The following is a 72,089-nucleotide window of genomic DNA, read 5'->3' as shown; positions in this document are numbered from 1 at the left end:
GAAGGAGTGGTCAATGCAAAGGCCCCGGGGCAGGAATGTGCCTGGCATATATGAAGAACAGCAAGGCGTCAATGTTTCTGAAAAATGTGTGAAATGGAAGTTCTGAGGGACATGCTCAAAGAGGTAACAGAGGACTTTATCACGTAGGAATGTGTAGGACACTCCAAGGTTCTGGCCTTTTATTCCAAGCAAAATTAGAGCTTGGAGCCGTGACAAGTTCTGAACTACATTCAAAAGGAACACTGGCTCATGTGTTGAGAATAAGTACTATGGGGAAAAGAGTCGAAGCAGGAGATGCATTAAGATGCCACTGAAGTCAAGGGAAGATGATGGTGGTTTAAAGAGTGTAACAAGGAGGTGGTGAGGGTCTAGATTCAGGATGTATTCTGAAGTCAAAAAGATTTCTTCATGTAATAGAGATGGGATATGAAAGAAAGAGGAAATCAAAGATGAGTTCAATGTTCCTGACTCAAGCAAGTGGATAGATAGAGTTTACATCAACTTTGATAAGGACGGCTGTGATTTGATCAAGTTTGCAGGAGGTGGAGAGCCGGAGATTAGTTCTAGGAAGCAATGAGTGTGGCAGCTCTATTAGTGATTTGAAAGGAGAGATCAATGATTGATCATGTAATTTAGCTTTGTTAGAATGATCGGTGTAGATAGAGCTGGAAAAATAGGAGGTGATGGTCATGGAATGTTAATTTATGAATAGAAACATGGCGGAGGTAGGGTGGAGGATAAGATTATTGAAGAGGAAGTCAAGGAACTGAGAAATCAAACAGAAGGAAAGATCAAATGTAGGCATAATGAAATTGTCAAAGATTTAGAAGTAGTTGAAGTGAATAGAGAGAAGTAGTAAATCAAGGAGTAAATGAAAACAGCATAGAGGTACTTTCATGCTGTTCAGTCTTTATGTGATATTTGCATGTGTGTACAAAATTCCCATGTAAGTTCTAGTTCCCCAGATAAATAAGGCCACTTAAAGCAAAAAAAACAAAAAAATATACTATCATGGATATTTTTTTTCTAACATTGTATGCCTGTCTGTGTTCTTAGACACAGTACAGTGTAGCGTGGGATCCCCAAGACAAATACAAGTTTGGGGCTGGGATGCACTGATGCTTCCAGGGTCTATCAAGGTGTCTAGAAATGTTTACTTTTTCCTTTTGCTCTACACAGCTGGGGTTTTTTTTAAAGACTTTTGTCTTCTATTTATCTTTTTCTGTCACCTTTCTTGCTGTTTCACTGTCAAATGTCACTAAATTTTGCTGTTAGTGTGCTGTTAAGTTCTTATATTCCAATTTGTAGTTTATAAAACGTCTTAGGTAGGGCAAACAGAGACAAGCTAATGATAATTGTGTTCTAAAAATGAGAGATGTGACTGAATGACACCCTGCTTCTGAATGAAGTTTTTAGACATCAAAGTCTAAGAACAGATAGTCCATCTTATGTGGCTATTTCTCATTTTTTCCTGTGCCATCGATGTGTGCAAATTTGCTATTAGGTATCTATTCAGATGATATATATACAAACACGAATTAATCTCCATAGAAATTAAAGGACTGATATCAATGGATGATATGCAAAAATAGTGTACCCATCAGTCTGAGTCCTGTCTGGAAACAAAATTTGGTCATTTTGAGGAGCACTTAATAGAGGACTATTTGCAAAGCTGTAGGCAGGGTTTAGGAAAAGCAAAAAAGGATCATCTCATAGCTGGGGCTAGTAACAGGGAGTTAGTTCTGTCCAGGGCTAGGCCTGAAGTAGCAAACAGGGAAAGCTGTTACCAAAATCTGAAGAGACTGAGTAACAAGAGGGCTGTTTGAGAGGAGCTGGGGTCTTTCCCGGACATACAAAGTCAGCCTATGGATAACTAGCAGGGAGAAAGGCAGGGGAACAGAACCGTACCACAATTTCCTTCCGCCATTAAATTTGTGACTGGTATCTCCCACCTGGCAAGTGCAATCGGAAGTCAGAAAGCAAGCCCACAGATTCGATTTGTATTACTTGGACTTCTGGGTGCAGATGGCAGGTGGAGCTGGATGGGGGTCTGGCTATGGAGGGGCAGCCGGAAGATATCCATATTTATATGAAAATATGAACCCGCCTCGGCAAAAGAGCAGCACATTAAATTATATGTTGTAATTTGAATAATATTGTTTTTACCTCAATAACAATATAAATATATAACTAATGTAATTGTAATGTAATTCATCTCTTTTGAATTTCCTTAAGACAAATTATCTTTAAAACTCAGAAACAGTCTCAGAAAGACAGTGACATTTTTGTGTGTGTGCGCTGATGCTAATCCTTAATTCAAGGTAAAAAGTTAAGATTATTCTTTTACTACCTATAAAGTCTAAGAAAACACCAGCCTCAACAAAGGGACCTCCCAATATCAAACAACTATTATTTTGGCTGATAATTGTTAATAGAGAATTAGTGAAGAGCATATGGGTATAGTCCAACATGTTCTTTGGAGAAAAAGTGTTGTCTGTTATTTCCTAGCAAATGACTTTAAGACCTTCTAGAAAGAAACATACAGCTCATTTCCATCATGAAGTTATATGGAGTATTATACTTTCCTAAATAACATATTCATATTCAACCCAATTTTAAAATGGAAAAAGTCTACATTCTGCTTTTGCAAATATGTTTCTACTATTCATAGTTTACAGACCAGATGTTATTTTCTGAAGTACAAATAATTAATGTGAAATTTTCATAAGCTTCGTGAGGGTATGTCAGAGTAAATAATATGTAGGCAAAAAATAAGAGTAATAAATTCTTGCTATAATGATCAAAGAAATCACATTTAAAATGTTCAAAGTCCAGAAGAATTCAATCTACCAAAAAGAATTTGTATTTATTTTCTCAATGTTATTTTCTGAATATCTGAGAGCATAGTCACCCTTCAATAATCTCTTAACTGATTTTTTTCAAAAAAAAAATTTGTTCTTATAATCAGAGGGAAAGTTCTGCATTCTATTCAACTCAGTGAGAAATAACACTGAATGCATGCCAGAATGACCTAGAAAGAATACTGTAGCTGCAGGCTAGGAAAAAGAGATAAACAAAATCTCATTATCTCTGGGTAATGTGCTATTATTGTTGTTGTGAGTATTTCTAAACCCATAGACTCTGTTCCATATCCATTTTCTATAATTGAACAATTTTGGTAAGGTCTTTTTTTATAATATTAAGTAAAAATAGAGGTATTAACGCTAAGTGAGCCTAAAGAGATGCTAATGTCCCCTTTTGTTTTTAAATTTGCAGTTCAAGAAAGATGCCTTCTACCCTATGTCTAGGCATTGTGTTAGGCATACCACAGCATAAAAATGAATATGACAATTAACAATCCATACATATAACAACTTCTCAATGCACCAACCTGGCCAGGTATTCTGTTAAATGTTGAAGCGTTGAGAGGAGTGACATAATCCCACCCTAGATGAATTCCAATTAGATAGGAAAGCAGCTGATCAATAAATAACTTAGTGTGATAGGTGCTAAGAGTGAGGGGTGCACACAGTATCTTTGGAGTAGAAGCCCCTAATTTCGCCTATGGCAGGGTAGATCAAAGTAGGTTACTCAGAAGTGGAGATGGCAGCCAAGTATGAAGAAGTGAACAGACCAGTGGGAGGAGAACTCCCAGGCAGAGGGGAACAGCATGTTCAGGAACCACAAATGATTCTATATAAGAAGGAACTAAGAAGTTGGACAATAACTCATCAGATTTCTTAAACTCAGAAGTTGTCAAATAACTAAATACACCTTTTAGTCAAGTGGTCGATCTGGAAAAGAAAACTGTACTGTAATTTCTTTTGAACAGAGAAAGCAACACCAATTTATAGGGAAAATCTTTGCTAGTAAAAGAAAGGCAAAACTTCCCCAAAATGTTTTGCACTCTGGAGTTTAGACTGGAAATTTCGTAATAGGAAATTGCTTTAAAAAATCTTAACACTGAGTGTTTTTGAGTAAATATATTCTCCAAATATGAGCTCTCAGAGAGGGACTTGTAGGGCTAAAGGAATATATTTACATATGTTATGACAATATCTACAATAAAGTTGCTTTAGAATTAAAATGTATTTATTATTTATTATTAAATTATATTTATTGAATTAGAAGAAAATGGCCTAGCCATTTAAATTACCATTGCATAATAAGGTACAATCTAATGCAATTGTAAAATAGAATGTAATGGAGTAACAACACCAGAACACAGTGTGACAAAAAACAAGATGCAGAAGATCATAGTATGCTCCATTTGCTGTATGAAAGATGGAAAATTCTATATTGTGTATAATATATATGGTATATAAATTACGGACATACATCTAAATGTGTGTATGTGTGCATTAAATATATGCGCCCACTTATATATTTTAAAAGAAATGATGGGTGACCTAAAGAGAGACAGATGGAACAGGGTTTTCAGGATAACGATGGCACCCCTACCCTCTGAATGGACCTTGTGTTATATTTTACTTTAAATCCATGTAAGTATTTACATAATAAATAAAAGAATGGTATCAAGAAAAAAATCCCAGAAGTAAAAAAGATAAAAATAAATAAGTACTATTGGTTATCATCACATACCAATGATTCTAAACAATGTAAATGGTAAACTACTCCTTCCCTGACTGGGAGACCCACCACTCTGTTGGCACCCCTAACATACGCACACCCTTAGTACACTGCTAGTTAGAACCACTGTACAAATCCTTACCTAAGGATAGTTCCATGATGGGACATGTTAGTTGAAGAAGTGAATGGAGTCACTTTTGTGTACAAGTAATTTTAAATTAAATTTCTGTCATTTCCCACTAAAATAACTTCTAATTATTAATTGAACGATAGTGGAGTATAAGTGGGGGTTAAGTATGAAACAGAAATAATGTGAAAAATATAGAAACAACTAGCAAAGAGAGAGAATATGGGTAGAAAGAGCGAATGAATCCAAGCACAGGATAGTGGAGACAAGTACACGAGTGGAAAAATTAGTTTTTAATCAAAAGCAATATTGGGGAAAAGGAGTTGGCTCAGAATTGTTGCAAAATTATATGACTGTCAAATTGTTAAAAGTAATATAATGCATGAAAGTTTTGCAACATACAATGCAATATTTAATCATGCATTGGCTTGTTAATGATAGTCATGGACTTAAACCAATTCACAGTGTTGGAATTCAGGTGATAGAGATAAGTTATGTTAAAGATGTAAACTGTGGCTTATAAACAGCAGCATCTTAAAATCTTACAAGTTTGGAGGGGGGTTAAAATAACATAGGACCCTTGTAGAGAAGGATGGCAGTGATTAGGATAAAGTGTTAACGAGCAAAAGTTGTAGGAAAAGATTATATAAAACAGAGGTTAGTTCTGGTGCCTCACGTCTGACCTAACTTCCTCTCTGTCTTCTCCCTATATGTATGTATGTATATATATATGCACAGAGACATATATCCTATGTACATATACCAGACACACACAAACACAAGCAATAGTCCTAGAACTAATAGAAACAGCACCTTAGAAGAGAGCAGATCATTTCCAAGTAAGTCTGGCAACTGCAGGACAGCACTCAAACAAACAAAGAAAGCCTAACATTTAAAAATACAGAATTTCCATAGAAATCCAAGTCATGATACATTCTCTCCCTACAATCCTGGCTTACAGACAGTTGGCCTAAAAACCGCAATGAATCTCTCCTTGCAAATGCAATGTAATCACGGCACACTCTCCATCTTTCAGTACCATCCAATATTAACACATTTTTAGAAATAAATAGGAGAAACAATATGAAAGAGGTACTCAATAGAAAAGTCTCTTGGGATCCAATTTGTATGGTACTGGGGAAAATGCCCAGAAGGTCTGCAAACAAATAAAGGACAATATATACAATGTTCAGAATAACACAGCAGACTTTAAACAAGAATAGTCTATAAAAAGGCTTTTGTGTTTAGGATGCCAAAATCCAAACATAAGCACTTCAAAAAGTAATTGAAAAGAAACCTCTGCATTGATGCAATAGCAATAGAAAACGATGTTTTGTTTGGTAAGAGAAGATGCAGTACATGGAAGATGTGTCTTCTGAATAGTAAAAATTTTGCACCGATGATATTCAATATTATTTCTCCTCTCATGTGACCACTTTTAAAAAGCAGGAATACAGAATTCAACTGAAAAAATTGTTTCAATATTTCTGATTTATATCAGTGTGCATCTTTTCAGTAAAATCTTTTACTGTAATAAAAAGTTTGCTGTCATTTCATAGACAAATAAGTAGATTACTGTACAATTTTAAGGCAAGCAAGACAAACTAGAAAAATGACTATAGCATCATTTATGGGCATATAGAAATTATGCCTTTCATATTTTATAAAAAAAGTTCTTAATAAGTGGCTTGGGAAATTATACGACATGGCATTCTATATCGATTTATTTTCTAATGCTCATTTCTGCCATGCATGCAAAGCTCCAAAAGATTTAAAATTGGTAACCACAATAGTGGTTACCAAATAAAATTTTATATTAATGGAAATAGTGTGAAACTGAGAATTTATTGAATTTACTTGAACTTCAGTATGTACTTATAATCAGGTTTCATATATATATATATGAAACCTCCAGAAAAGAAAGCAATATAAAGTGTTTTTCTAATACATGCATGAAATTAGTTATTCTTGGTCTTGCTGGTCTGATGGTTTTGCTAACACATGGAGGTCTGTTCAGGACAACTGCTCATAAAAGAAGTACGGACGAGTGGAAGCCAGAATGAAATGTGAACACAAACACATCAGGAGAGCAGTAAGGTAATCATGAGTCCAGTAGACCATTGGGGAAGGGAATATGTGGGCATTCAAGGCTGATTTAGTCAAAAGGAATAGTTGTAATATTTTATTCACTTTTTAAAAAAGGACTTTCCTAGGCATTTCTTCACACACATTTGGAGAGGTGACTTATTTAAAACTAGAAACAGTCTGACATTCAGCCAGAACTTGAACAAGCAGAATACTATATTAAATGAATTGTCAAACACCTTGTTTTTTGATGGTGTGAATTCACCGAAACTCATTTTCTGAGAGTCTTCCATCTTGAAAGATCATAGTGAATAACCTTTAACAGTGGCAGTATGTAGGGCTACAGGTCGGGCCAAGAAGTTAGAACTGGTGGACCTAGGAGACTGTCGGCATTTCATCATAAACCTGTATGTCTGGATTTCAGAAGGTGACTATAAAAGTCAGGCAGGATCTAGGTATTAAAACCTTTTTGGAAAAGTATTATATTTTTAGTCTATGTAGCCTACAAGGGTGGTAAGAACACAGGATTTTCAAGCCCAAATAGAGCTGTACACTACACACATTTAAACACTAAAATTAATCAGAAATATCCTATTTCTAAATTCATAGGTCATAAAGAAGACACACCATTTTAGGCCACTCTTCAAACTCTGTAGTCTGATTTTATCTAAAATCTGTCTTCCATCATGATAATGCAGAGGGCACTGAAAGCATCAGAGAGTTTTCAAGAATGAACCTAAAAAGCCGAGGTTTTACAAATGACTCATCTATGAAGTGTTGCATGTTTGAAAGCATTTGTGCCAAACAGCTTAAGCCCTTTGCTTTACCTTTGATTATTTTTTTCCTCCTCGCATTCTCAAATTTTATGAAAGTGTTACTTTTTTGTAAAGCACTTACCAATGTACAAAATACATTACTATGCTATATTTCATATAACTACAACACAAATAAACAAGTGGTTAAGACTCTGTAGGTAAATGTTTTACTGAAGGTCACACATAAGGAATTAAAATTCAAACCCAGGTCTTCTGACTTTCAAGTTCTGTGTCATATTGTTGACAACATCCTGTGTTTGTCAGGGTTCTCTGGAAGAACAGAACCAAAAGGATATAGATATGTATAGAAGAGATGCATTATGGGAATTGGCCCACACACTTACGTAGGTCAAGAAACCCCAGCAAGCTGGAGAATCAGGAAAGCAGGTGACGGAATTTCAGTCCCAGCCAAAGCTCTGAGAACCAACAGCAGTGCTACTGAAGGACAGAAGATGGCTGTCCTGGCTCAGGTAAAGGGAGACAATTCTCCTTCCTCCACCCTTTCATTCTATTCAGGTCCTCAGCAGATTGGGTGATGTCCATCCACATTGGCGAGGGCATCTTACTCAGTCTACCAGTTCAAATGCTAATCTCTTCCGGAAACATCCTCACAAACACACCCATACGTTAGCATTTCACCAGCCCTCTGGGCATCCCCTAGCCTAGTCAAGTTGATATAGAAAATTGACCATCATACACCCCCATCAATTCAACCCTCCTTCCCCTCAGACCGAATCTGCAGCTCACCATCCCTATGGCCTCTTCTCTCTGGACTCCTCTATTTCCACATAATTCCAGTCACCTTCTCTGACTCCCCACCATAGCTGGGCCTCTGGTCACCATATCCATGATATTGCCCTAGCTCAGTGCTTCTCACTTGGGGTGACTGTGCCCTCTCAGGGACATCTGGCAATGTCTGGAGATGCTTTTGGTTGTCACAACTTGAGAAGGAGTACTTTTAGCCCTGAGTGGTGGACACCAGGGATGCTGCATCCTACCGTGCACAGGGCAGCCCCTCACATGAGAACCACCCAACCCAGACATCAACAGTGCTGAGATAGAGAAACCCTGCCCCAGCTAGGACTCGATTAACAACTCAATCTTTTAATCTTCTGCTGTAATCAACTGTGGAACCCTAGGTGACACCACTATTAAATGTCAAATGCCATTTGTTATTCTACAGATGAGATCTAAGCTCACTTAAAAACGAAAATGTGGTCCATATTGTGCAGTGTCCAGTGTTTAATGCCTACCTTGTAGTAAGTATTCAATAAATATTTGCTGAAGCAATGCAGAAAAGCAGTAGTGTGCTTTGCACCACAGAAACAATTGTTCTCTGTGACTGACCCAAATCATTTCCAGGCCTCAGGTCTCCGCCCCTGTCCTACAGCCTCTCCCCTCCATCCTCTAAGCCTTCACAAAAATTATCCTTTAATTATTATACTGTGTTAGCTTCATCTTCACTACTTCAGATATGCTCAAAAACCTTACTTTTAAAATAAATCCTCTTACCAACCTTTTTTTCATGCATTTCTCTTATTGCTAAGCTTCCACGATAATTATCAGCTCCAATTCCTCAACACATACAGTGTGTAACCTTGTGTGCTCTTAGTGGATTTCCCAAATCTCTATAAATACTGCTCATCTAAAAATCAATAATGGCTTTCTAATTGCAAACTGAGAAAAGGCCATTGTCTTCTCAGTACCCTTGACATTGCTAACGCATTTAATATATATATATATTTCATCTCTTTCATGAAGTCCCTTGCTCTAATTTCTAATTTACACTGTTAGTAAAATAGCAGAGGTAAGATTTGAACAGGATTTGAAAGCAGTTTGGCCCAGGAGTCCACGCTTTTCGACGCCACTCTACTGGTTCCTTAAGGCAGGCCACATGTGATGTTGAGGTCCAGTGATCGGTGCGCATCACAGAACAAAGAGCCATGTACTTCTAAAGATGACTGTAGTGAATTGAATAGTAGCATCCCCAAAAGATATGTCCAAGTCCTAGTCCCCAGTGCCTGTGAAGATGACATTATTTGGAAAAATGTCATTAGAGATGTACTCAAGTTAAGGACCTCAAGCTCATTCCGGATTTAGGATGAACCCAAAAATCCATGTCTTTATAAGAAGAGGAGAAGATATAGAGACACAGAAAAGGTGATGGCAAGATAGAGGCAGAGGTTGGACTAACATGTTTATAAGTCAAAGAATGCCAAGGATTTCAGAACCACCAGAAGCTAGGAGAGAGGTACAGAACCAGTTCTCCAGCTCAGCCTCCACGGAATGAATCTTGTCAACACCTTGATTTTGGACATCTGCTTCCTCAACTGTGAATGAATTAAGTCCTGTTGTTTGTGGTAACTTGTGAGGGAAGCACTAGACAATGAATTCAGTAGGCTGGACCCCTGTGAGCCGGAGCAGGACACAGGATTCTAGAACTCTGAAGATCTCTAAATAAAATTCATCTCACCTACAAAATGCTGTGTGAAGACAAGGTTTTCTTATCTGTGTTAAGTTTATCCTATCAATAAATGTTAGTGGTCAATATATTAATTCTGGAATAAATGACCAAATTAAAGATGAACACTGTTTTTTTACTATATAATAAATGTGCAGAAGTTGTATCTTTTAAATTTCTACATGTTAAAATACTGGGTAAACATTTACTCCACTTGAAACATCAAGTTGTTAAACATTACTCTGACAGCATTTATTTTATTGAAAGTTGTGGAGTATTTTCATAACTACACAAAATATTAGGTTATCTTCATAATCTTTACTGTTGTTTTTTTTATTTACAATTTTTTTATAGACAGGGAAATATAAAGAGTCTGTTTCAAAATCTTAATCACTTGGCAACAGAATAATTGCCGGCACTGTGGAATTTACATTCATATATATAGGAATCCAGATTTACATATGTTAAAGGGGGTATGATTATTCTCTCAAATGAAGTCACACAATTTAGAGGTAAAGTTGAAATGAATGTAGTTTTTATAAGTGTTTTTGTTTCCCATATGACTATTTTTGCTGGAGTCGCATATTAACACCACAAAAAATAAATCTTTGAAAGAATTAATCACATGAATTAATGGGAAAAATGAGTAAACTCAATGATTAAATAATTGATCAGTAGAGATCCTAGATTCTAAGTGAAAATATTAAACATGGTTTTCTCACTCAAAACCTCTGGAAACAACTATACAGGTTTGTATTTATATTCTCCCTCATTATTTCAGGGCCTGTCTCTTAAAGGTGGAATATAAAAAACCTTGAAAATATGAATTGATTGAGAACTTACTTTGGAAACTCAAATACACCATACACTAATCCATCAACTATCTATCTATCTATCTATCTATCTATCTATCTCTGAAATATTTACGGCTCTGTCATATATCTGAAATATTATATATATGTATATATTCCTGATATGTGTATTTCTGGTATATATTTTTTAGATATTTTCAGATATGCATTATTCAGATACATATTTCATATGTATATATGTGTATATATGAATACACACACAGCCCTGATTTCATCCCACTTATTACATGATTTTAGGAATATTAGAACTTAAAGTATTTGGTGTTTTTAATTTGTGACACATTAGATATTCTGCATAAGCAATCATAATCAGCACATGCAGGACTTGGCTGAGCAAAGAAGTAATAGAAATATTTCTAAGAGCAAAATTCATTTACGTATCAAGTAATGCCACTTGCAACAACAAAAATACTATTTAAACATTTACTAATTGGGTCAATTCATTTTTTTCTCCTTGATGAGGTCCTGAAGTAATTTCAGGATAGAATCTTTTGAAAAGAGAAACCATGAAAAGTTGAAATATATACACAGAGAAGTTTGTTAATTTTAGACTCCTTCATATGTAGACATTGTGTATTTTATCTGTGTCCTTGAACAAGATATCCAAGCACACAAAGCCTGTATTTCCATGCTTATAAATGTTGCTTACAATTTAGTGGGGAATTCAGAGAGATACGGGTGTAAAATGCAATCCATAGAGCTTTGTTCCCCCTCCTCATTATTATCTTAGGAAGCTCTGTGTTGATGCTGCTCCACCCAATTCTACTTGTTCCAGACAAGAAGGCTGGAGCCCTTCACCAGATAAAACTGCGATTTTTTCCTTACTATTTTAAATATCTGTTAGCCCTGGGTGAACACTAAGCCTGACAGATAGATATTCTCTTCAAGGGATCCTGCAGTTTCTTTGCTAAGTAATTAACCTGCTTGCCATCAGTAGTTTACTTAAACAATATTTATAACATTCTTTGTGCACAGGGAGATACGAAGCACAAGAAGTAAAGAATAAGAACTTATTCAAGTCCCTTTATTTGGATTGGGCATTATTTTTTAGTTTGAAGTGAACTGTTAATTGGGTTGGGATTGTTTGGGGTAACAAATAAGACCTATTCTGAATGCACAATAAAAAGTTTGATTCATTAAGCTTGAGCTCTTGCACATACACATGAAAGCTTTTACTTTTAAAATAGATTACATCAATTGTTTAAATGTGACATTGATGAAAAAATTTCTACCCCATGTTTATGATGAATGTCTATATAATTAACATATATATGGGTAGTTAGCTGAACTTTTATATGAAGGGTTTTTAAGTCTACCATAATTGGTACATTCACAAGTTATTTTTACAGCTTTGAAAAGCTAAAAAAGAAACAGAAATGCTTAAGTATTACCAACTGTTCTACCTGCCACAAACTTTAAACTTTTTTTATAGGAAAGTAAATAAAACAAGTATATAAATAACAGTCACATACAGCAGAATATGCATCTTGCTATAGGAAACCACAAATATAAGTCAATATCAAGTATCTAATTAGAAGTAATATTACTATTTCTTTGCCCATGAATAAAAAAAAATTTTAAAAAAGGATTACTTTCTACTTCATAAGGGCTGTTTTTTGTTACGCTGATCTCCTTGTGCCTCCCCTATTCTCTATCACATAGCAGTTACAGAGCCATAAAGAGGAAATGTAAATGCCATTTTTATCAAGAGACAAACCATTTCCCATCCTCAATAAATACTGCTCCTACACAGATGGACTAGGGCATGCTGGCTATTTTGCAGATGATCAACTTTAAGGCTCTTTAAAAAATGCTACTTTGTGGGATATCTGTAGAGAAATTATCTTGTTCCTTTTTTCACCCTTAAGAGATTATGATCCAAAGTTGATTATGTGACTCCGATTGTCTCCCTGTGGCTGAATTCTTGGGAACACTGCCAGTCTTAGCAGACCATGTTGCCTTTCTCCTCTCTTGTTTAATTTATATCTTTTTCATATCTCTGTCATTACCATTTGTTGCCCTTCATCACATCCTAATTCAATTCTTCTGTTCAATCACTAAAGAATTGGGAGGGATTTTTTCTTGATCTTTATCTAGCTGCCCTGAGCTTTTTTTTCTTCTTAAAGTATAAAAATACATCCGTCCACTACTTGAGTATTCTACTTCTAGGCCTTTTCAATTTCCATCTCTTTCTTTCTGATAGGGTTTCACAGCAAAGCAATTAAAATAAAAATTCTGACCTAGATCAGACTGGTTAATAGGCAGCTTGTTTCTTAGATGCAAAATAATTTTAACTCGTGAAGTGCTAACCTAGTAACCTAAAAACATGAAGCACTTCCTTTGGCAAAACACAATGCAAACCCAACATTTCCAAGCTCAAGGTGAATAATGCATTTAGAACAGTATTCAATTAATAAGAACAAAAATAAAATGATGCAGATAAGAGAAATAAAGAGTAGCACATTTGAGTGCACAGGATTTGAAATCAGACAGCCTGGGCTGGAATCCCAGCTCTACCACTTACTACCTATTTCAGGTTGGAAAAGTAACTTAAAAACAGATTAATGGTATCAGTTTTCTTTTTGTATAAAAGAAAGTAGTAATATCCATCTTGGATAGTTGTCATGAAAATTAAATGAGATAATATATTTAAAAGTACCTAATATACACTACTTAGTCGATAACTGAGAGTTAATATTTGAGATGTGGTTTGAACCAGACCAGACCCGGATCTGCCTCTGACTAAGCAATGGAGAAGAGGGCCTCTCGTGCAGCCTGGTGCACAGAGTAAGAGGCCGAATTTGACAGCATGGCCTGGTAGCCCAACTACTAATCCATAAACGCGGTGTGCCTGGAATGGCTAAGAGCCTAAATGTGTTACTCTTTTAATTACTACACTAACTCTACAGCTTAAGCATGGTAACACATTTAATGGAGGAAAAGCTGCATCTAAATGAGACCTGCTAGTGCACACTGCTGATTGGAGGAAAATAGAACATAGGTACCCTGGTTTCTGAGCCCAGAACCTGTGAGTTCACATTTCAAATTAAGTTCTCATCTTCCCCAGAAAGCAAACCCTTCTCCAGACATCTCATTCCTCTCAATGGAATGAAATTCTTAGTGATTCCTTTTTTTAAGTAGTTTCATTAATGCTTGATTCTGTGAGTTGGCTGGGGCTCTGCTGGGCGCCTGTTGCTGGGACTTCCTCACGCCCTTGCAGACTAACGGGCTGGGAGCAGTTGTGTCCATGTCCCTAATGCTCCCCCCAAGTGGCTTCCTTCTTCGCTTTTTAAATAGAATCTATGTTTTAGAACAGTCTTATGTTTACAGCAGACTTGAGAAGATAGCTGTTTCCACCCAGATCACACCCAGTGTTCCCAAATACTAACATCTTACATTCACATGATAGGTTTGTTACAATTAATGAACTAATAATGAGCATAATCATTAAGTCCATAGTTGTACTTTTTTTTCCTGGATATCCTTACTTTGCACTGAATGTACTTCTATCCCAGGATCTCATGGAGGACACCCGGGTCCGTTCAGTTGTCAGGTCTCCTTAGGTTCCTCTTACTGGGAGTGGCCTTGTTCTTTATGTCTTCCAGGTCCCCTCTGCCTAGTCTCTCTCTCTGTCTCCCATACACACACACACACACACACACACACTCATATGTAATCACAGGGTGCTGGGATGTTATGCATGGTGGCTCCTGGTTCTAAAATGGAGGAAGTGGAAAGGATCACACCCTGAGGCCAGGCTGAGAAGTCCCAGGACAACACTTCCTCTGCATCGTTCCGATTAACGCCGCCACCAAACCCAAGGGAGGGGACAAACGTTCCACATCTTGAAGAGCAGAGCAGCACGTGCATGCAGGGAGCGTGGGCAGGATCGTCAAGGCTCATCTTTAGAGGTGAGCTACCACACGCATGCCAGGCTATTGTCATTGAGCGTTCGGTTGATTTCTAAGCAGGTAATGATGAAATTGTTACAATAAAGTGAGAACAAAAATGGCATGTTGATATTGAATTCAATTTCTAATTTAAGGTATGTATCTCGAAACAAATTGTTGCCATAGGATATTACATCTTCATACAAATATATATTTTTTATGGAATTAAATCACTCATAAAAATATTTAATGTGTCACATATAAACATAGTACTTTTATTCTTTGGTGAATATAAAAATCATAGGTATACTGTAATAAAATTAGCCTTTACTTTTACCATAGAATTAGGAACTGGAGCTCTATTTAGAAATCTAGATTGTCTCCCTTTTTAGAAGTCTAGATTGTCTACAGGCATAAAAATGGAAATACTGATACTCTGACAACACAGCTCGAATTTTCTGCTTTATAGATGCCAGATTTATTTTTAAATGGTGTGAATCAAATCTGTGCTGAGAGGCCAACTTCAAAATATAAAAGAAAAATTGGCAATGGGAAGATTTTGCTGGTTTGGCTGAAGTGAAGCGCTCTATAGCATTACATTATAGTGGAGTGTTTGACTGTGAAACCATTCCCCATTGTAATTCTCTTTGGCTTGCCAGAAGGGGATTAGGAATGGAAGTCAGTGTTGCTGGAAATGTCACCTGTCCTTTGAAGGAAAACAATAAATCAAAATGGCTTTGTTCATCATATTTAAAGGAAAAAAAATATTGACTTACTGGAGGGTCTTCTCTCATTCTTTGGCAAAACAGGTAAGTAAAGAAAGCAGAATTTCATTATAACTTTTCATTTTAATTACTGTGCCTCTCTAAACAGGAGAAAGGAAATCTTGTTTCAACACATCCTCATAAGAAGAGAAAAATAAGAACAGAGAGAGAGAAAAAGAGAAATGAGATGAACAGTTCACCATTACCCTAGAAGTAGAATTCTTCAAGACAGATATTAAATTGAGGGCATAGTTAAGATATGTTTTTTTCCTTGCACAGATACCATGGTACAAATTTAAGACAGAGAAGAAAAACAGAATCCAGAGAGTGAATCCTCAAAGCTTGAAGTATTTGTGTATTAAATTTTAAGCAAATAAAGACAAATCCACAAAACAAACAAATTGGAGCTTGAAATTGTCTATCTTTTCACCTTAATGTTTAACCCCAGAGGTTTTAACAATCAACACTGCCTATATAATGAGTACTTATCACTTCAGAGAAAGAAAGTGCTGTTTCTGGCCTATCATATAGACATCATGCTTATGATACTACAATTTCTTTAGAAAGGTAATTGGTAATGCTACTTTTTGTATATTAAATATTAATCTGAAAATGTGGAAGAGCTATTTAGTAGCTGACATCAAGGTTATGACCTCCACTTGTAGTTGCTGTTTTAATCACCTCTTAATAATAACATTTGGACTGTTACTGTGGTAGCAATTTTTTATAAATGGCCATAGACTTGAAAGACAGAAGACAATGGATTTTGACATTCGCTCTCTAATGCTGCAATGACGTGATTTATGAAGTCAAAGAAGCTAACAGTCACAGAAGCCAATAATCCCATTACAAAGGATATGTAGAATATTTACAGTATTATTTCTTTGTGCATTTGCTGGTATGGTTTGGCATAGTATACACTACTTTTTAAATGTGGTTTTTAAATCAAGAAACATTGCATTATTTATTTTATTTTAATTTAATGACTCTTAACTGAGTAGAATTAATTGAATCAAATACAGCTGTGGAAATTTTCATTTGAATTATGCCCACCCACAAAAATAGACATTCTCTTTTTTTAATCAAGCTAATATGATGACTCAAATACCCACTTTTGGGTGTGGTGATGACACAGCCTTACAGTCTTGTCCTGTCCCTTCTTTGGCACCGAAGAGTAGAATTTATTTTTTTAATGATTATATTGTTACCATATCGGCGTAAACTATAAAAGTTATCAGGTTAGGAGGAAGTTAACATTTTCCTTACATTCTGACTTTGAATCAAAGTAAATGATAGGTAAGTAGATAGACAAAGAAACCTCAGCAAACATTAGCATGAATTTACATAGTTGTTATGCCTTTATTTCTTCCTTGACTTGGATTTCCAAATAGAGAACAAATTTTATTATTTTTTACTCTTATTTTTTTACTATTCAACCTCATCACCACCAGTGTTTTGGATTATCTATTTAGATTTTGTAATTAGCCGTTGATTCTGGGTCAGTTTCTCACCTCTCTGTCATGTCATCTGAACTTTTACTGACATCAGGAGTCTTTCCTTTGTGGAGCATTGTTAGTTCACCGGAGAGAGGCAAATCTCTTCTAGAACAGATCCTTTTCCCAGGGTGTTTCAACACTTCTGCGTATAATCTACCCCACTGCTCACAGCAACCAGTGAGAACCCAATAAATGTTGTTGACTGACTACTTCCTATCTAGTTAGAACATGTGAGGAAATTAAACATACTTTCAGTACATTTCCCCACTTCAGTATTTTAGACTCTCAAAGTAGCTAAATGTGGTTAGAAACGGTGTGAGCTATTTCAATTATGTTACCAGAAGAGGCTGGGAACAATAAACGTATTGAGAGACAGGCAGACCAATAAGAAAGGCGGCACTGCTGCAAAGTCAAATTAACTGGTGTTCCTCTCAACACTTTGACCCAAGTTTAAGGCATTAAGTCTAATTTTAAAATGTGATTACATATGGAGAACACCAAGTACAATCATGCGTAACAACAGCTGAAAGACACATCATGTTCTGCTCAAAACATGAAAATTAATTGTAAAATGTACACGAATAAAAAACAAGTATAAAGTGGGAAAGTTTTGAAATAGGTCATTTTGAAGTCAGTACATTCACTTGAGTATTATTCAAGTAATAAAAAATACTTTCTCAAGACTTGCAAAATAACATGCCTTGGCTATGCTTCTTGGAAATGATGGTGTTGATAAATAGAAAGAGGGGAAAAAGTCATTTGACTGCTGAGGCTGAATTTAAATATTTTATTTCACTTTTCCCTATGTGTTAGTACTTTCTTTCCCTATTCACATTTTAAAACTGTAATTATTCAGGTCATATTCTTATGTTGGATTTTAAAAATTCCTCTGTCTTCAAAAATGTAAAAGATTCTCTATACATTCTAATGATTTTCATTCTTTTTGTTTTAGTTATTTCATTTTATTTTATATTGGTATTATTGATATACAATAACATGAGCAATATTGTGTTTACTAGATTCCCCCCATTATCAAGTCTTCACCACATACCCCATTACAGTCACTGACAATCAGCGTAGTAAGATTCTATAGAGTCACTACTTGTCTTCTCTGTGCTATACTGCCTTCCCCGTGCCCCACCTCCCCATTATGTGTGTTAATGCCCCTTAGTCCCCTTATCCCTCCCTTCCCACTCCCCACCTCCCTAGTCCCTTTCCCTTTGGTAACTGTTAATCCATTCTTGGGTTCTGTGAGTCTGCTGCTGTTTTGTTCCTTCAGTTTTTGCTTTGTTCTTATGCTCCACAGATGAGTGAAATCATTTGATACTTGGCTTTCTCCACCTGGCTTATTTCACTGAACATAATACCCTCTAGCTCCATCCATGTTGTTGCAAATGGTAGGATTTGTTTTCTTCTTATGGCTGAATAATATTCCATTGTGTATATGTACCACATCTTCTTTATCCATTCATCTACTGATGGACACTTAGGTTGCTTCCATTTCTTGGCTACTGTAAATAGTGCTGCGATAAACATAGGGGTGCATATGTCTTTTTGAAACTGGGATCCTCCATTCTTAGGGTAAATTCCTAGGAATGGAATTCCTGAGTCAAATGGATTTTCTATTTTTAGTTTTTTGAGGAACCTCCTTACTGCTTTCCACAATGGTTGACTAGTTTACATTCACACCAGCAGTGTAAGAGGGTTCTCCTTTCTCCGCATCCTCAACAGCATTTGTTGTTCCTAGTCTTTTCTATGTTGGCCATCCTAATTGGTGTGAGGTGATATCTCATTGTGGTTTTAATTTGCATTTCCCTGATAATTAGCGATGTGGAGCATCTTTTCATGTGCCTGTTGGCCATCTGAATTTCTTCTTTGGAGAAGTGTCTGTTCATATCCTCAGCCTATTTTTTAATAGGCTTATTTGCCTTTTGGTTGTTGAGGCATGTGAATTCTTTATATATTTTGATTTTCATTCTTTTAACTACGATTTGCTTTAATATGACTGCAACATACAGGTTGTATTCATTTACACAAGTGATTTAGAGATTTGGAATAAACTGACAATTTAGATTCAGATCTTCATGGACAAATTAAGGAATGTTTAGACACAGTTTGCATGACCTTCTTAGTTAAGGCACTAGCAGGAGACATGATAAAATAAGGAGAAATTGTACCTCCACTGTGATATGATTTCTGTCATCCTCCTTGTTTGAAATGATCTAAACTTCAAAGTATATGGCTTTACCAAAATGAGGTGAAAAACTGCTTTAAAAATGAAAGAATGCATTAGATCAGTAATTTGACATCACAGTAGAGAAGAATAAACAAATGGATTCTTTTTAATTCAATGAAGCTGATTTTTAGATGTAGATACAGTAAATATCTGTTTGCTAACAAGTTGCTAATTTACCCATGAAGAGCTAACATTTCCTTGATTCATCAGTAGATTATAGAAGTTTTGGGGTCACTTTCTTCCAGTTTTCTCCATTCTCTTGACCCCTTTCCTCTTGGTTCCCTTCAATTCACTTCCCATTCATGCTCTGGAGTCTAATGAAGTTGATTAATATCTCTAGAACAAAATAGTTTTCTCAGAACCGGATGCCCATCCATAGTTCATTTTCTGACACTAAGTTTGCCAAAACTGTTTTCTTCAACAACTGAACTGAACATTCCAACAATAAATATTTCATCAACCTCCATATGAGTCCCCTGACACCATGCACAAGCATTAGGTCCTCTAAGGAAATGAAACTGTTTGCCCCGCTATCAATTCTCAGTTTCAATCAGCTTTGTCGTCATTTCTAGAACTAATCTTCCCCTTAATACCTAGACTATTTAGCCAAGCCAAGTATGGTAGCATTGGCATCATCTGGGTGTTTGTGAGAAATTCCGAACTACTGAGCCAGAATCCGTGTTGCAGCAAAAGTTACAAGTGATTCATGTGCAAAAAGAAGATTGAGAAGCACAATCTAGATGCACCAACCATCCTAAAAAAGAAAGCGATGCTCTTCCCAATCCTTAGCTCTCTTTGTAGTTGCTTGTAAAGCTCTTGTTAGGTCTTGTGTGAATCCTTCACCCTGTGCAAACTCCTCCCATGTCTGGGCAGGGCAAAGAGGCACAATCACCCCCCACAGTCATGGCAGGTACGCTCACCTCCATACATGGGCCTACCACCAAGGTACCACATTCACAAAACTGAAGACTTTAAAGAACTGCTTGAATGACTTAAAAAACAAAAGATTGTATCTCTCCTCATTTTGACCCTCATATCTCCTTGTACATAACTAAAGTAGCTGAAATTCACTATTAAACATTTTTTCTGAAAATGAAGTTTTTCTGCAAGTACCACAGTTTAACCCTCGTCTTTGTCATCCTTGTGAAAGAGATCCTTTGATTCGTCCTGTCTTACAGATTTGGAATGGACTAAAAATGGATTTTGAAGGTATTACAGATTAGCTTTTCCAAACTGGAATTACTTTCTGTCCTAAAGTTTGCAGGAAATACAAAGCTTGAGGAAAAGAATCATTGGTCGTTTGGGAAGCCTGACAAACAATTAAGCAGGGAATGGTCTAGTACAAGGCTCAGTTCCAGGAAAGACTCACTGCTGATTCTGATTTAAAAAAAAGGAAAATGTTGCCAGGACAAAACGCTACTTCCATTCTACACAAATGCCTTTCCTTCAGTCTTAAACATAAAAACTAGTAGTATCCAGAATGATGATTTGAATTATAAAATCAGTGTTAAGTGGATTTTAAAATATGGAAGATTTCACTAACTCTCTGAGATTTAACTAAAACTAATTTGCACATGGCGAGGATTTTCCTGTGTGTATATTACTGTGCCGTGTGGTTCTGACTCTGAGTGCATTCAATATCCCATCTGGCTGAAAACATGTTTACTCATTTCTCCTCTAACTATATACCCTTCTTCAAAACTTTGCTCACTTCTCCTCTTAGAAGCCTTCCAAATGCTTTGAATCTATCACAGAGATATATGCCCAGGGAAGTTAATTCCAACAAACCTTAAAATAAAATCTCTATGTCTATCAATAAAGAAGCAATTAAGTTTAAAAAACCGTATGCTCACATAATGGAATACTTTGCAACAGGAAAAAAAGGAGGCAGAATAGAGTTGCTGATTTGAAAAAATGTTGAGATATTCTAAACTTTTAAAGCAAAAGGGAAAGTTGCAGAACCAAGTGTGTAATAATTTCATTTCTATTAAAATCCCATATACCCATAGACAGAGAACCATAGATATCTATAGCTATAGATCAGTTAAAAGATAGAAAGATAGATAGGTAGGCAGGCAGGCAGGTAGACAAACAGATACAGAAACAGAGATAGGGAGGTATGCTTGGAAATTTTTCAGAGGGAATCAGTAGATACTGGCAACAAATGTTATTTCCTGGGTGTTCAAATGAAATGTGAGAAATGAGACTTTTGCTTTTCTCTAAACACCTTCACATAGTTTTTGAACTTTTTCTTGAATGTATATACTTTTAAAAAATCATGTTTCTATTGTATGCAATATTTACTTTGCACTCCAAACATTCTGCCTTATTTCCTAAATGATTATATTTACTCAGTCATTTATCCTCCAACTTACATATATTACCTAAATGTACTTTTTGCCCTTTGTCTGAAATAGGCTTACTGTTTGGATTCTGCCTTTCTTCTCTTTTTTGAGCTTGAAAGTCAACCTCTCCCAGGAAAGAAACCTATTAAATAGCTTTAGTCAATCATCCATCCCCACCTCTTCAGCGAGAATTAAAGCATATTCCCTCTTATGCTGGAAACCAATTAACTGCATTTTTAAGTTAGATATTTAAATTAAATGCTTTCAACATGAGGAACACAACTTTAAATAAAGGTGGTTTCTCTAACGACCATGAATACCTGTTAAACATTCAACAATTAGAAGAACTGTCCTGGAAGAATCGTGATATAGGGAAGAATATAACTAATTAGGAATGTAAATATACCTTAGAATACATTCTCTTAGGAGGACCGATTGTATACTCAATGAATTATTAACAGAGTATACAACAAAATGAATGAGCACTACATCTTCCTGGATGCTTCAGGACTATCATTCAACTTCTGAAATTTTACTCTTTCATTTAAGTCAGTTTTAACTAATTTGCAGAGGACTGGCTGCTTCTTTGCAAACAGCACTTCCCACTAGAAATTCTCTCTCTGGAAATCACCTCATTACTGGCATGTCACACCAACCCAACACTCTGCCACGTGTATAGCTTTAATAGAGTTGCCGGCTTCAATGTTATGTCACTGACCATGACTGCTTCACTTCAATTCCATTTGTTTAACATCTACCACTGTTTCACATAGAAGTGGGGACTTAATAAATGCTGCCAGCCATGTAAGGTAATGAGAACAGTTAAATGAGTAGCTGAACTCCATTCATTCAACAAGCTCTTGTCGCATATTTACTGTGTACATTGCGTTACATGTTAATAGGAGGCTGTAAAATGATTCTGCTTACTTGTCATTACAATGAGGCCACTGAACTGGACGACCTCTAAGGTGAGTTTATCTTATACTCTGATTCTAAATGCAAATTTCTAAAAGAAAGAACAAAGTGCTTTTCCTTGATTTAATCTTATGGATGGAGAAATGCAGTATTTGTATGTAAAAAATATTAAAAATACGAGCAAATATTTGAGTAATGCAGATAAGTGCTAATGGAACCTAAAGCAATTTCAGGGGGTTCCATAAAAAACACTTCTCAGACAAGGTAAATCTCTAGTTGTACCTTCAAGGATGTGATGAATGGAAATTGGAGTAAATTTGATCAATTCCAAGTTGAGATTGGAAGAGTACTAAAACGCTCAGGCTTGCTCCTTCCACACTCAGAAATAAAACCACTTACAGGTGGAATAATTTTGACTTATAATCAGTGATAGAAAAAGCAACAGTTTATAAAACAAGGGTGGAGCTGTGACTCCATGAATGCTGACAAATGCAATAATGTGTCTTGTGCATGAGGGAAGACTGGAATTTCAGGGGAGAAAAAATTGAGAAGGAAAAAGTGGTGGCGTGAGGAACGAAAGAGGAGGTCTGATGAAAGCTGGAGAACTTCCAAGAGGAATATCTAAGCATCTCAGCTCTAAAGCTCTATGCTTTTGCATGATGCTGGTAGGCAAGAGACCATAGAAAAAGCAATGTTAGTTTTCTAACCCCCACCTCAACTTTGTATAACTGAAATTAATAAAACATAACTTAAAAGTTGCTTGAAATTCTTTATCTATCCTTTATGTACTTGCTTAGGAAGGAGTGAGACATGGGTGTAGGAAGTAGTAAGTAGCCAGGGAAATAACTGGCTCAGCATGGCTAATAAAGATCCTCTCCTATTCAAAAAGGGGAGGGTAAGAAAAGTATGCCGTCTGATTTTCTTCCAAGACATCTTTCCAAGAACATGGGGAAACGGGAATGGAAACAGATCCAGTGAAGGAGGAGACTCATTTTTAGAAATCTGTAACATCTCTCAAAAACCACTACATTTGTTGACCTGTTTTCAAGACTTTTACAAACCGAAATATGCTCATTTCAATACAACCCTAATTCATATTCCCACTAATTGAGAACTTGAGTGAGCTGGACTCCCTCCTTATATTGAATTAAACAGACATTATTTTCTCTGCCTATCCAAAAGCAACTCAGAATTGAATATGCAAAAAAAGTGAAGTTTTCAACTGAAAAAAGTGTTCTTACGTGTTACACCTGCTAGAGGGTCATCCTCCGGCTTCCTTTGTTCACATATCCGTTCCTAGAGATGCTTTTCAAGGAGTCCCTCTGGCCAGGGCACCACATCTAAATAGTAAACTGCGAGTGGCATATGTTAGTTGAGCAGTTTCCTGAATAGAACGCTAAACAACAGCTAATGTTCATGGAAAATTGTGAACAAGGTTGTAATGTATTTAAGAGTTAGAGGATGTGGTCTGAGCCTCAGAAAACTTGGTAATTTAACAAATTATGAATTCTGACATTTGTTAGCATCATACCCCAACAGATTTGGGGAGAAACAGATTTTCTAGTTCTAACCCTTGTATTAATATGACAGATGTGGCTATGGCGGGATTGTTCTGTTAGTAAAAAAGCCTCCCCTTCATATTAACTGAAAATTACACTCGATGAATCTGTCCCACCAAATGAGCTGGTGTTATTTTGACAAAAACATGGAACAAAAAATCATAATACTTCTTTGAAATAGACATGGGCATAATTTTTCCATGTCTACTAACTGAGCAGGCATGTCATATTGTTCTGGGCCAAGTTAAAACTTTGGTTATTGATTTTTTTGTCTCTGAATTTCTCATGGAAACCCATAACAGCAAGCATGATGTGAAAATGTTTCTTTCAGCTGTGTAACTGAATCGGCCTGAAATCTTAGGCCTCTCAAGATCTTAAGAACAGGTTGATGTAATTCCCTCCTAGTCAAGCTTTTAAGTTGAAGAACTACTTGATGCAGTCCATTTGTAACTGTTCTTTGTCCTTTAATTATAACAGACTTAGATGAAGTTGGCTTGACAAATTATAAAATACTACAAGACAGAGTACTGTGGTGTTTTTACTGAATAAAACCTGAGCATATACTTTCTAAGATTCTAATGTAAAGATACGCCCCTGTATGTATGAGCATATGTGCATGTAAAATGTACATATGTCATTTATATGTATAGTATACAGATACGTTCTTTCTGCTATCGCTGTGATAAAATTTCAACATTTAAAAATCTCTCCTATGATTAAATAACAATTTTCAGGTGTCAAAATACCACTATATCTCATTAACTTATCCTTCCTATCTTAAATATTATGTCTAAATATCTGATCTTCAAACTGCCTACAGTTTCACAAATGCTTTTCAGTATGTTCAGGTTCCTACCCACATCCATTATGACTTTTTGAAATGTTTTATTGAAATTCTCATTCATCCTTTCTGTCACTCATCCAACACAATAGAGGGCATTACTCTGTGCTGAGCACTGGCTGAGGCCCTGAGGATTCCCCAGGGAAACAAAGCAGACATTTAACTCAGAGAGACATCAAACAGAACCACAAAAATGGGCAAAATACATATCTGTTAGAAGGTGCTGAGCAGTATGGAGAAAAGTATAATAAGTGGGAAAGGGAGACAGAAAATGTTGGAATTTATAATATTAATTAAGATGGGCGACGATATCAATGAAGGGTAACAGTGGACCAGCAAATGAGTGTGGGGCACGGTAGACATCAGGGGGAAATGGGTTGTGAGAAAGGGACCAGCAAATACGGGCATCCATGGCAGGAGCAGGCAGGTGTGTTCAAGAAGAGCAAGGAGGCTGGTGGCTGGAAGAGGGAGGGAGAAGCAGGAGGTGGAAGTCTGGAAGATGAGGAGACGGAGAAGCAAATCCCTGAAGGCCTGAGTGTCTTGAGGGATTTGTTTCCACCCTTGGTAAGTCAGGAAGCCACTGGAAGGTCAGAATAGAAAAGCAGTGTGGTCTGACTTAGGTTTTTAGTACTCTGACCACTGCGCCGGGAACAGATGGTGGGAGGATAAGGGTGGAAGCAGGAGAGACCAGTTAGGGCACTGATTAGTGTCATAACGTGCATGACTGGAAGGAAGAAAGGAAGGAAAGGAGGCAGAGAGGGAGCAAAGAAGGAAGGAAAAATTTACCAATTAAATATATGTATAAAATATCAAGGCACAGCAACAGGCACATGAAAAGATGCTCCACATCACTAATTATCAGGGAAATGAAAATTAAAACCACAATGAGATATCACCTCACACCAGTTAGGATGGCCAGCATAGAAAAGACTAGGAACAACAAATGGTAGCGAGGCTGCAGAGAAAGGGGAACCCTCCTACGCTGCTGGTGGGAATGTAAACAAGGTCAACCATTGTGGGAAGCAATATGGAGGTTCCTCAAAAAACTAAAAATAGAAATATCACTTGACCCAGGAATTCCACTCCTAGGAATTTACCCTAAGAATGGAGGATCCCAGTTTCAAAAAGACCTATGCACCCCTATGTTTATCACAGCACTACTTACAATAGCCAAGATATGGAAGCAACCTAAGGGAGGGCTAGATCAGCAGATGAATGGAAAAAGAAGATGTGGTACATATACACAATGGAATATTATTCAGCCATAAGAAGAAAACAAATCCTACCATTTGCAACAACATGGATGGAGCTAGAGGGTATTATGCTCAGTGAAATACACCAGGCGGAGAAAGACAAATACCAAATGATTTCACTCATCTGTGGAGCATAAGAACAAAGCAAAAACTGAAGGAACGAAACAGCAGCAGACTCACAGAACCCAAGAATGGATTAACATTTACCAAAGGGAAAGGGACTGGGAAGGGTGGGTGGGAAGGGAAGGATAAGGGGACTAAGGGGCATTATGATTAACACACATAATGGGGAGGTGGGGCACAGGGAAGGCAGTATAGCACAGAGAAGACAAGTAGTGACTCCACGGCATCTTACTATGCTGATGGACAGTGACTGTAATGGGTATGCGGTGGGGACTTGATAATGGGGGGAATCTAATAACCACAATGTTGCCCATGTGATTTTATATTAAGGATACCAAATAAAAAATAAAATAAAATGAAATAAAAATATCAAGGCACAGAAATATCGTATTTTATAACTCCCATTTACTTTTCCAAATAACCAGTTAGCAAGACTAAAATGAATCAGATAAGAGGACATAGCTTTCCTCTACTTTTGCTGGAGGTCTTCCATGTCTCCATAAGTATTTAAATGGCCATGGAGAAGCAAAACAGGCACAGTGTTCAGCACAGGAAGTATTTACTCCTGGACCCTTACTGTACGAGACATTCCACAGTAACCACTCATCTAATTTCCCCTTTCTTTTGCTTTAGGGCTGTAGCTTAGGATGCAAATGGGAAGGGGGAGACATTTCTCTAAGAGAGGTATCTATGGTTCTATGGGAGAGTCTGGGGTACATATCTCCCTCTCTTTCCAAGAAAGTTGGTGATATCACAAAAGATATAGACACTAAGCTATCTAGGCAGATAAAAAAATCACAGCAATCACCTATATAAGAGCTGATAATTTTGTAAGCTCCAGTGTAAACTTGCAAGTTTTCACTAGCCAAGTGTCCCAGGATAAAAAGAAAATGTTTTACTCATGCTAACAATATCAGATAAATGTTTAAGGAGAGGAGACCTGTTAAATATAGTCTTTATATTTACCAGGCTCTTACATTGCCATCAGTGAAGATGTGCACTAACTAATGATTAAATGGCTTCCCTTACCCACTTTTATTTAATTTGGACCCTCCACACACACTGAAAAAATGACCTGAAGTGGGGGAGAAATGTTATCCAACTGATTATACAACAGATTGTGGAGAAAACTCTTTGAAAGATTTTGTGTAAATTTTTATAGATGGTATCATTACAATATTGTTTGACCACAATATCATATTTCACAGCCTAAGCTTGGGTGTGAAATATATTGTGATTGCATATATGGAAATGAGGGAAAATAAAATATTAAACAGGGCCATTCTGCAAATAACAGGGACATTTTAATATAGTGGATTATATTTCTGGTCATGCAGACAAAAACATTTCTGTTCTTTAATCTGCTTTCTATAAACCATTATATTTTTGTCAGGATTGCCTTAATCCTTGTTTGCTCAAGTCGACTGGGTCTTATTAAGGATCAGCAGAGCACTTTTTCATTTTTTTCTAATTCTAAACCATTACTTATTCATTCAATAAGCATATTAATGGGCTAGCAAAAGGCTATTCAGGTCCACAAATCAAAGACACCTATTTGTCTGTTCAATGATGCAGATTAAGAATTGTTGCACTTCCTTACTGGCTGACCTTCCTCCTTCAGTTTCTTTTTCCTTGCCAAATCATCTGCTGTCAGATTCCTCTAAAAATATCATTCTAATCTGGGTATTTACTGCTTAGAACTTTCAGTGGCCACACATTGCTCCCAGGCTGCTGGCAAGTACCTACCCTGACCCTGCAGGCCCATATCATCTAGTATGTACCTGTCTACAAGTTGTATCTCATTTCCTGCTGCTCCATGCACATCCCCTCTACTCCACTGAAGCTGTTTTGGTTCACGTATTTCATGTTCATTAAACTTGATCAAAATCTCTCTCGTCCTCTGTTTCTGCACATTTAAATTCTAGACCCTGCTCAAACCTGGGCAGACCACATCTTCCATGATCCTTCCTAAACCCCATCCAAAAGTCATGTTTGATTTTCAGTAGCATTTTACTTGTATGTTCAAAAGGGAAACAATTGCTTCCTACCTTATACAGAATGTTTTGTGTATTCCTTGCTCTTCCTACCAGAATGTGGCATTCTTGGGAGCAGAATTAACAATAATTTATCTCTTTAACTCTTAAAATAGTTGTATAGTTTACATGCACAGTAAAGACTCAATAAATACATATATATATATATACATAATATATATACATAAATACATAAATATATATATATTTATGAGTTAGGTAGCAAGGTTTCTTTTAAAATGTGGAAGGTAGGTTTTGATTAGACAAAAAGCTAGTGCTAAATACCAAGTAACTGAGTCAAAGACTGAAACATGAAAGGGACCAAAAGATGATTTGGTCTGTTGTTTTCATTTTATGACTTAGAAAATTAAAATACAGAATATGAAGATTTTTTTTCAATACTATATCACATAACCCCAGATAGGATGAAATTTTGGATAGTTTCAAAGTATAATCACTGTTATTTTGTATAAGACATTCCCAACAGTCACGTTCTAGACCAAGTCACCAGCTCAAATAACCTTACCATTCTGCCACGGTCAGCCCTCGTTTCCCTCTCACTTACATAAGGAAACCAATGATCTGCTTGTTTTTCCTCATTTATTGTGACCTATATGCAGACCTAGCGTATGAAGATGTGGAAAAGAATGAAGTGCTTTGTAATCACGTAGACCTGGATTTTATGCCTTGCCCGTCACTTTTGGGAAACATAATTTGTAGCATGCACAAGGGGTCTCTGAGCTTCAGGCTTGCTTGTTTGTAAATTTAGGTTGTTAATAACTAATCTTTTTGAGACCTTGGTAAGTATACACTGTTCTAAGTGCTTTACATGTATTATGTTAAGTCCCAAAATGACTCTCTGAGGTAGGTACTATTATTATCCCTGCACATCTAGATGAGGTAGATGCTATAATTGTCCCCACATCACAGTGGACTAAGAGAGGCCCAGGGAGGTTAACTAATGCCAAGAGTCACTCAGGCAGGCAGGAGTGGAGCCAGAACTGGGAATGCTCTTGTGACTTCAGACCCACATACAAAATGATTACTGTGAGGATCAGCATACTGCCAGCACTGCTATTTGTTACCAAGCGTGTTTCTCAGGACTCTAGCTGAATGCTCACCATATGTATACCATGTGTTAACTGTACCCTGCTGCAGCTATAGGATTTAAGGAACACGCCACAGTCTTGACCAGATCACTCCCCACCTGTCCACAGTAAGAGTCCTTAGCCAACTTTTCTTTTAATGTTGCCATTTTTTAAATTGTGGCAATTGTTTCAAATTTCAAAAAAATCAGTAGCACTTGCCCATTTGCCAACTGCAGACTTGCACCAATAACTCAACAGCCATGGGCACTATTCTCACCAAGTGTTCGTTGCAGTCTTTACCTCACACTCCTCTCCAACTGCCCTCAAGCAGAGGGACGAATGTCTACCTGGAAACTGCCACCACTAGTTTGATAGGCTTTGCAAAATGTACCTTTCTGAATCATTTAGTTTAAGTGTCAATATGTGATATCGGCCTTCTTTATTGTTTCTTTATTCAAGCTTTTATGATAAATATTGCAGTTTAAATAAATTACAGTCCCTAAAATTAGCAAAAAGAAAAAAAAAGCTTTTATGAACCAATAAATCATTTGTACAGGCACAGGCCATCTTCAGAAATCAGAGGGAGAAAACAAAACTACCAAATGCACTCATCTACTTACTTATTTTCACCCCACAGACACTGGTTGAAAATCTAAACAAAAGCTAATGAGGACAATGCCAGGTCCAAAGGTTTTCGCTAGGTTATATGTGCCACGGTTTTATTATGTGAGCCCTTTAACAATTTGTATGTAATATTGCCAGTTCTGTATTGTTGGTACATTGTGAAAGGGTTTTTATAGATTTGAATTTTCCAGAAAGATTACTAGGGCTATAAGATGCTATCTTCAGGCATGCTATTTGTCCTTCTGTCTATAAATCTGACTTCCACTCATAAAAGAGGCTTGTGTTAGGAGTCCAGCAGACCTGGCAACCATAAAACATGGTGAATCTATGATCCAGAGAGAGAGATGGACAGGGCAGATCAGTGAATCACATAAACAGCATGCAGGCATCTCTGTACGTACTGAGATGTATCATCAATGAGAGTGTTTGCTCTCCTCTCTTCCCCTCATCTCTCTGCCGAGGGAACTCCTGACAGCACGCTGCCCTCTTCTGTGTGTGCTCGTGTCTTTTTTTAAGATACCAACTGAGGTTTACCAACCCCCTGGAATCTCCATAAGATTCGCTCAGGCCCCACTCCGAACACTGGAGAGACCAAGACCTCCACAAAAGTTTTGTAAATTTGGGGGTAGGAAGGGGAATTTGAGCCAGGAGATGAGGATGACATTCTCATGATCACCTCTGTCCCAGGCTATGGCTTCACTGGAATTAGTATATTCTGTTAAAGCGTTGCCCACATGGCCTAGCTTTATGCTGTGCACAGGACAACTGACATAAAACACTGTTTCCTCCTCAAGTTTCGCAAGAATCTCATCAACTCATATTCCCAAGTTATGTCTAAGCTAAGACTAAAAAAAATTAACCAAGATGCTGAAGTTGAGGAGTCCAAAGCAGAGGAAACTACAGGTGGAAATGCCTAAGGCAAGAGAGACCATGCCATATTCTTGGTATTGAAAGAAAATTAAACCTGGCTTCATATTTTTCCCTTATTTGAAGAGTAGGTGTTGAGTGTTTCTTTACTCCTCATTTTCAATACAACCCAATATATATATATGGCTGTGCATTTCATTAGAAAGCACAAAATGTAAACATGTGTTTGTTGCTATTCTTTTTTTTAGTACAAATCAAAATAACACCTTCACTTTGCATACTGTGTTAGTTTTCAAAGCAATTTTCACAATCTCATCCGAAACTCTCAGTGTCCCATCACCACCAAAGATATCAGTGACTCATCTCCATAGAACCACTTTTGAGTTTCAGTAAAAATTAACTCTAGAATGCAGTAAAACATGAAACATTTAGGAAATAATTGAAAATATTAACAAAAGTTTACCAAAAAGCAAAAGAGGGGCTTTCAAAGACATGTTAATTGCATATACTGAGGCACAGCACTTTTTCTTCTACAGACATGCACTTGAGGAGCAGCATTTTAGAATAATTGTTTTCATATTTATAAAACTTTAAAAGAATAGAAAAAGAGTAATTGGTACATTTTTATAAAACATTAAAAATATAATCTCTCATTTTTCACCTTTATAACATTCCCTTCAGCCTGATGACAGTTCTGGGAGAGCAGGTGGTGGTCCTGGGATCATCCAAGCCTTGCCAAGAAGCAGCTAACCTGCTTGGCAGCACATACCCGAGGCCATGTACACTGCGCATAAGGCTGTGTTGACCTGTCTGTAAGTGTCCAGTTAGAGTTGGTCTATTTAAAGCAATTGTGAATGCCTGGGTCAGCACTCTGGGGCCAGAGGACCATGTGTACTACAAGAGGCCTCAGAAGTGCTCTGTTTTCCCCAACTGACCCTCCTGAGATCCTGGGCCAAGTGCCTCTCTGGAAAGGCTGGTTTCTCTCAACACCCCCCTTTCTGTCTGGGTTTCTTGGATACCAAACTTGCTTATTTTGTAACATCCTCAAAGCCCATGATTTCTTCCTCTTCTGCTTTTTCTCCACAGAACCTTCCTTTTCTCAAAACAGTTCACAAACTTCTCTATGTCTCAGCTATCACACAAGGCTGAGCACATTTCCTGGTGGCTGAATAAGCTTATTCAATACAAATAGAATAAAAAGGAATAAGCAGATTGCTTTAACATATGAATGCTCATTAAAATTCAGAAAAATACTCAGGAACACAGGCTTGTTCCCTTAGAAATACAGTTTCATCAACAGGTCATTGAAATCTTTGAACATCAGGTGTCTGCTATGTGTGGAAGGTGCACATTGTCATTGTTACCTTGGATTTCATTTCCCACAGCTCTGATCATCTTTGCAGTCCATTAACATGATCTTTTACAAAATTTATTAACATGAAGCTTCTCCCTCTTTCTCTGGTGAGTATCACACCAAAGTTGACTGGCAAGAGAAAATAAACATTAATTGGAATGCAAAGCCATGTAAAGACCCCACTGCTTTGTAGATCAGAAATAGGGGCCTGGGAGCTGCTAGAAGAGACCAGTTCATTCCTTTCCTCTTATAAGGAGAGCAATTTACAAAACATGTTGCATCTCGTTGTAAGAATAAAGTGACACTGGAGTCCATGGCTTGGCCCTGAAGAAGACAGTGTTCTTGACCAGCACAGATGCAGCGTAATGGTAACACGACAGGTTGTGGGGTTGGAGGTCTGGTCAGCAGCACTGGTCACGGGTTACGGGATCTTGGTGAAATCATCAACCTCACTAAGCCCCAATTTCCTTCTTGGTAAAGTGATTTTCATAAAATACCTTCTTATGCATTGTTGTAAGGGCTAAGGAAAAATTTTTTAAAAATATTTAATAAGTAATTTTTATATATAATAATTTGAATATGGTAATTTATATATAATATATAACATACTATATATAAACAAAAAATGTTTCAGTTAGAAATAATATATATAACATATATTATAAATATATAAATAAACATTAAAAAAGCAACCAATATATATTAATTCCTCACGGGAGAGACCACATAAAAAATGTCCAATATTGAAACATAACTTTTTTGTTAGTTCTTGATTTGGACCCACTTGACGTCTTCTGTCCCCTAGAGATACCTGGGTCAGCTTCCTGGGGCAGAGCTAAGCAGACAGTCCTGGTGGCAGTAAACTGTTAATTAACAGAACTGCCCGTGAACTAACAGCCCCAATTCCATCAGCAACATGTCCTTTACTGTAGTGCCACTGAGAGCAGGACGTGGGTTGTCTTCATTGTGATAAAGCTAGAACCTAGTAAATGCTGCAAATGATATAGGGCCTCATGAATATGTGCTAGCTTGAAATGATCTGACATACTTGATAACAAACATTATTTTGTACCATATGGCAATAAAATTACTCCTTAATGGAAAGTAAAATTAAATGACCAAGAATGGCAGATCATCTATATTGCTGTACAGATGTATTCAGTTCTTGGCCAGGTAGGTATACATTCGAATTTACAAATCAGAACAATGTCTTTGTTTTCTTTGCTACTGGCAGAAAATAAATTTTGTGAGGTTCTCCCTAAGGCCATTATGTATCTGACATGAATTTTTTTGGAGACTGTCATTGTATTTAAAAATGATTAAAACAGAACAGAATTTAGAAAGAGTTCATAGGAATCAGAAGTGTTGAACACCAATCCTTGTTTTTCTTCATTTTCCTGCAGTATTTTTCACAATTGATTTTTTAAAAATTTAAGCTGCATTACATAGGTTTCACTCGAAAAATTTTAGACTTAACAAAGGGTAATCGTGAATGATCTTTGATTTCATAAATTTAACTTGAAAGTTTTATTAAGCTAATTAAGGTAGACTATCATGTATATTTTTTCTTCAGAAATGCTTACTTAGTTTCATCTTCAATAATTATGGGTTGATTAGCATTTTAGTCTTTCAGGTAGATATGACCTTCAACTTGCTGATCTAGCTTTTGCTTTTCCTATGTTAATTTAAGAATAATTTACATTGGCCTACGGGCATTTTGCAATACACAATGACATGGATATCCAGATAAATTGCTAATTAACAATTTTATCAGCAACCACTCTTCAATACAGAGCAGATATGCCTTAGGAACTCTGCTTTTAATTATGTTTAATATAGTGTTTTGCAAGGGGTAGTAAAGAACAACAAATTAAGGAATTTTATTTTCTATAAACTACCTAATGAACGTTTTGAAGGTCAATTCAAGTACTTTTCAAAGAAAATGAATACCCATGTCTGTTCTTAAAGGCATCTATGGATTGTTTTCTATTCTATGCATGTGTGCTGTGTAACTTAACTGTTGATGATTTTTAAGTGGTCTGAAAAGTTACCAACTGAAGATAATTTTCTTGCAATATAAAAATGAGTAAAAACATGTACACAAAGAAGAATATGTAATTCAACCATGAACTGCTATAAAAAGTACTTAAAATAAAATAGAAATTTTTCTTTAACACAAAACATGGTTTCTATTTCCCAAGTAGAAAATATTTTAACAATTTAGAAAAATTCAGTCTAAGGAAAAGCTCAAAGGAATGGGCATATTTTCCTAATGAAGTGGGCAGTAGCATTTCCTTTAGATAGCAATTTGACATTAGGCAGGAATCACTGAAAAATAGTGCATATTTTTTTACCCAACAGTTACACAGTTAGGCAATATGGACTTAGGAAATAATCCTAAATTCAGAAAATATTTTATGAAAAAAAAGTTTATCAAAGCACTGTTTATAATAGAAAAGGATCAAAACTTACTTTTTCATCAGAAAGGAAAGAATACTTATGACATATATTTGTATAATAGAATATTATGGACTCATAAAAAGTATAGTGTGTAAAATTACTTAAAGTTACATTATACAAAAATACAATATAAAAAACCCTACTCAACAATGTTAATACTAGTTTTCTTTTGGAAGATTGGATTTTCCTTTTCCTTTTCTACTTTTATGTATTTGTTTACTATCTTTCAATTAGTATGTAACAGTTTTATAATTCAAGACAAATAGATTACAGAGTTCATTGCAATAATCTGTTTGGAGATTATGCTCTTGATTATTTCCTATCTCAGGACATTATACCATGTTAAACTAAGATAACAAAATGTGCTCTCAAGGACACTCAGAATAAAAGGGACCTATTTTAAAGATTCAGCCTATGCCAGGCTCATTCCTGTTCCTGTTCTGTCTTTTGCTTCTAAGGCTTTCAACCCAGGCCAAGTTCATATCGCAGACTGTAGACCACATCCATGACTTCAAATGCCCTCCAAAACATGCACTTGCAGATTATCAACTCACTGTTCCAAGCGTCTCTTCTCTCCTAAACTACAGTCCCTTTGGTACATACCATTTCCACAGTTCTCTGATGCTATCAAAAATTATTTTTTACATTTTATTTAGCTTTTCACTTTCATTTATAATAAACATGCAATGGAGATAAGGATGTGTGATTTCACTACTGTTCAACATTGTACTGGAAGTTCTACCCAGAGCAAGTAAGTAAGAAAATGAAATAAAAGTCATACAGATTGGAAAAGAAGTAGTAAAATAATCTCTATTTCAGAAGATATGATTTTGTGTAGAGAATATCCTAAATAATCCACTATAAAACTATTAGAACTAATAAATGAGTCAACAGGCTTGCAGGATACAATATCAATGCATAAATAAATTGCATTTCTAGACTAGATTAGCCACTGGAAAATGAAGTTAAGGAAGCAATTCCAGTTGTAATAGATCATTAAGAATAAAATACTTAGCTATCAATTTAATAGAAGACAAGAAAAATGTGTACACAAGCCAAGGAATAGAGGTGGCCACTAGAAACTGCAAAGGGAAGCAAACAGTCTCCCCTCAACGGTCTCAGCTCTGTGGACACCTTGTGGTGTCCAAGCTCTGTGGACACCTTGACTTTAGCGAAACAAAACTTATTTTGGATTTCTGACATGCAGGGTTATAAGAAAACACATGAGTGCTGTATTCAACAACTATGTTTGTGGTAGTTAAAGCAGCAATCAGAAAATAATATACTCAAATTCATCCACAGATTCTGTGCAATCAACAGCAAAATCTAGTCTTTTTAAAAATCTAAAACAAAAAGATAGACTTAATGCAAGAACATGAACCTGAGGATAAATAAATTCACAGCATACTTTGAGTCTGAGAATTTTTTTCCTCTCTTTGCAGTGAGAATGGTATCTGCAAGTATGTACGACTGAAGATACCGAAACAAAATTTACCTTCCTAGTGTCCAGACAGAAGAGTCCTCTGCCATCCTCCTAATAATACTTGCAACTGGCCAAAGTGATGACTACTCCAACTCAGGATGCATGTTAATTCCAAAAGTAACTGAACATTTGTTTTTATTGATTCACCTTCTTGTGATTCCCATATTCCTTTACACAAGCTGGGAATTCATTGCCATCTCTTTATCCATGGCTTTTAGGAGCTCATTAAGCTCTACATTATTTCAACATTTCCTGATTAATGTTTTTTCCTTTCTTTGCTGGGTTATGTATTATATTTTTCTGGGTCATTATAAATATGATCATACCATCCTTTGATTAATACTGCAAAAATTTCAGTCTTCTATCATGTTTAATATATATTTTTCTGCCTTGAGGTCCAGATAATTGCACATATCTTGCCATATCTTGTAACAATAAGGTTTAAAAAGTCTTTGCAAGACTTTAAATATTCTTTTTATAAAGAGATGACAAGTTTTGCTTCACCAGTCCCATGCTGTTATCGTAAGTGAAAATTTCACTGTAGTTGTTTATCAGATTTCAGAGTTCTTAGAGATTATTGGTTAAATAAACTTGTACTAATGGTATACACTGCCAAAGGATGTAGTGAATCTACCATAATTTGAGATGTATGTTTTGGTAGGTGTGGTTTATTGTCAAGCAATATTGAGGAAACTAGAATACATTTTTTACATGATTCCAACATGATACAACTGATCACCAAGGCAGATTGGTCAGCCTGTTCAGAAAAGTGAAGCTCTCTTTGCTTGCCTCACATCATCCTTCCCTACTAAGGGTAACTTTGCATCATAGCCTTCTGTTTTAAAATGTACCTGGGATTTTGTTTTTACTAGGAATGGGGAGGTCAACAAATCAGAGATGATTGCTATTGAAAAGACAGTTTACCTCTTTTCAAGAGGAGGGGGCATGCTACCCCTCACAGGGCCACATGAGGAAGTACTACGGTCAGTCATTTGGCAGAAGAAACCAGGGGAAAGCAGGGGCCAGAGCCTTTATGGTAGTTTTCGTGGGAAGAAGCCAGCAAGATCGCGTAGGCAAACTAAGCAGGCTTAGGAATGGATGATGTGAATAACTCTGGCAGGCTTCGGACTACACGGGTGGTCCCTAGTTGTCCCATACTTGGCTCAGCTGTGAATTAGGGCCAGATGGATAGAGCACCAACTTCAGGAGTCTGATCATGAGACCCACAGGGATATAGACAGAGGAATTGTTTGGTTTGCTTACCAAATGCATGCTCACAGGCAAGCTATTAGCTATCTCTAGGAATCAGCTAAACCCAACCCACATCCGCAGGGCCCCAAGATTGTCAAAACATCATAAAATGAAGAAAACAAAAAAAATGATTAATACAGCTACATTCTCTTTACAGATAAACATCGCATCTATATCAAGATCTGGAAGGGAAGACTTAAAGCATTTTGCCTGCAAACAATGCCTGCAGAGGTCCACGTGTATGAAGGTCGAGCTGGTGTGTATTCATCTGCAGCTTTTCTTTGGCTATGTTAAGGATGCCGATTTCTCCCAGGAGCTGTTTTCTTTCCATAAGTGCATTTGTTAACTGACGGAAAAGTCCAGCAAAAATATTTGTTGCATATTGAATATGCTCTCCATTTTAAGTACACCCTTTTAATGAAAAAAGTACTCCATTTTAATGAAAAGCTATACTTGTAAGAATAATGTTTCAAAGTCAGGAATGCTGGGCATAGAAAACTTTGCAAACAAGAGACTCCAAGAACTGTCCATCCAGAGCCCCAGGTCTAGTCCCCAGATGGGATAAGTTATATGCAAGGAATTCCCTACTTTTGCTGATCAATTCACAAAGCTGAGTCAGTCGCCCTTGAGCTGAGGGCCGGTGTTGTACACAGTAATGTCTGAACTGAGTGCAGACATCGTGTTTTTCCCAGAGTAGCCCCAGTGGCAGAGGCAGCAGCTGGGGCAAGAAGAGCTGGTTACTCTGGGAGGAAGGGCTGCAGTGAATCACCAGAAAGCTTCATGACTTTTGCAGAAATTGACAGGCTAATTCTAAAATTTATATGGAAATGCAAGGGACCTGCGATTACCAAAACAAACTCCAAAGCAAAAACAAATTAGAAGGCCTCACAAATCCCAAATCTTATTACAAAGCAATAGCAATCCTGACTTGTGGTCCTGGCCTAGAGATACATGTATAGATCAACTGAGTAGGATTTGGAGTTTAGAAATAACCCATACATTTATGGTTAAAAACCGTGGTTTTTGACATGAATGTAAAGACCAATCAATGGGGAAAGAAGAGTTTCAGCAAAGGATGCTTGGACAACTCAGTATACACATGCAAAGAATAAATTTGGCCCCTCTAGCTTACAGCATTCACAAAAGTCAACTCAAAATGGATTACATACTTAAATTTAAGAGCAAATGTATAATGCTCTTAGAGAAAAATATATATGTAAATCTTCATGTTTAGGTTTAGGCAATGGTTTCTTAGATATAACACCCTAAGTACAAGCAACAATAACAAAAAGATAAATTAAACCACATTAAACTTAAAAATGTTGGAGTGCACATGATACCAAAAAGAAAGTTACAACAACCTAGAGACTGGGAGACAATATTTGAAAATCACAGATCTGAGAATGGACTTGTATACATCTATAATATATACAGCACCCTAAAAACTCAATAATAAAAAGTCAACTCAATTTAAAAATGGGCAAAGAGCTAGAGTAGACATTCTTACAAAGATACACAAATGGACAATAAGCACATAAAAAAATGCTCAACATCATTAGTTATTATGGAAATACAACTAATTTTCACCTACTAGGATAGGTATAATCCAAGAGATAGACAGTAACAAGTGTTGACAAGGATATGGAGAAGTTTGAATCCCCATTCATTGCTGATGAGAATATAAAATGGCAGCTGGAAATATTTTGGCAATTCCACAAAATATGAATAGGCAAATCTACAAAGACAGGAAGTATATTGCCCTATTGCCTAGGGCTTGGGGAAAGCAGGAGGAAGGACTATGGAGTTAACGGAAATGGAGGTGTTTTTTTTTTGTTGATAAAAGTGTTCCATACCAATTTTATCATATGTCAATTATGTAACAATGAAGATGATTAAAGTCATTAAAAAATGCAGTGGAAATTTCATTCAAATATGAACATATAATGGTATATTAAAATTGCATCAAAAAAGAATACTTTAATTATAATAATATTTACATTTATTTTAATTCCATTTATTTAAATGTATGACCATGAGCTTGGCAGTTGCCTACCAATTCAATTTCTGTATTTCTGGCAATATCATTTAATTTTTAAAGGAACCTAATGTAAGACAAGTCCTTTAACATTATTCCTGCAGAAATGATGGTCAAAAGAGTTAAAGATGATCTCTTTCATAGTTGCCAGGAGATCCTGCTCTACTTAGAAAAGTCACTGATATTACAAGAGCGTGCTGCCTCAAGCCGAGCCATCTATCACTGTAGCAGTGTAACCAATCGTTCTCATAGTACACTTTTCTGAGAAGTATGTGATATAACTCATTTCTACTTCTGAGTCACAATTTTTTCCTAATAAGTTCAAACTCCCTATTGCATCCAGTCCTAGCAGTATAGGAATAATGATATAGAGCCCTAGGGTAAAAATGTGCATGGCATTATTCCTCTTTTGGTTTTAGAACTAAAAATGAATAAATGAAAAGTTTAGGTAATTACAAATCTTCAAAATGTGTGGTAATATTTAAAGCCAAAGAATGTGAAGCTAGATGAGAATCGTTTTATTAATAATTCTAGTTTTAAGTACCTACATGTGGCAATAACTATATAAAATTGTGTGTGACCTTCAGGAAAAACTACAAATGTACAAATGAAGAAACATGAGCGCAGAGAGGCCATGCAAGTCACCTAAGGCTACACAGTTAATAAGCAATGTATAGGTCCTAAATAAAATAAAATATACCCAGCTCATATACATATAATATACAGTATGCATATATATGCATATCTATACATATCATTATACACATATATCATATAGCCATGTATAAGAGACCATCATAATAAGATCAATAATTATTTCACATGAGTTTACAATTTTTGAAATTTATTTACCAAGGCTCAAAGATGGTAAGTGGCTTGCTCCAAGTGAGCTAGTTATATTGGAATCAAGACTATGCTCAAATTTAAGACTTCCACTGAAAAGGCATTTTAAGATATGTTGAAGGATATCTGTGGCATAATTCCTTGCCTTTAATGAATACTGAGATTTCTGCTCCAGGTCAAGGAGCTGACATCTTCAGTAAACTTTTCTTCTTTCCCACCTCTGTCCTATTTCACTCTAGGTGTTTGAATTGTGAGTTACATTAATAGACATGCACTTTGATTTTCTATCTCTTTCAATTTGCCCCTCTCATATCAGAAGCTGATCATTAAAAGCCACGTGCATATATTCAAGTGAACTGGGAAGTTGCATAATTATACAATGGAATTGAAACCCCAGTTCTTTCGGAAGCATGATAATAACCTAAACTGACCAATCATTTTTTTCCCCAAATTATCCGCTGAGTAATGCTATTCAACTCTCTGCTTCATTTAAGTGATACAGATTTAGAACAAGCTACAACTGCTTGCTTTATAAAAATACTTCCTCTGAATTTACTACTTCCATAATCTAAAAAGAACCACCTTTCAGAATATGTCTACAGTGATGAACCACCAATTTAAAAAACATTACAAAGTACCGTGTCAATGAGAAAATAACAATAATAAGAGAAATTCAATGAACACTTAGCATTTATAGATTTTAGATTCAGGTTCTTTAGAATTCTTGTGACGTTGGCTCACCTCTTTCTCTCTTTCCTGTCCCCAGACTCTTAAGCAATGTAATGATGTATTGTTACCAATTTGGTACAACCGATATTTTTATACTTGATATTGTACAACAGGCTATATTAAATATTTTTTTGATAAAGAAGCTCTTGTGTGTCCCGTTGCTTTGGCCTGATTTAATTGTACTCTTTTTCCTTTCTTTTTAATTATTTCAATGGTTAACTCTTTCAACAGAAATGCACTCCTGCAAATTACCGCCCCGTTCAATATCCCACCCTCCTGATACAACTGGCCAGAGATGTTCACGTGATCCAATCTGGGCCAATCAAAAACCATTTTTGAGCCTTTTCTACATGGAGATGACAGAAAAGTGTATTTGCTCTAAGGTTATCTTGGCTTTTGGCTCTCCCTCTGGTTTACTGCTCCTCTTACAATCCTTCTGGACCGATGACTCTTTTTCTCCTTCAAATGTCATACCAAGATGCTCTAAGGTGGGGACCCTCTTAATCCTCCTTGCCATTTCTACATGATTTTTCCCTTTCTCTCCTGTAAAATCTCCTGGCTTGGAATCTAATGTCATCAGGCTACCTACCACCACTCTTGAGTTGTAGGCAGCTACTGATCTCGAGCTCATTCCTCTTATTCCTGGAAGATTTTACTTCCTGGCTTAATGGCCTTCCAACACCATATATTCATTATTCTTAGAGATTTTGATATCCACATAGACAATGCTGCTTAAATGGGCCACTGGATACTTGACCCCCTCTCAAATACTCTGGCCCTCCTCCCTAAATTCCTCCTCCCTTCCAATTTCAGATCTTAGACTTGGTTAATACTACAAGCACAGCCTCTACAGAATCTTAAGAGTCACGTGGGTCTCTTAACGTTTCATGTCACGTGCTTCCTCCCTCTTACTGCTCTGGAGTACTTCCTCTAAAACGCAGCCTTCTGCCCCCAGGACCTGTATTCACTGACGGACTCACTGTCTCTTACTCCTTGTTCTGACTCCCTTTTTTACCAGCTGAAATTGCATGAACGATCTTTTATAATCACTTCCCAACTCCACCCTCAACTACCCTCTTTTTTCTTCCTACTTCCCTAACCAAACCAGAATTGATCCTGTCCATGTCTCTGCTCACTACTCTCAGTAGAGGGACATGGGAATGATTTACATCTGTTCCCCAAGGCCAGATAGGACAACATTAAAGCTCATGGTCATGCCGACTAGCATCATTTAAAATGTGTGTCCATTTAATGCAACCAGGCAATTAAACAACTTTTCCCTGTCCATTCTTCTCTCTCCTCAAACCTGCAATACTTCCCCATCATGCTCAGTTTCCACTGATGATTTTGCTTCCTATTTCTCTAAAAAAAAAAAAAAAGCCTAAAATAATCTCATCTCTTTTATTTAAAAAAAAAGCTATTATTTTTAAAGAAAGGCATGAAACTCTTATCTTGCATTTCCCTAACCTTAAAAGTAATGAAAATCTAAACAGTTGTTCATCTATATAATGGAATATTATTCTCTTGTAAAAAAGGATGCCAACAATTTCTTTATATTGATATTGAAAAAACCATCAGTATATATTGTAAGCAAAAAAGGAAGGTATAGAACATCTTCATAGTATGTGATTTTTTGCTAAGAAATTGTGAGAAATAACATATACCCATATCTGCATATATAAACAAACACTGAAGAATACAAAAGAAACTGAAAAACATGGTTATTTCCCACCTATATCCTTTATACATCACTCTGATTTTTAAACCCAGGGATACATTTCCTGTTCAAAAACTTTAACAAAGCTTAACTTACTATCTTTTGGGGTAAAACAAAACAAAATATAAACAAAAAGAGGAGGGTTTTCTTTCTCTCTTCTTGTTCCCTTCTCTGGAAGCAGATTGGATAGAAGGAAGACTCAAGCTTGTCACTGTTTATTTTCCAATTGTGGTCTTTATATTTATGCAACTGAGAGGATGAAAAGCATGCTGCTATTTTAGCCAGGCTACTGTGTTTTGCAAAATGAATGCTTTTAGAAGCGTCCTTTTGGTATTTGCTCAGAATTAAAACTTATTTTGGGCCACAGCTGCTTTTGGAAGCTCAGAGCTATAATCGGAGAGCTGCGATGCCCGTGTCTGCCAGGGGCCCCTGGAACACATAGCAGAAGCTCATGTCCTCTGCTTATCTGTGATCATGCTCTGCTTGGGTTGATGTGTTTGGAAGGGATGAAATTAATGCAGTGAAATAAATCCATTCTGTGTGACACTGAATGCTTTCATTTGCTGAGCAATCACAGTTCTAATTCCTATTCCTGGTGAACCCTGAAGCAGGCTCGCAGGGTGCCCGTCTTTGCCATACAGCAGGAAGACAGAGCAATGTCAGTCTATAGAGGCAGGTTAAACAAAGCAAGTTGATGGATATTAATTAACTTTTCAGTGATCTGTAATGTCCTTAGTTCATTTTTCATGGATCTCACTCCCTTTTGATGACTAATTTATCCATACCACCTATGGCTAATACATATATACAAAAATGAAATATGTATAATCCATAATCCATACATCAAAATCTATAAAAGCCGCTGGGACTGTTGTTTCATGACTTGTTGACTCTAAATACTTCTATAGATATTAGTAATGGATTATTAGTAACAGGATTACAAGACCATGAATTTCTGTGTAATCTCCAAACATTTTAGGAGAAATGAGTCTCAAGATAAGATAAACTGTGAAAACTTGGCGAATGGATTTGGTAGACAAAAAAGTACTAAGAAAAATGGGTAAGGATGGTCTGTTTCATGTGTGACTGGCATTTGAGTATGAAAGAGTTCTCACAGTTGGCCAACCCAGCAAATTATATCAAGACTAAAGTACTGTACTTTATGAATATTTATTTCAGTTTATTCACCACCTTAGTCATTAATTTAAAATCTTTTAGTCTACTAATTCTGTGTCAATTGAATAAAAATTTTAAAGATAAAAATTATTTTAAAGAATTTGATAAAGTTAACAAAATGGTCTTCTAATTTTGTAGAAATTCCTCATATCTACACATGTAGTCCTATAGAGTTGTATTCTTAAATTTGGAGAGAGGAAGAGAAGAAATGAGGGTATGTATGTTATTTGTCATGTGATTTATGACTGCAAATGGCCTTTTGACTATGTAGTCCTATATATCAGGTGGCAAAATTCTAGATGTTTCAGCAAATGCTTACTTAGAGATAATTCAAGCAATGTTCAGATAACCATTTCCTTTATGTATTAGGAGTTAATTTCACACTGATCTTGAGTCACTACAGCATCCCACAGTGCCTTCTGAATGATCAGAGATGTAGTTATGGTCAATTTAATTTTCATGCTAAACTATGCTAATATGAATTATTTGAAATTGTTACCTAGGACTAATAATCTATATTTTAACTAGAAGAGTAAGTTGGTAGATAGCCTTACTGATCATACATTTGGAATTTGCTATACTTACAAAATTTGAAAAAAATAATGATAATGATCTACAGACTATTTTTTTGCTATATAGGTTTCAAATCTTTCAGAAGGCCTTTTTTTTTTATCTTTTTCATACTGAAATAAGTGACCCTCCCCTACGCATAGCCCCTTTCACTGGATGTTATGTTGTACTTTTATATTTATATATTCATCTCTCTTCAAGCTATTCAGTGTCTAGACATTTGGGGTGGTCTTATATATGTGTGATGTATGAACATATGTTGAAGTTTTTTGGGGGAATGGGTTGGCAAACAAGGATTTGTTTTAATGAGATATAATTACAGTCACAACTGTAGTGTTATGTTTTGTACACATGAGGTGTACAATGTAATGCTTCAATATACATATATATTGCAAAATGATCACCACAATACATCGAGCTAACATCCATCACCCACATAGTTGCAGATTTTTTTCTTGTGATGAGACCATTTAAGATTACACTTTTGTAACTTTCAAATATATAATACAGTATTGCTAACTGTAGTTACCATGCTGTATAACTTTGAATCTAATTGAACAACATGGCTGTTTCCCATTTCTGCTTCACAGACACCCAGGCCCCTATTCAACAAACATGAACTGAACCCCTGTGGTATGACTGTCAGTGCACTTGGACAAGAGCAGGAAAATGAGAAGAACAACAATCCATGGATGCCTGTGGTTGACCTCAGATCGGTATCATCTGGTGAAAGATGTTAACACATAGGCAGTAATTACAAAACAAGGAGACCAGTGCTGCTGAGTTCAGTGGAATAGAGAAAGGAGAAACCTAGCATGGAGAAGAGGAGGGGACACCTAAGTGGAAGTCCTAAAAAGCAACCCGGAGTCGGCTCGTGCAGTGAGCAGAGCAGCATGTACAAAGCCCTGGATTCAGGAGAGGCCCTCAGCATTGCAAACTGGGCGAAGTTCAGTGGTCTGGATGGCAGAGTCTGGGGAAGGCACTGCTGGAGCGAAAACTGGAGAGGAGGACTGAGTCTAGGTGTGGAGGGATTTGTGCCCTTTGTCCTGGGGGCTGCAAGACGCTGATGGAAAAGCAGGAGAGAGAAATGAACGGAAGGGTTGATTAGAGCAAAGGAGAGATGCAGAAAGGAAAACATACTTTGAAGCTACCTATGAAAACAGCTGCCTTCCCCAGCACTAGGCAGTCTGCTAGGCTAGCCACATGCATGATTTAATTTAATCCTTGAAACAGCACTGTGGATTAGGTATCCTTACCATCATTTCCATTTGCAGATGCAAAAGGCTTAATGGTGTTAAGTCACTTGCCCAAACATGAGGTGAGCAAACAGTCCAATCAGAATCCAAACCCAGATGCATATAACTCCAAAGTATATGCATAGAGTCACCAAACCTATGCCTTATATCTAATTTAAAAATAGGTGTTACTGGGAATATGATCAGAGGGGATAGAAAACAAAACAAAACAAGCATTTGTGCCCAGGCCCATCTCAGGCATCCTGCCACTACCTCCAGAGGCTCACCTAGGTTCTCCTGCCTGGAGCTCCCCGACTCGGGTCCACAGGGTTTTGATAATGATTGCAATGAAGGCACACCACCGAGAGGGTTACTTACAACACTTGCTGTCATGCTAATGCTATTGTAATATAAAGGTATAGAGCAGAAGCCCTTTCATCAACTTCGCAGGCCGGATTTTAGCAGATCCCTAAAACTACTGAAGGGAAACACACACCACCGCAGCAGCAGCGCAGTGGCATATGTAAATGGACTCCAGGTCACCCGGAATATGTAGTTTTGGGGCAAACTGCCTGATATCCTTGCTATTTTATATGCTCTATTGTTTGAATATCCACATTATTAGTTTGCTCTCCTTTGGCCTGTGAAATTGATCTTATGAATTTTCTTTTCAATCCATTTCAGTAGGTGCTCTCATTTACATTTAAAATATATGGGCAGTGAAGTAATAGCCCTGAGAGACTCTCTATTACACTGATACTGGTGGGTGTGAACATGTGCCCGCTGTGTTTGCTAAGCTCTCAGGGAAGGGTAAGACTGGGGGTGTCCAGAAATAGATGGAGGCTTCCCAATCGTGACACATTTAGCGAAGTTTTCCTTCATGTGACTTGCTGTTTCAATCTTTAGAAAGCAAGGCACCAGGTAAATGCTAGGTGTAGGGATTTATTTATTTAATTAATTTCTGGCAGCTGAAAAATATAGGTGGATTAAATGTGTAGTCTTAGAGCTAGAAAGCTACTTACATCTATCATCACACAGGTCTGATTTGATGATTGGGAGTCTCAATCCACATTTAATTAAACTCCTTTGCTTTTTCAAATGAAAGCTCAGGAACACACATACGCCAAGTGTTTGTACTTAGTGGGATGCTTCTGTGGCTGCCAAAACTGGACTGATTTCATTGCATCCTGACTGAACTACTTCAACAGGAAAAAATATATAATTTGTTCCTTTTTTGCCTGCACCCTCTAACTTTGAGAAGAATTTGGAATTTGAGTTGTTTGGATACACTTGAAGGCTCTGGGCTCCAATATACTGTGGATTTATATCATAACTTTGCAGAATTTTAGCCAAAACAAATAATGTGGATAAATAAAATTTTGACCAAATTAGAAGACCCAGAACTTTTATTTTATGAAGGATATTTGCAAAATACAGAAAAATCAATGTCAGCAATGAAATTTCCAATACTTAAAATAGAGAAGCTAGAGAATACAGGAAAGATTTCAATAACTAAGTTGTTTCCTTCCCTCCTTAATTGTATATTTTAGAATCAGGACATCACAGATTTTCTACTAATTTCCATTTATATAGCTTGTTCTAAGGATCTCAAAAACGTTTATATTAATTCATAAGCTAACTCAGCCTATGAAAAGTAGACATTGCATTGTTGTTACAATATGCCCTGCCTTGAAACAAGCTATTATTACCTTTCATCATAAGGAGTAAGTGGTTATTACTTCTATAAATTATCTCTTATATTTAATAAAATTAATATTGTCTAAATGTCTTTATGAATTTACCTAAATACCTGTTTAAAATTAAAAAAACAGAAAAATAAGTAATAAATTTGAAAAAAATACATTGCCTTTTATTACTTTCTTTCATGTTACTAGTCCATTATAAATAAAATAGCTCATTTTCTTACAATAAAGAACCACAATGCATACTTGTAAATGCTTACTTAAAAATTAAAAGTTGAAACATTTGCTAAAATTTAAGAAATAAGAAAAATTAGTGTAATAATGTCGCAATTATTACCACATAACTGATGATGAAGAAATTAAGTTAACCAAAATGTATAATCCTCATGAGAAGGAATTATGCTATTATATAAATATTTTATGTCACTTCCCACAAGCTGTTTTTAATATTATTTTTGTTGGTATTAATGTGACAAATACACAGTTTTCAAGATGAAAACTGGTGCAATCATATGAATCATGCCTTTGAGCTCAGCTCAGCCCAGAGCCCATTCTAGAATCACACCATAGATCATATTACCTTAACTAGTCAGGTCAAAAACAAAACAAAACAATTCTGTTCAAGTTAGCCTAATAATTAAGAGAAATTTTGATGAGATACCTGATTTACGAAATAAATGCTCTGTGTCTTCTAAATTCAATATATATTGGCAAACCTTTCTCAGTTTCATTCATTAGGCAAGTATTTCTGTCTAGTGCCAACAAACATCAAAAATTGCTCACCATACATGAATCAAACAAGCCGGCAGGTTTGCACAGGGGCATGTGCTGTGAGGGCAAAGTAGCCAGGCCGAAACATGAGGGCTGATAAGGAGGGACAAGGTCTATTCATGCTGAATTCTTAATCACAGAATGTAGATTAAGACACTGCTAAGTCATGGTTTCTATTTTGGCACTGCATGAGACTGGCTTGGCGCGAGGCTGTTGGGTCTCAGCAGAGAACACTTGGCCTGTTCACACAGGTCACTGGAGGAGGGTTTAAGAAAGACTCTATTTACAGAGGTGTGAGCAGGGCTGTGGGAACCAAGGAGATGGGGAGCATTTCATAAGCAAGAAGGCAGAGAGCAAGACAGTCCGTTAACAAGTCTCTGAAGATCAGCTGCCTTAAGTTCAAAACAGGTCGGAGAAGGCTGGAGGCTGAGTGTGGATGGACAGATCAGACAGCGCAGCAGGCCTGCCGAAGGGTCATGGCTGGTGCTGTGCTGAGCCGCAGTGAAGTCCGAGGAAGGAAATATCTGTGATAATATTCCGTTTTTATTTAAAATTTTTATATTTTGTTCCTCATGTATTTTTGCAAGCAGTTTGATTTTTATCAAAATTAATATCACTATAATAATTTACCTTAACTACCAAGTGTTTTGGTGACTGTAAACCTTGTAAGCAGGCTGTTTGCTCACTCCGTCCCCTAGTATCTGCCCAGGTAATTAGAATCGAAGTCCTGTGTTTTGCTTTGCGATGATTACCCGGAAGTGCACTGCGTGCTCTGATATGCTTGCTTCTTTCATCGGTCCATTGTAAATCATGGCTTTAAACCTAAAGTTCTGAAAAAAGACTGAGCAGACCTGATACATTTTATGACATAAAATCTGGAGTCCCCTTGTTTTGAAATAAGCAAGTATATTTCTACTAATAAACTGCATCTGACAGGATGCTGCTTGTTTTTGATCCGGAGTATGATGTGCATTCTCGAGACAAGCCTTTACTGGAATGAAAGCCTTCACTGGAATGCTGTAATTAGATTACCAGTAGCAGTTTATTCTATGGCTTGCGCAGTAGATTTATTCATTTGATTTTGAGATTAATGTCCATCCCACTAGACGGTGAGATTTATGAACACCAGGGGAGTGGTTTGTTGGGGATTTTTGGTTTTTGGTTTTCCTCACTACTGCAGCTCCTGCAACTTGCAGATAATAGGCAATCAATAAATACTGGTTGAATAAAATAAGTGAATTAATCAACAATCATGCAGTAAAGGAGCCATGGGTTTCAGATAATGTATCTGCTAACAGGCTTTAAGGAAAATAGCATAACAATCTCACAGGATGATCCAAAGAATTCTGCTTTCATGATGTGGTTTCTGATGATTTAGAATCAGAAAATTCAACGTTAGGAAAAAATGGGACACTCTATCACAAGTGGCCAAAAGGACCTCATGCCACTATAAAGTCTAGAGCAAAGAATGTCCCTTGCTTTGGGGCACATGTTTCCTCCCAACGAATCTTCATCTGTCTTTGCCTATTATAAACTAGAAAATCAAAAGGAGGACATCTGTACGGAATCACTTTTTGATTATCTACAAACCTCCTTAAATAAGTGCTGTATCAAAGAAGGAATTCTTGATGCTCTCTTAGAAGGGGACAATTTAAAATTTGGCTACTTAAAATTCCTAAATATCTAAAGTGCTGAGGTTTTGAATGTCAAAATACTTAAATTATTTAGAATATCACATGCTCTTGATTACCCTTCGGTCGCCATGTGCACCATGAATGCGGCACGAATCCTGACGAGCTCAAATCTGAGAACTAGGAGTTCCTATTTCAGATCACAACAGTTGAGTGCACCCTCAGGAAACACCTTTGTGGAACTGCAGCTGTGAGTAACACTTGCCTAATGATCTATGAGCTTACATGAGCATTTCCCAAATGCGTTCTTGTGGGATATTAATAGGCGATCTGTGATCTCAGTGTGTGTGTGGGGGAGGTGGTGATATGGTCAAATATTTCTGCTAACTACTGGATTAAATAGATTCTATATTTTAAGTCCACACAGAGCCTAATATACTCATTTGAACTTCGCGTCTCTGGGAGGGATACGCCGCCGCGCCACTTTTGCCACATTTGCCACATTTGCCCCATTTGCCAGTGTCTGACTACAACACAACATTTCACAGGGAAATACTGGTGTATCCGACACTAATACTTTAGTTGTGTATAAATTTCCTACTGATGCTGTAAAGAATTATCACAAAACTAGTGGCTTCAAACAGCATAGACTGATTTGGTGATGGTTCTGGGGGCTTTAACTCTGAAATGAGTTTCACAGGGCTAAAGTCAAGGTGGGGTGAGGGCTGCACCCCCTCTGCAGGCTCCAGGGGGAGAACCCATATCCTCACCCTCCCTGGTTTCTAGAGACGGCCCATCCTTCAGCCCCTCGCACTTCTCCAACCTCTGCTTCTATGTCCTCTCATCTCCTTTTTCATGCAAAATTGGCAGACTGTCCTAGAATCAAACTTAAATGTCTCATTAATTTCATACAATCTTATTTAACTCAAAATATGTACTGAGCATCTACTCTGTGGATTACTTTCACTCATACTATGCGAAGTGCTCATCTGATTAAAATATGACCCCAACTCTCAAATAATATATCACTTAATTTTTTATATCAAATTAGTTCCCAGGTACCTACATTTCAAGGAAGAATATAAATGGCCTAAAACAGTCACAACTGTGCTTGGGGATTTAGAGATGATAAAACACTGGATTAGGGATTCATGAAGGATTCATGAAGTAGGTGGGGCAATGGGCCTCAAATATTATGCAGGTCAAGTGATATTTGAAGGAGAGGCTAACAGGAGATTAAAGAACACTGCAAAATGAACATCAAAGAGCCTGACACATAGTACATGAAAATATTTTGGTTAATACATATACTCAGTTTTGAAAGTGTAGCTAAGAGCCAAATTTGACTGTAACGTAGATACATGTAAGAGACCAGAAAAGCGGGTTGAAGACAGATGGCACATTTTCTTAATGTTTCCAATGAGGTAATTTTCCTTAATGTGGTAGGTAATTAATGTGGTTATTTTTCATTTTTTTTCAACAAATATTATGAGCACCTAATCTGGGTCTGATACTCTGTGGGCAAGGGAAGTAATGTAGCCCCATCATCATTGGAGAAGTGGTAAAATCACATCGGTTTTAGAAAGTTAACATTGGCAGCAAAATAGAATGTGGTCCTGCATTTTAGTTTGCTGGGGCTGCTGCAGCAACGTGGCTTAAACAACAGAAATTGACTGTCATAGTTACAGAGGCTAAAAGTTGAAGTCAAGGGGCTCCCTCCGAAAGTGTTAGGGAAGGGTTTGTTCCAGGCCTTTCTCCCAGTATTTCAGAGTTCCTTAGCTTTGGCAGCCTAACTCCAATCTTCACGCACTGTTCTCCTGTGTGCCTGTTTCTGTTTCTGTGTCTAGATTTCCCCTTTTTATAAGGGCACGATCATATTGGACTAGGGTTCACCCTAACAAGCTTATCTTAACTTGATCATCTGCAAAGACGCCATTTCCAAATAAGGTCACATTCACAGGTACAGGGGTTAGAACGTTGTCTTTAGGGGGAGACACAATTCAGCCCTTACAGATTGGAGGTGGGAAGGTGAGGAGTGGGGAACCCAGTTCTGTTCAATGCTTTAGAAAGTGTCAACCTAAAAACAGGCAGCCAGTTAGCTCAAGAGGTAAAGCAATTATTTGGGATCAAAGAATTGCCATTTGGGCTGTACAGACTTAGATAGAAATTCAACTCGTGGGCCCATTACAGAAGGTGGACTCAGGATTTTTGTGGAAGTAAGACGATAATCAGTTAAGTTGTTTTTAAGAACAGTCAATCGCTGCTGACAAGCAAAGCTACATTTGTACCTAAGGCAAAGTGGTCACTAGGCAAAAAAAGTCATTTTCATCAGTCTTTCCAGACAGAATAATCTCATTCTCGCTGACTTCTTGGAAAGTTGGAGGCCTGCCCACTTCAAAGGTTCAGAAAACAAGACATGCAAGGCAGTTCCTCTGACATGGCTGCTCTGGTCCTATTTAGAAGTGGCTTTACTTAAGTCATTTTTCACAGAAGACATGGTTTGGCAGAAGAGGGGAATTTGCAGTACTCCTGAACAGCAAGAGCCTAATTAGGGTCCTGGCAGTGGAATGGAAAGAAGCGCTGGATACAATATGAAGCCTCCATCCATAGCATTATTTATAAGGAATCTATTTTTAAAAACTTCAAAGTAAGCAATACATCTTCTCATTTAAAGTTCATCTGCTAAAATGCACTAGAACTATAAATCTGCTGAAAACTGCAACTTGCCCATCCATTTCTCATCATGATTCCCTTTCTACTATTGACCAGATAATGGAAATAATCAGCACTATCTACACAGAACAGATATTTTTATTTATATTAAAGTGAATATGCTTTTCTCTTTTTTCTGAAATAATAAGCATTGCATTTTAAAGTGACTTTTTTTCTTTCTTTTGCAGACCACATTTCTGAATTTATGTCTTGGAAAGTTGAAGATTTAAACATTGTTTTAAACTTGAACCAAATGCACATTCTTTTTTTTTTTCAACTATACGCAAATTGCAATCATCTGGTGGTAAATGTTTTCAAGAATCACGTGGTACTTAAGTCTTTTTCAAGAAACTTGTCACGCATAAAATCCTTGATGTATGAATTCTTGCAGCCCTTGTCTTTCTTAATGAGTGTTCTGAGAAGACTTCAAAAAGACAAATTAAAATCAGTTGTCCCTGACATGAGTATCTAGGGAATATCAAGAGCTTTTCAATAAATTCATTTCAGGATGAATATGAGCCAAAATATTTTTATTCTTGTTCTTAGAACTGATAGATTGTCACATCCTTTAATGTGGGTAGAAGTAACATTATATTGCAAAAATCATCAATGGAAAATAAAAATTAAATTGAGATGTCACATATGTTATTAGGAGCAACTGTTCTACTCCTGCACATTAAAATTAAACATGATATACTTAATAGTTAATTATGTTCCCTCCGAAGATGCTGAAGTTCTAATCCCTGAGCCACAACATGTTTCATAGTTCTAGAACATATTTCATAAATATGTGCAACCGATTCTTGGTCACTGAAGAGTGTTCACAGCTTCTGAGTAGTTCATAACTACTTCTTCTCCCTTTTCCCATCCCCTTTATCACCTTTTGGCTCAAATCTCCTTTTCTTTGCTTCTGAAATGGCCCAAGGTCACTCCCTAGGCAGCCAGCCAGCCTGAAGTAGCTGTTTTACAGGGCTCTGCTCATTATTATTTTAGCAAACTCCTTCCATGTTCTCTGTGATTCCCTCTGACACACATCTCAGAAGAATGAAATTGGCTCACAGTTGTGCATTTATGTTCTCAGAAATTCCTGCTCATGCTTAATTGCCTGATATTCAGAACAATCTGACAAGAATCTCCTCTCCCTTTGATTAGGAGTAGTAGAAGGCAGTTCGCCATTCTAATGCCAAGAACAAAACTCAAGTCTCTCAAGATTCAGAGCTGGCACGCCATGAATTCTTATTGCAAATGAAAAAGATTTAAGGATGATTAGAAAAGAAGTGGTGAGGAATCAGTGTTCTAATATTTCATGCCAAATCAAATATTGCTGAGTTATAATTATTTTAAAGAGAAATAGGTTACATTTTCCTTGAGATTATATTTAAATCTGTAATCCAAAGGGAAAAATGCTTTGTGCCCTTTCTCTTCTCCACATATCTCTCTCTCTCTCTCTCTCTCTCTCGCTCTGTCTCTCTGCACCACCCCCTGCCCCATTAGCAAATTTGGTGGGAACTAAAAAACAACTTTGCCTACTTCCGAATGTTGTCTATATCTAAGCCCCAGCCTACAACTCTTAATAACTCACAGCCTCCTTGAAAAGGTGCTAACAAGGCAGCCTTGACATTTAATGCAAATTCATCCCCAATGCTGGGAAAACCACTAAACTTGGGACCTACTGATGGTACATCGATAATCTTTGTGTTACAGATGAAGACTAGTAAATCTAGTACTTAATGCAGGCCAATCTTCCTGGCCTTCCTAAGTAAATTTAGGAAAGGAAGTAGATTCATCTTTCTCTACTCTTAGCTCTTCTACTTTAATATGTACTTTCTCCCTTGAAGACATCATTCATTTGCATGGATTTCATAGCAACCTCTTGGTGGATGACTTTGAACTCTCATTAGCTGGCCTACAAAGCTTCCATTATCTGACCCCACTTGAACCTTCTGGCCCCCACTGGCTTCCTCAACCTTCATTCCTGCCTCCTAAGGTCTGGGTACAATGGAATTCCTTGTCTCCTGAACTGATGTTCTCTTATATTTCTATGCTTGTTATTCATATAATGTTTAATTTCTCTGTCAAAAAATGTACTCAATTCAGTAGTTTCATCCCTTATGGAACCTCCACTTGAAACCCTGCATTCTAGAGAGTAAATCTTTCTCTTTTTTTTATCTCCCAAAGCGCTATATTCTAGCATTTATTATATTTCATTGAAACTATAAGAATTTGCTGAGTACATGCTCAGTATTTTTTTTCCAGATTTATTGAAATATAATTGATACAAAACATTGTGTAAATTTAAGAATGTAGCATGTTGATTTGATATAATTATATATTGTAAATAACTAATGGATTAGACAAGTATTTTTAGTTCTCATTTAGAAATCTGGAGTCAACTGAGGACAGAGTCAGCTTCTCATGAATGTTATCGGGGACTTGGATTCCTTTCCACAATGATGTTCTTAATCCTTAGTTGTGGCTTTCAGCCTCATGATCGCAAGATGGCTACTAAACATCCAGTATCACATCTGTATTCCAGACACAAAGAAGGCAAAGGGATAAAGATCCAAAAACCTTCTCCACATAAGGATATAGTTCCTCCTTTTTTGGAAGGGTATTCAACACAAAAACGACAGATAAGTTTTAGATTTTAACTGGGCACATAGCCATCCTTCTGCATGTGTTTGTATATAGACATATTAAAGTGCTAAAGGAAGAAAGAGGGATGGATATTGGGTAGTCAACCAACAATGTTAACCACAGTCATATTCAAACTATTTATTTTGCAGCTTATAAGAAGGCATGCTGGAATATAATCTTGAAGACAAGCACAGTTAAAATATTTTGATTCGATTTTGTACTTCATGAAAGTATTATATGCTATATGGCTCAGTTTTGCAAAGAATTCTTTAGAATGGGGTGAAAGTCCTGAGTTCTAGCCTTGAGTCTAACATTAGTTTACTACAGCTTTGTGTGAATTACCTAATTATTCTGTATATCATTTCCTCCTCCAATAATTGTGGAGATTGAGTGATGAGATGATATTTAACATTACTCTCAGGTCTTAATTCTGTGCCTTCATGGCTATATTTATGTTTCCTATTTAAAAAATAATAATTTATAATACCCAAAGTTTAATTATTTCTTAGAAAAAGTTTTATCCTTCACAGCATTTGAAGAAAAAATAAAATAATTTACCATTAGGAAGATGAGGTAAGAGTATTATCTTGGTGCAAAATTATGACGATCTAGGTAAGAGAGTGGACTTTAGAGTGGAGAGGGGGAAACTGATAAGATTTGAGCTATAAACAAAATATAGAGATGCAAGTGTGCTTATTTCACACTTGTGTTTGTATCATATTTGTGCATTTCCCACCTGGGCTATAACCCAGAATACTCAAGAATCTGAGGTTCCAGTTGAGATGAGGGAACCCGATCTTCGTAAGAAGTCAAGGGTGATTCCATGCAATGGTGCATCAGATGCAATGCAGGCATTGAGAAAGAAGTCTGGCTGGGCTGAGATGATGCCTCTAGCTCCATTGCCTGCTTGAAATTTAGATCACGGCAAGAAATTATAATAGTGAAAGACTTTAGATAGCTGTGCTTAAAAATAAGAAACGAAACAAAACTTTTAAAAGTCCTTGCATTTAATATTCCTGCACCATTTTAAACCTATACTATGTTATCTATAGATTTTGTGTTTCTAGATGTAATATATCTGATATCTTTATAGACTCCTCAATTTAGAAACTGTTCAGTTTTTTAAATACTTGACCATATATATCTTCATTATGTTGGTATGTTGTTAAAGTTTGACAATCTTAAAACTAAAAAAAAAAACTTATTTTTAGAAATATAATAGAAGAGGAGGAAAGAAAACTATATGAAAGTGTTTTCAAATAATGGAGTTATAATTTTAGTTCAAGTTCAGTTGTTAACATACACTTAGAGGATTTTTAAAAAAGAAAACCACATTATAATCAGAGGCTTTTAAGCACTAATTGGAAAATATACCTTTGTATATAGTCTGCTTTCAAAACTTTTTTTTTCTCTTTAAGTGACTTTTTGACATGATGCTATGGCTTCTCTTTGTAGCTAGAAAAACTTTACCTGTAAATCCCCACAGATTTATGCTCTGCTAGCGCCATCGAACTTAATAGCCCCTGGGGAGTCATTAAAGATTATTGCATCAATTTACTGCTACATATGTGGCCTTAGTTAATGGTAGAAGAGCTTTTTTTTCCTGTTCCAGGTGATTTTTCCTTCCTAGTATTTGAAAAACTTAGCTTTAATATCTGAAAGTAAAGCCCAAATATAGAATATTCTGACAGTGCTTTTTAATATTTTTGGGTCAAATCACACTTTGACAGACTGAGGAAATCACAGAGCCTCTTCTGAGATGATGTATTTGCCCACACAGTTCTGGAGGGATTCATCAACCCTAAAGCTGCTCTATGAAATGTAGATGAAGACCCCTCCAAACTATATGATTAATTCGTGATTCGTCAGTGCAATAATTTTTATTGAAAGAGGGCTCCCAACTGGAATAATCAGAAATACATTCTCTAGTGCACTAGAGCATATGACTGGACTATGCTGACGTGGCCTCTCTCTGAAGGCGAAAGCCTGATGAGCCGTTACTCGTGGTAAATGCTGTAACCCTCATGTATGTGGAGGAAACCACCGCCTTGTAGTCTGCCGAGTGTCACTCTTTTTTTTTTTTTGAGAGGGGATCTCTCATATTTATTGATCAAATGGTTGTTAACAACAATAAAATTCTGTATAGGGGAGTCAATGCTCAATGCACAATCATTAATCCATCTCAAGCCTAATTCTCGTCAGTCTCCAGTCTTCTGAAGCATAATGAACAAGTTCTTACGTGGTGAATGAATTCTTACATAGTGAATAAGTTCTTACATGGTGAACAGTACAAGGACAGTCATCACAGAAACTTTCAGTTTTGATCACGCATTATGAACTATAAACAATCAGGTCAAATATGAATATTCGTTTGATTTTTATACTTGATTTATATGGGGATCCCACATTTCTCCCTTTATTATTATTATTTTTTTTATTTTTAATAAAATGCTGAAGTGGTAGGTAGATGCAAGATAAAGGTAGAAAACATAGTTTAGTGTTATAAGAGAGCAATTGTAGATGATCAGGTGAGTGCCTGTAGACTCTGTGTTAATCCGAGCTAGACAAGGGCATTAAAACATCCACGGATGCAGAAGATTTCTCTCAAAACAGGGGGGGTGAGGTTCTAAGCTCCACCACTGTTGATCCCCAATTTCTCACCTGATGGCCCCCCTGCGACTGTGCCTGTCTAAGGTTGTTCCTCCCTTGAGGAATCTTACCCATCTCTGGCTAACCAGTCATCTTCCGGTGCCATACAGGGAGATGTAAACTTGGTAAGTGAGAGAGAAGCCATATTGTTTGAAAAAGTTAGCTTTTTACTTCTTTGCAGATTTATGCCCTGTGGCTTCTATGCCCAGCATTTGTCTTGAGGTATCTTTACCACTTGGAGGAATTATGATACTCGGTAAATTCGATATGAGGCACGAATTCTATTTAGGGGTTGTAATTAGGAAGGAAGAAGAAATGCTATAGAGGTAGCAGATGGAAGAAAACATGGGAGGATTGATTATTTCTTTGACATATCTTCTTGCAGAGTAACTTAAACATGTATAGGTTTTAAACTACTAACTAAATTGTGCACACATATTAACATAATAGGAATACAGTTACATAAACAAAGCAGATCTATAATTACCAGCCATTTCCAGTGAAGCCAAGAAAACCAGTTAGGCACCCTAGGCATTTATGAAAATTTGTCTATGTTATGATGGATATTGTCAAACTACACTTGAACAGTGTAGGAGGGATCCCCTTTCTCCACAGCCTCGCCAACATTTGTTGTTGTCTTTTGGATGGCAGCCATCCTTACTGGTGTGAGGTGATACCTCATTGTAGTTTTAATTTGCATTTATGAAAATTTGTCTATGATATGATGGATATTGTCCAACTGTACTTGAACAGTCTGAGAGAAATCAGACAAATTAAAGCAACCCATTTCTGAGAACTGTTCAAATCCCATATGTTCTTTTAACTGTAGATAGTCTGTAGTTGTAAGATTTTGGAGCGCTACAACTTGCACTTCTCCTAATTCTTGGTTGAGTTCCAACAGTACAGATCCAGTCAAATTTGTTGTTTTACTGTATGCACAGGCCAGCTTAGATATCTCCTTCATTCCAATGCAAGTCCAGGAAACGGTGGGATGGATGCAGCTACAACTGCAGAATTGCCTGGATCTTTGTGGAGGTATTTTGATGATCATCTTCTGGTATGAGTCTTCTAGAGAGTGCTGATGTTGGAAGTTCTTCATATCGTAACTTAGTTCATTTTCTGGGTAGCCAAATTAGGCTTTGATCTTCTGTATAAAAACAAACAGACCCTTTGCCCACACCTTGATATGCCCTTTATACCATTGTGTAGAACTCATTGGATGTCACCACACAGGAACTGCTTTTTTTTTTTTATTAAAAGAAAGGAAGATTATCAGAAAAGTGTACCTCCATAGCCGATCATCTTACACCATTTAAGTGATCAAAATTAAGGATATTTAAAGCATGCATTAATCTTTGATTTACCATTAGTTTTATCCTATCAAGGAGTAATCCCCCTTTCCTTCCTTCCTTCCTTCCTTCCTTCCTTCCTTCCTTCCTTCCTTCCTTCCTTCCTTCCTTCCTTTCTTTTTGTAATCTTTAATCTACACTTACCTGAAGAATACTATGTTTCCTAGGCTCTCCCCTATAACAGGTCCCCCCTATAAACCACATTACAGACACTGTCCATCAGCAAAGCAAAATATTGTTGAATCACTACTTGTCCTCTCTGTGTTGTACAGCCCTCCCCTTTCTCCCTCCCCCCCAATGCATGCTAATCTTAATACCCCCCTTCTTCTTCCCCCACCTTATTCCTCCCTGCCCATCCATCCTCCCCAGTCCCTTTCTCTTTGGTACCTGTTAGTCCATTTTTGGGTTCTGTAATTCCACTGCTGTTTTGTTCCTTCAGTTTTTTCTTTGTTCTTATACTCCTCAGATGGGTGAAATCATTTGGTATTTCTCTTTCTCTGCTTGGCTCCATCCATGTTGCCGCAAATGGTAGGATTTTCCCTCTTCTTATGGCTGAGTAGTATTCCATTGTGTATATGTACCACTCTTCTTTATCCATTCATCTATCGATGGACATTTAGGCTGCTTCCAATTCTTGGCTATTGTAAATAGTGCTGCGATAAACATAGGGGTGCATATGTCTTTCTCAAACTTGATTGCTGCGTTCTTAGGGTAAATTCCTAGGAGTGGAATTCCTGGGTCAAATGGTAGGTCTGTTTTGAGCATTTTGATGAACCTCCATACTGCTTTCCACAATGGCTGAACTAATTTACATTCCCACCAGCAGTGTAGGAGGGTTCCCCTTTCTCCACAGCCTCGCCAACATTTGTCGTTGTTTGTCTTTTGGATGGCAGCCATCCTTACTGGTGTGAGGTGATACCTCATTGTAGTTTTAATTTGCATTTCTCTGATAATTAGCGATGTGGAGCATCTTTTCATGTGTCTGTTGGCCATCTGTATTTCTTTTTTGGAGAACTGTCTGTTCAGTTCCTCTGCCCATTTTTTAATTGGGTTATTTGTTTTTTGTTGGTTGAGGCGTGTTAGCACTTTATATATTCTGGACGTCAAGCCTTTATCAGATCGGTCATTTTCAAATATATTCTCCCACACTGTAGGGTTCCTTTTTGTTCTATTGATGGTGTCTTTTTCTGTACAGAAGCTTTTCAGCTTAATATAGTCTCACTTGTTCATTATTGCTGTTGTTTTCCTTGCCCAGGGAGATATGTTCAAGAAGAGGTCACTCATGTTTATGTCTAAGAGGTTTTTACCTATGTTTTTTTCCAAGAGTTTAATGGTTTCATGACTTACATTCAGGTCTTTGATCCATTCTGAGCTTACTTTTGAATATGGGGTTAGACAGTAATCCAGTTTCATTCTCCTACATGTAGCTGTCCAGTTTTGCCAGCACCATCTGTTGAAGAGACTGTCATTTCACCATTGTATGTCCATGGCTCCTTTATCAAATATTAATTGACCATATATGTTTGGGTTAAAGTCTGGAGTCTCTAATCTGTTCCACTGGTCTGTGGCTCTGTTCTTGTGCCAGTATCAAATTGTCTTGATTACTATGGCTTTGTAGTAGAGCTTGAAGTTGGGGAGTGAGATCCCCCCTACTTTACTCTTCTTTTTCAGGATTGCTTTGGCTATTCGAGGTCTTTGGTGTTTCCATATGAATTTTTGAATTACTTGCTGCAGTTCATTAAAGAATGTTGCTGGTAATTTGAGAGGGATTGCATCAAATCTGTATATTGCTTTGGGCAGGATGGCCATTTTGATGATATTAATTCTTCCTAGCCATGAGCATGGGATGAGTTTCCATTTGTTAGTGTCCTCTTTAATTTCTCTTAAGAGTGACTTGTACTTTTCAGGGTATAGGTCTTTCACTTTTTTGGTTAGGTTTATTCCTAGGTATTTTTTTTTTTTTGATGAAATTGTGAATAGAATGGTTTTCCTGATTTCTCTTTCTATTGGTTCATTGTTAGTGTATAGGAAAGCTACAGATTTCTGTGTGTTAATTTTGTATCCTGCAGCTTTGCTGTATTCCGATATCAGTTCTAGTAGTTTTGGAGTGGAGTCTTTAGGGTTTTTTATGTACAATATCATATCATCTGCAAATAGTGACAGTTTAACTTCTTCTTTACCAATCTGGATTCCTTGTATTTCTTTGTTTTGTCTGATTGCCGTGGCTAGGACCTCCAGTACTATGTTAAATAACAGTGAGGAGAGTGGGCATCCCTGTCTGGTTCCCGATCTCAGAGGAAATGCTTTCAGCTTCTCGCTGTTCAGTATAATGCTGGCTGTGGGTTTATCATATATGGCCTTTATTATGTTGAGGTACTTGCCCTCTATTCCCATTTTGCTGAGAGTTTTTATCATGAATGGATCTTGAATTTTATCAAATGCTTTTTCAGCATCTATGGAGATGATCATGTGGTTTTTGTCTTTCTTTTTGTTGATGTGGTGGATGATGTTGATGGATTTTCGAATGTTGTACCATCCTTGCATCCCTGGGATGAATCCCACTTGGTCATGGTGTATGATCCTTTTGATATACTGTTGAATTCTGTTTGCTAATATTTTATTGAGTATTTTTGCATCTACATTCATCAGGGATATTGGTCTGTAATTTTCTTTTGTGGTGGGGTCTTTGCCTGGTTTTGGTATTAGGGTGATGTTGGCTTCATAGAATGAGTTTGGGAATATTCACTCCTCTTCTATTTTTTGGAACACTTTAAGGAGAATGGGTATTATGTCTTCTCTGTGTGTCTGATAAAATTCTGTGGTAAATCCGGCCAGCCGTGGGGTTTTGTTCTTGGGTAGTTTTTTGATTACCACTTCAATTTCTTTGCTCATAGTTGGTTTGTTTAACTTTTGTGTTTCTTCCTTGGTCAGTCTTGGGAGGTTGTATTTTTCTAGGAAGTTGTTCATTTCTTCTAGGTTTTCCAGCTTGTTGGCATATAGGTTTTCATAGTAGTCTTTAATAATTCTTTGTATTTCTTTGGAGTCTGTCATGATTATTCCGTTCACATTTCTGATGCTGTTGATTTGTGTTGATTCTCTTTTTCTCTTAATAAGTTTGGCTAGAGGCTTATCTATTTTGTTTATTTTCTCAAAGAACCAGCTCTTGGTTTTGTTGATTTTTGCTTTTGTTTTATACTTCTCAATTTTGTTTATTTCTTCTCTGATCTTTATTATGTCCCTCCTTCTGCTGACTTTAGGCCTCATTTGTTCTTCTTTTTCCAGTTTCGATAATTGTGATGTTAGATTATTCATTTGGGATTGTTCTTCCTTCTTCAAGTGTGCCTGGATCGCTATATACTTTCCTCTTAAGACTGCTTTCGCTGTGTCCCACAGAAGTTGGGGCTTTGTGTTGTTGTTGTCATTTGTTTGTTTCTATATATTCCTGGATCTCTATTTTGATTTGTTCATTGATCCATTGATTATTTAGAAGCATGTTGTTAAGCTTCCATGTGTTTGTGAGCCTTTTTGTTTTCTTTGTAGAATTTATTTCTAGTTTTATATCTTTGTGGTCCGAAAAATTGGTTGCTACAATTTCAATATTGTGGAATTTACTGAGGCTCTTTTTGTGAGCTAGTATGTGGTCTATTCTGGAGAATGTTCCATGTGCACTTGAGAAGAATGTATATCCTGTTGCTTTTGGATGTAGAGTTCTATAGATGTCTATTAGGTCCATCTGTTCAGGTGTGTTGTTCAGTGCCTGCTTGTCCTTACTTATTTTCTGCCCGGTGGATCTATCCTTTGGGGTGAGTGGTGTGTTGAAGTCTCCTACAATGAATGCATTGCAGTCTATTTCCCTCTTTAGTTCTGTTAGTATTTGTTTCACATATGCTGGTGCTCCTGTATTGGGTGCATATATATTTAGAATGGTTATATCCTCTTGTTGGACTGAGCCCTTTATCATTATGTAGTGTCCTTCTTTATCTCTTGTTACTCTCTTATTTTTTATGTCTATTTTGTCTGATATTAGTACTGCAACCCCTGCTTTCTTCTCACTGTTGTTTGCCTGAAATATGTTTTTCCATCCCTTGACTTTTAGTCTATGCATGTCTTTGGGTTTGAGGTGAGTTTCTTGTAAGCAGCATATAGATGGGTCTTGCTTTTTATCCATTCTATTACTCTGTGTCTTTTGATTGGTGCATTAAGTCCATTTACATTTAGGCTGACTATTGAGAGATATGTACTTATTGCCATTTCAGGCTTTAGATTCATGGTTACCAAAGGTTCAAGGTTAGCCTCTTTCTTATCTTACTGCCTAACTTAGCTCGCTTATTGAGCTGTTATATACAGTGTCTGGAGATTCTTTTCTTCTCTCCCTTCTTATTCCTCCTCCTCCATTCTTCATATGTTGTGTGTTTTGTTCTGTGCTCTTTTTAGGAGTGCTCCCATCCAGAGCAGTCCCTGTAAGATGCCCTGTAGAGGTGGTTTGTGGGAAGCAAATTCCCTCAGCTTTTGCTTGTCTGGGAATTGTTTAATCCCGCCATCATATTTAATTGATAGTCGTGCTGGATACAGTATCCTTGGTTCAAGGCCCTTCTGTTTCATTGCATTAAATATATCATGCCATTCTCTTCTGGCCTGTAGGGTTTCTGTCAAGAAGTCTGATGTTAGCCTGATGGGTTTTCCTTTATAGGTGACCTTTTTCTCTCTAGCTGCCTTTAAAACTCTTTCCTTGTCCTTGATCCTTGCCGTTTTAATTATTATGTGTCTTGGTGTTGTCTTCCTTGGGTCCTTTCTGTTGGGGGTTCTGTGTATTTCCATGGTCTGTTCGATTATTTCCTCCCCCAGTTTGGGGAAGTTTTCAGCAATTATTTCTTCAAAGAGACTTTCTGCCCCTTTTCCTCTCTCTTCTTCTACTTGTACCCCTATAATACAGATATTATTCCTTTCAGATTGGTCACATAGTTCTCTTAGTATTGTTTCATTCCTGGAGATCCTTTTATCTCTCTCTATGTCAGCTTCTATACGTTCCTGTTCTCTGGTTTCTATTCCTTCAATGGCCTCTTGCATCTTATCCATTCTGCTTATAAATCCTTCCAGGGTTTGTTTCACTTCTGTGATCTCCTTCCTGACATCTGTGATCTCCCTCTGGACTTCATCCCATTGCTCTTGCATTTTTCTCTGCATCTCCGTCAGGGTGTTCATGATTTTTATTTTGAATTCTTTTTCAGGAAGACTGGTTAGGTCTGTCTCCTTCTCAGGTGTTGTCTCTGTGATCTTTGTCTGCCTGTAGTTTTGCCTTTTCATGGTGATAGAGATAGTTTGCAGAGCTGGTACGAGTGACAGCTGGAAGAGCTTCCCTTCTTGTTGGTTTGTAGCCTTCCTCTCCTGGGATAATAGCGACCTCTATTGGCTTGTGCTTGGCAGCTGTGCACAGACAGGGCTTCTGCTTCCTGCCCGGTTGCTATGGAGTTTATCTCTGCTGTTGCTGTGGGTGTGGCCTGGCTCGTGCTGCCCCTCCAAAATGGTGGAGCCCCGTTGGAGGGGGAGCGGCTGGGAGGCTATTTGTCTCCGTAAGGGGCCTCTGTTTTCCCTGCTGCCCAGGTGGTTAGAGTGCCCAGAGGTCCCCAGATTCCCTGCCTCTGGGCTAAGTGTCCTGTCCTTCCCCTTTAAGACTTCCAAAAAGCACTCTCCAAACCAAAACAACAGCAATAACAAAAGAAAAAAAAATTAAATAAATAATTAAGAAAAAAAAGGAAAAACACGTGATTTTCTTTGTCCTCAGTCGCCAGTCTCAGGCACCTGCTCACCGGTCTTGCTGCCCTGTTTCCCTAGTATTGGGGTCCCTGTCCCTTTAAGGCTTCCAAAAAGCACTCGCCAAAAAAAAAAAAAAAAGCTGCTCCCATTTCTTTGTTCTCCGGCGTCAGCCTCAGGCACCCGCTCACTGGTCCTGGGTGTTCAGCAGTCCTGGGCTCCCTCCCTGCTGACTTCTCTCCTCCCGCTGGGGGCTGGGGGTAGGGGCGCTCAGGTCCTGCCGGGCCGGGGCTTGTATCTTACCCCCCTCACGACGTGCTGGGTTCTCGCAGGTATGGATGTGGTCTGGATGTTGTCCTGTGTCCTCTGGTCTCTATTTTAGGAAGAGTTGTCTTTTTTATATTTTCATAGATAAATGTGGTTTTGGGAGGAGATATCTGCTGCTCTACGCACGCCGCCATCTTGGCTCCGCCCTCCCGAGTGTCATTCTTGAGGTGCCCCTTATAGTCATTCTTCCCCATATTGCTAGAGGATCACAACCAAGGGCACTTCCTGTCCACGTTATCCACTCTTCCGTCTATATTTTACCCTCATTTGTGTGACAAATCTTTACTCAATGTCTACTACATATCAGACACTTGGGACAAAACAGACAAAATTTCTGCTCTACCTGACTTACATCCCAGTGGGAATGACAGAAAATTAACAGGTATGAATGGCTGCATTCATGGAATGAAAGATTAATGCTATGAAAAAGATAGAAGCTAGCCAAAGTGCTTTGACACTCTTTCCAGCATGATGCGGGATGCAGTCCCCTCCTCTTGAACTTGGGCAGGCTTTCTGTCTGCTTTAACCAGGAGACTATTATGGAGATGACTCTGCTGGTCTCCAGTTCCCTGACCTGCAGAGGCTGGCTGCTTCCTTTCCTGAGCAACCACATTAGAAGTCCAGATCATCTGATGGAGAATCCATGTAAAACATCCCAAGGGTACGTGGACAGGCATGCAGGTGGGTGTTCCCAGCCATCCCTACCAAGGTGCCAGATGGGAGACTGAAGGCCTCTAGGACCCTCCAAATCCCACCAGCCACCAGCTGAATAAACTGAGTGGCCTCAGTCAATGCCACATGGAACAGAAGAACACCCCGGCATGCTCTGCCCTTAAGTATAACCCAGAGATCATGAACATAATACAACAAGCATTGATTTAAGCCACTGAATTTGGGATGGTCTGCTAGTCAGCAGTAGATAACTGGAACCACGGTGTTTGCTTCCACAGAAAGAAAATAAAAACTCATACTGTTATTGTAGGCAAGACCTCAGTGGTCTTCTTAGTTTTTTACTACACACTAATTGATTCCTTCTCTCATTTTTGGTAGCACTGTCCCAGACTTGTCCCACTCTACCCAAACTCAAAACACATCCCTTGTTCTCCTGACCATCATCTCAAGACCTTGTCTTTCCCTAAATGAAAATATAAAAGATATCCTGCTTTGATATTGAATTATCAGTATTAAATCTTCTCTACCCTGTTTTACCCCAGGATCCTGTATCATCAATCATTTTTTCTGCTCTCCTGTCTTAGAGGAAAGAATCTACACTCATTTTCTAAGTTAGTTCTTTTATATGGCTTGCAGTCTCAATCCCTTTGGTCTCTTCTTCTTATTCTGGGTAATATTTTTATTTTTCCCCTCCACCCTCCTACTTTTCCTATACCTACAAGTGGCCTTTTCTCGGTTCTCATCCAATTTCACAGCAAAAAGTATCTGAAATACTTTCTTTCCTGGCTTTCTAAGATACTGAATTTTAAACCATTCTGCACATTGCTGCCATAATTGTCTTCCTAAAACAAACATTATACTATGTAATTCTCTTTCTCACAGATCATCAATGGCTCCCACTTGCCTTCTAAATAAAGACCACAGTCTTGTCATGATAGACTTAATGTTCCATAAACAACCTTATTCAGTTTTTTTCTTATTTTGTAGCCCTTTGTTCAGCTGAATGTTTCAGACATCTCTGCTTATTTTCATGTTGAATCTTCATCCTAAAAACTTTTCTTCCCTTTCTGAATCTAATAAAATCCACCTCTCTAACCTAACCATCACTAATCGCCAACACATATGGACTCCTCCTTTCTCCTGACTACATTTAACATCTGCTTTCCATTTCTGTTGTAGCATTCTTTTCTTGCTTTGTTAACTATTTTGTGTCATCTTTACTTTTTTCACTATTAATCTATTTAACAACACCTTTAAGGGCCATGGGGGTAGCAGACCCTGGGATCCATGCTAAAGAAACAGACAAGAGAAACTGTTCATTCTCAAGAAGAAGCACATGTTCTAGGATAAAGACAGTGACTTGAAGTAAGTGCCTTTTAAACCCTGATGGAACTAATGGTTCAAAGGGAATTTGAAGAATGGATGTCCAAGTTTATGTAAGAAACTTCGAAAAGACTTTCAGAAGGAGACTGGAACTGAGTTTTTAAAAATGTGAAAGTCTTCCAGGTAAGTGAGTGCCAGGCATTCTAGATGAAAGGGCCGACAGAGATGAGAAATACTGTGCAACACTGATAACGTGTGGGTAGATGGTTGGTGCTGGAGCACAGGATGCCACGCAGGGTAAAGGGAAAGAGGTGTTGGACAGGCAGACTGGCCTAGACAGATCATGGATAGTCCTGTTTGCCATGACAAAGCTTGACTGGTCACAGAGGGATGTGAGGGCATAGGAACAACTTTCACAGATACAGATGAGAAATGACAAGAGCAGAGGTCACATGGAAATCCAGTATTAAATGTCTGCTTCCCTCACAAAACAAATCTAGATTTTGAAGGAGATGGTACTATATTTATTCCACATTTGCATCACTCCTGGAAGTTTATGCAATGCCCATACATAATATATACTTAACAATGTTTTTACTTTATGAATACAGAGTTTTAAAGTTGCTATGTTTCAATATTATGTTATTATTTTTTAATCTTGCAGTGAAGGAGGGAAAATACTGTTCAGGGAAAGGTGGCTATGATTACATGTTCCCCTATTGACTTTTCCTTGGAGAAATGTGGCGCTCTGGGAAGACTCTGCCTAGTGATCTAGGCTTCAGAGTCCCAGTGCACAGCTTTCGGGACAGCAATGCCTGTTGAAGGGTGAGATTTCTGGGTACCCTTCTCTAGACCTTCTGGAAGGGCCTACATGGGAACCGTCCATTTCCTGAGTGGGCTGCCTCCAAACAAATATGGGATCTGAGGATGAAGTCTTGAGGGAGTTGGTCTTATTTTTGTTTATGCTCTATCTACATGTAAATAAGCTCAACATCTTTCATCACAAACTCTTCAAATGCACTAGCCCAGATGAGCACTCTTGTTGGATAGTAACCTACCTCTACTTCCTGTCATAATTATGATCAGGGCTTGACATGCCCTTTGGGAAGAAACCCAAGCCTTCTTAAACCAGATCCTTTGAAGTATGCTGAGAGAGACGAGGACCGTACAGCAGCTGCTCTGGGCATCCACTCATCCTTCACAGAACTGATGACAGGGAGGGGACCTATGGCAAAGCTGAAGAAACGGTGTCAGGAATTGCACCTCGGTGCAGTCTTTGCTGAGTGTCAAATTCTTCTCACTTCCTTCTCATATATTTTATTGCTCTGTGTAAGCAGTGCCGACAGAAACCACATGATGCTTGGACATGTAGGAAAGAGAGGGTTTTCCAAATGGGAAAGCTGTAGCCTTAACAGAAGTGCAGACCACATAAGTTTCAACAAAGTGTATGAGAGTGGGATCAATAATTACACCACGTGCCAGAGGTGCAAGCCTGGAGGGTCTCTCTAATGGTTTCCAAAAGCTCAGATAGCCAAAGTCATTGCTGACATTAGGCAATCTGGCATGGGTAAAGCTGAAAGAACCGCTCTGCAAAGGGGTTCATGTCACAGTACTTTCCTGTTTTCTGTCCCTTCCCTGTAATATCTGTCTGGCTTATGGGCAATCTCTTTACTTCCCTGTGGTCACCCCTGGGTGGAAATTGCTTCTGTGAGAGTTTCAGAATTCAGAGAGTGTATGAAGAGCAAGCTTTGTAGTTTATCTTACCTAACAAGACTGCCGGCAAGAGAGAAGTGCAAACTTTCCCTCACACAGCTCTCCCATTTGGATTATAAAGTCTTTGTTGAGGGGTGATGAATGTTACAGAAAACACACCACTTGCTTCAGATGTAAAGAATGCTGATAGCTTCAGAGACATTACCTGATTTTCTTGGTGAATTTGATTTGTAAGAAAAGCAGGGATTAGAAAATACCCGGTTGTCATTTTGGTTGTCACTTTCCTGAGCAGAGCTATCCTGATTATGCAGTTATTCTCATTGTAGAATTGTGATCAGCTGTCACAAAAGCCTCCTCTGGATAGAAAATTCCCTGGCTGGTCACTAGATTAAGAAGTTTCCTAAAAGGAAGAAACATTTGCTTCTTTGCTTATTACTTCTGAGTCAACGTTGCAAGTTGGGAAGAGTTTTAATGGACACAGTTTTGGGCTCTGGCGCTGAGAGGTGGGTCATTGACAAATGACTGAGGTCCTTTGAGCCTCCATTTCTGTTTTAAAATCTGCTTTAAGGGAATATTGTGATGCTTAATGACAAAATAGTTGTTAAGCAGTCAGCCCATTATTTAGTATTGGGTAGATTTCACAAACTCTCCACAATATTATCCACTACATAACACAGCATACACTAAGAGTACACATGAATTTCTTTTACTTAGAGAAACTCAAAATTCTTTGTACAATTTATCTTTGTTGGAAGGATCAAGTAAACATGACTTCCTCAGTTGTTTCTATCAGTTGTTATTTTTAAAAATCTTTGGCCAGCTAAATACATAAATAATTTACCACCATTTTTCTCCACTTATCGAGCGCATTCCAATAGCACATGTACTAGCTAGTTCCAGGTACTGCGCAAAGCAGTTGGGACACTGCAATAAGTAAGCCAAAGCCTGTGCATTCCCAGAGCTTATACCCTAGTGCATGCGCCTGGGGGATGGAGAGAGTGGCCAATGAACAAGACATAAGTAGCATGCCAAATAGCGACAGGAGCTATGGAAAACAATGAGGTAGGGCAAGAGACAGGAAATGCAGCAGAAATGTTACTATTTATATTTATATAGGGTAGTCGGAGAAGCCTCTCTAATGAGATGTCACTCAAGCAGAGATATTAAGAAAACTTGACTGTCATAAGCACCTTGTATACTACATTGGATGGCTGGAATTAAGGTGACTTTTCAATGTGCAACATGACACTTGGTTGTCAGAAACTGGTGTAACAAAAAATCAGTGATTATCATCCTTTTCTGGTTCTCAGGCCCTGACTTCACTATATTGCCAACAGCTAACACCATGTGACAATTGGAGGTTGAGAAACCTCTGTACTTTCTATGAGTCATGGTGGATAGAATTCCAAGTGCCTATATTTGTCTAGGGTTGAATAAACTGTCTTTTCTAAATATATGCCTTACCACTTCCCATTAACCAAATTCCCAAACACATATTTCTGCTGGGAAAACAGAACACAAACCATTTTGTTCATGTACAGAGCAGCCAATTTCTCTGTTACTATCAGACTTTTGGGTGACAGAAAACTCAGTAAGGAAAACTATCACACTCAATGACAGAATAAAGATTTAAAATCCCTTGACATGTTGGAATTGTAACAAAACCAACAAGATGAAATTTAAAAAGATATGTGTAAAGTCTGAGATGCAGATTTTCAAAAATCAACAGCACAAGTTTGGAATTAGGGTGACCTTGATGAAAATCAAGTCATCTGAAATAACTTGGTTTGTAGACTTCTTTTTTTTTTCTTAGAAATAATATTTCAGTTGTCCTAAGTCTGCCTGTTGCACGAATTCCTTTTTCTTTTTATAAGGTATCATTGATATACAATCTTATGAAAGTTTCACATGAGCAAAACTGTGGTTACTACATTCACCCATATTATTGAGCCCCCCACCACCACATGCCACCGCGGTCACTGTCCATTAGCATAGCAAGATGCCACAGAGTCACTACTTGTCTTCTCTGTGCTACACTGTCTTTCCCACGACCCCAAACACACACCATGTGTGCCAATCATAATACCCCTCAATCCCCTTCTCCCTCCCTCCCCACCTGCCCTTCCCACCCATCACCTTTGGTAACTGCTAGTCCCTTTTTGGAGTCTGTGAGTCTGCTGCTGCTTTGCTCCTTCACTTTTGCTTTGCTGTTATACTCCCTCATCATTTGGTACTTGTCTTTCTCCACCTGGCTTATTTCACTGAGCATAATATCCTCTAGCTCCATCTCTGTTGTTGCAAATGTTAGGATTTACTTTCTTCTTATGGCTGAATAATATTCCACTGTGTATATGTACCACCTCTTCTTTATCTATTTGTCTACTAATCAACACTTAGGTTGCTTCCATATCTTGGCTATTGTAAATAGTGCTGTGATAAACATAGGGATCTTTTTGAATCTGGGATCTTGTTTTCTTTGGGTAAATTCTTAGGAGTGTAATCGTGGGTCAAATGGTATTTCTATTTTTAGTTTTTTGAGGAACCTCCATATCACTTTCCACAATGGTTGAATTAATTTACATTCCCATCAACAATGTAGGAGGGTTCCCCTTTCCCCACATGCTCACCAGCATTTGTTGTTCCTTGTCGTTTGGATGTTGGCCATCCTAATTTGGTGTGAGGTGGTGTCTCACTGCGGTTTTGATTTGCATTTCCCTGATGATTAGTGATGTGGAGCATCTTTCCATGTGCCTTGGCCATCTGAATTTCTTCTTTGGAGAAGTGTCTGTTCAGATCCTCTGCCCATTTTTTAATCAGGTTATTTGCTTTTTGGTGTTGAGGCATGTGAGTTCCTTATATACTTCGATGTTAACCCCTTGTTGGATATGTTGTTTATGAATATGTTCTCCCATACTGTAGGATGCCTTTTTCTTCTGCTGATGGTGTCCTTTGCTATACAGAAGCTTTTTTTCTTCTGCTGATGGTGTCCTTTGCTATACAGAAGCTTTTTAGTT

The 72,089-nt window shown here is 37.4% G+C and overlaps 2 pseudogenes; both read right to left on the bottom strand.

Moving 5' to 3' along the window:
- Positions 1–36,424: 36,424 nt before the first annotated feature.
- Positions 36,425–37,553, bottom strand: LOC140843018 (COP9 signalosome complex subunit 3-like; annotated as a pseudogene).
- LOC118967879 (COP9 signalosome complex subunit 3-like) lies at positions 37,286–56,799 on the bottom strand (annotated as a pseudogene).
- Between the last annotated feature and the right edge of the window lie 15,290 nt (positions 56,800–72,089).

Source organism: Manis javanica, chromosome 12 (genome assembly GCF_040802235.1).
Source record: "Manis javanica isolate MJ-LG chromosome 12, MJ_LKY, whole genome shotgun sequence".
In the NCBI taxonomy this organism is placed as follows: Eukaryota; Metazoa; Chordata; class Mammalia; order Pholidota; family Manidae; genus Manis; species Manis javanica.
This window is presented reverse-complemented; position numbering and strand designations above follow the sequence as displayed.